Source organism: Gymnoscopelus microlampas, assembly GCF_963454915.1.
Source record: "Gymnoscopelus microlampas genome assembly, chromosome: 1".
NCBI classification, from domain to species: Eukaryota; Metazoa; Chordata; class Actinopteri; order Myctophiformes; family Myctophidae; genus Gymnoscopelus; species Gymnoscopelus microlampas.
The window spans coordinates 10,820,539-10,892,627 of NC_139962.1; the positions used below are offsets into that span (position 1 = coordinate 10,820,539).

At 42.5% G+C, this 72,089-nt stretch overlaps 6 protein-coding genes across 6 annotated transcripts; 4 read left to right on the forward strand and 2 right to left on the reverse strand.

Annotated features, from left to right (window-relative positions):
- Positions 1-1,172: 1,172 nt before the first annotated feature.
- Positions 1,173-1,967, forward strand: LOC311037430 (hatching enzyme 1.2-like; the record flags this gene model as incomplete). Its single annotated transcript, XM_084046590.1, has 1 exon — positions 1,173-1,967. The coding sequence occupies one exon, from the start codon at positions 1,173-1,175 to the stop codon at positions 1,965-1,967; it is 795 nt and encodes a 264-aa protein (XP_083902716.1).
- Positions 1,968-4,467: 2,500 nt separating this feature from the next.
- On the forward strand, positions 4,468-5,262 carry LOC311037347 (hatching enzyme 1.2-like; the record flags this gene model as incomplete). Its single annotated transcript, XM_084046474.1, has 1 exon — positions 4,468-5,262. The coding sequence occupies one exon, from the start codon at positions 4,468-4,470 to the stop codon at positions 5,260-5,262; it is 795 nt and encodes a 264-aa protein (XP_083902600.1).
- A 2,962-nt stretch (positions 5,263-8,224) lies between these two features.
- Positions 8,225-9,019, forward strand: LOC311042727 (hatching enzyme 1.2-like; the record flags this gene model as incomplete). The annotated part of the gene is made up of 1 exon (XM_084053677.1): positions 8,225-9,019. One exon carries the CDS (start codon positions 8,225-8,227, stop codon positions 9,017-9,019), a length of 795 nt encoding a protein of 264 aa, XP_083909803.1.
- Positions 9,020-10,368: 1,349 nt separating this feature from the next.
- Positions 10,369-53,090, reverse strand: eprs1 (glutamyl-prolyl-tRNA synthetase 1). The gene is made up of 35 exons (XM_084067127.1): positions 52,948-53,090; positions 50,140-50,224; positions 49,063-49,162; positions 48,780-48,936; positions 47,991-48,127; positions 46,871-46,971; positions 44,759-44,885; positions 44,076-44,268; positions 42,895-43,066; positions 41,222-41,455; positions 40,770-40,854; positions 40,559-40,618; positions 34,803-34,913; positions 33,979-34,115; positions 33,501-33,708; positions 31,916-32,028; positions 30,743-30,857; positions 30,052-30,237; positions 29,446-29,634; positions 28,061-28,297; positions 26,656-26,934; positions 26,113-26,346; positions 24,463-24,740; positions 22,000-22,051; positions 21,271-21,480; positions 19,998-20,070; positions 19,830-19,909; positions 19,628-19,729; positions 18,263-18,418; positions 17,261-17,458; positions 16,782-16,955; positions 15,630-15,790; positions 13,066-13,144; positions 12,011-12,075; positions 10,369-11,530 (listed from the first exon to the last, which is right to left on the reverse strand). Exons 1-35 carry the CDS (start codon positions 52,988-52,990, stop codon positions 11,380-11,382), a joined length of 5,082 nt encoding a protein of 1,693 aa, XP_083923253.1. The 5' UTR covers positions 52,991-53,090; the 3' UTR covers positions 10,369-11,379.
- Positions 13,417-14,037, reverse strand: LOC311042004 (protein N-terminal glutamine amidohydrolase-like; the record flags this gene model as incomplete). Its single annotated transcript, XM_084052503.1, has 1 exon — positions 13,417-14,037. The coding sequence occupies one exon, from the start codon at positions 14,035-14,037 to the stop codon at positions 13,417-13,419; it is 621 nt and encodes a 206-aa protein (XP_083908629.1).
- Positions 53,091-53,851: 761 nt separating the features above from the next.
- gpn1 (GPN-loop GTPase 1) lies at positions 53,852-66,070 on the forward strand. Its single transcript, XM_084057989.1, has 13 exons — positions 53,852-54,044; positions 54,725-54,818; positions 55,085-55,191; positions 55,792-55,829; positions 56,183-56,261; positions 56,572-56,666; positions 56,948-56,993; positions 60,467-60,613; positions 60,935-61,017; positions 61,169-61,208; positions 61,728-61,821; positions 62,843-62,950; positions 63,792-66,070. The coding sequence occupies exons 1-13, from the start codon at positions 53,865-53,867 to the stop codon at positions 63,896-63,898; spliced, it is 1,218 nt and encodes a 405-aa protein (XP_083914115.1). The 5' UTR covers positions 53,852-53,864; the 3' UTR covers positions 63,899-66,070.
- Positions 66,071-72,089: the final 6,019 nt, after the last annotated feature.

Consider the following 72,089-nt stretch of genomic DNA (forward strand, 5'->3'; position numbering starts at 1 on the left):
TAATGAATGCATGTTCACTTCTTCTCTCTCTCTCTCTCTCTCTCTCTCTCTCTCTCTCTCTCTCTCTCTCTCTCTCTCTCTCTCTCTCTCTCTCTCTCTCTCTCTCTCTCTCTCTCTCTCTCTCTCTCTCTCTCTCTCTCTCTCTCTCTCTCTCTCTCTCTCTCTCTCTCTCTCTCTCTCTCTCTCTCTCTCTCTCTCTCTCTCTCTCTCTCTCTCTCTCTCTCTCTCTCTCTCTCTCTCTCTCTCTCTCTCTCTGCCACTCTGTCACTGTCTGTCTGTCTGTCTGCCAGTCTGCCACTCTGTCACTGTCTGTCTGTCTGCCAGTCTGCCACTCTGTCACTCTGTCACTGTCTGTCTGCCAGTCTGCCAGTCTGTCACTCTGTCACTCTGTCACTCTGTCACAGTCTGTCTGTCTGCCAGTCTGCCACTCTGTCACTGTCTGTCTGTCTGTCTGCCAGTCTGCAACTCTGTCACAGTCTGTCTGTCTGTCTGTCTGTCTGCCAGTCTGCCACTCTGTCACTGTCTGTCTGTCTGCCAGTCTGCCAGTCTGCCACAGTCTGCCAGTCTGCCACTCTGTCACTGTCTGTCTGTCTGCCAGTCTGCCACTCTGCCACTCTGTCACAGTCTGTCTGTTTGTCTGTCTGCCACTCTGTCACAGTCTGCCAGTCTGCCAGTCTGTCACAGTCTGCCAGTCTGCCACTCTGTCACTGTCTGTCTGTCTGTCTGTCTGTCTGCCAGTCTGCCAGTCTGTCACAGTCTGTCTGTCTGCCACAGTCTGTCACAGTCTGCCAGTCTGCCAGTCTGCCACTCTGTCACAGTCTGCCAGTCTGCCACTCTGTCAAAGTCTGCCAGTCTGCCAGTCTGCCACTCTGTCACAGTCTGCCAGTCTGCCATTATTCTCGAAACCGCTCATTGCTGCTTGCAGCTATATTTTTCCCTTTAATTCCCTTTAATACAGACAATTGTTGAAACAGCAGGTTGGTCTGAGGAATCCTCCCTTCACAGTTTGTTTAGGCTTCAGGGGTCTGGACACAACCCTTAATCCTCCAGCAGACACACCTATGCAGGTCAGTATAAAGGCTAAGGACTCTGTAGACTCAGTCACCAAGCACCCTCTCCAAAGCCTCTCCAGCACCATCAGAGACTAAGGAGCCCCCAGACACACCGTGAAGATGAAGCTCCTTTTCAGCCTCCTGCTACTGCTGGGTCTCTCCTGGGCCCATCCCATCCTGGAAGAAGGAAGTGGATCAGAGGTCCAGACAGACGACCACCAGGCGGTGGACATCAGCACCAGGATTCTGTCCTCCAACAACGGCTCCAGAGAGATGCTGCTGGAGGGAGACCTGCTCGTTCCCAGAACCAGAAACGCCATGTACTGTTTTTATTCCAACTGCCTGTGGAAGAAAGACGCCGGTGGCTACGTGACGATCCCCTACACGATGAGCAGCGAATTCAAACCATGGGAGGTATCTCAGATCCAATACGCCATGCAGTCCTTCCACGACATGACCTGCATCCGCTTTGAGCCACGTCAGAAGAACGAGCGCGACTACATCAGCATTGAGAACAAAGATGGCTGCTACTCTTCTCTGGGCAGAGTCGGAGGCAAGCAAGTGCTCTCTCTCATGCGTAATGGCTGCGTGCACCACGGCATCATCCAGCACGAGATCAACCATGCCCTGGGTTTCCAGCACGAGCAGACCAGAAGCGACCGTGACCAGTACGTCCGCATCAACTGGGACAACATCAACCCCAACAATGCCTACAACTTCTACAGGCAGTACACCAACAACCTGGGCACCCCCTATGACTATTCCTCCATCATGCACTATGGTAGAACGGCCTTCTCTATCCAGTACGGCAAAGACAGCATCACCCCCATCCCAGACTCCACCGTGCAGATCGGCCAGAGACAGGGCATGTCCTATCTCGATATCGTGAGGATTAATAGACTGTACAACTGCTGAAAGCTCCTTTAGAATGTAGGTGACACAAAAACCTGACCTAGTTTGACAATATCTCCAGCAGTTTGTGTTGAATTTTCCTGATATATATAACAAAACCAAAAATGTCTGTCAGTATTATGACTGCAAACATTGATGACAGAGTACCATGACAGAATGAGGATGATTACATTGAGACCGACCAACCAACTACTACAGTATGAAACACTGGTCGCATCAACCTTGTAGCCTACTGCATTGATGTGGTATCATGATAAATGCATTAAGTTCCTGTTGTCACATGTAATGAATATGGTTATTAATAAAGTTTGTGTCATAGTCTTAACAAAGTGTATATGTGTCATTTAATCTACTGTGTGTGTTTGTGTGTGTGTGTGTGTGTGTGTGTGTGTGTGTGTGTGTGTGTGTGTGTGTGTGTGTGTGTGTGTGTGTGTGTGTGTGTGTGTGTGTGTGTGTGTGTGTGTGTGTGTGTGTGTGTGTGCGTGCGTGCGTGCGTGCGTGCGTGCGTGCGTGCGTGCGTGCGTGCGTGCGTGCGTGCGTGCGTGCGTGCGTGTGTGTGTGCGTGTGCACGCTTGTGAAAGTCATTGAAATGTTATACTGAATTACAAAGTTACAACGGTCTCATTCCCAAGCAGTTAAGTGACTAAAAGAGTATGTATTTGTGCACAGTTAGTAGTTACAGTATGTGGCTTTAAGCATTAAAGGAACATGTCACATATTTTCAATCGTATCTTCACCTTCAATTTCATCGAGGCCAAGAAGGCCATGGCCTCTCTGTTTGGCCTTCTGCCCTTCAAAAACATACAGTATATGCCCTGAGGCCACAGTGTCAATGATGCCCCGCCCACACTGCCCCAGCTGATTATAGCATTTTCTCCTCTGCCTCTTTCATGTCAATACAAGTTTCAGGTTTTTAAACACCAGTGTCTTATTGGGATTCTGAATTCCCGGGTTTGATTCCTGAGCCCGGCGGGGGATTTGCTGCGTGGCATCTCCTGGCTGACTCTTTTTCCATTTTCTTGGATCTCTTTGCTGTTCTATTGAATAAAGGCAGAAAAGCTCCCAAGAATAAAATAAATAAATATATAATTTATATATATATAAAAATAATAAAGTCTGAACAGGGATGTTGCACTGAAGTGTCAAGTGTGGACACAAGTTATGATCTGACACATCTGATCACAGAAGTTGCAGTTGAAATGTAACCACAGCCTAAGATTTGAAGTGTTTTTTTTATCATCACTGGGTTAGCAGTTTATATCCTTTTTTTTGGGTGGACCACTACAGCGGTGCCAGCCTTAAACGCAGATGTCTCTGAGTCACTGAATTTACACAAGTGGTGAGGCGGTTGTCTTAACAATGAACGCCTCCCTCCAGTCTCTTCAATTCCTCGTTTTCACTGAGAGAACCCCAGAGAACACTCACTGCTACCCTCTCTGAACCCTACAACTAAAGACCTTTAGTCGTAGTACAGGTTTACTTATCACACAAATTCCATGAGAAATTTCTGATTTTCTCATCTTAATTTTCTCAAATGAAGTCACAGGCCTACTCCTGAAGATCTTCTGTTTCCTGTCTCTCTTCACTCAAAGCAAAAGTGTCCTACATAGTAAAATCTTCAGTATTAATGTATCCATTTGTACCACTGAGCATGTATGGTTCCATTTGGTAACATTTGTACACTCTAAGAGTTGTCTGAAGGTCTATGACCGAAAGCTTGCTATAAAGACATTATAAATATGTTTGGCAGCTTTGAGTGTCCAGAGGCTGCCTTTTATTGTTCATTTGTTTTCCTTTTGGCTACAGCATCTCTCACCGAAGTCTGACAGATGAGCAGGGTTTTTCTCACTAACCACATGAACCCTAGCGTTACTATTCTGAATCTAGATACAAAATTATATACAAAATCACGATCTTCAAGCTCACAACACCTCACAATGCGTTACCTTGTAAGCTTGCATCTGCTATTTTCACTGAATATTCGCCCCAGAATAACAACTTTAGGGTTCACTGTGAATGTGGTTAGTATAAGTAATTATATCATAATTACTGCTGACTATTTCTAGATAACATGGGGTACATAGATATGCATTATATTGTCTGTTTTGATTGTGATCATGTGAGACCTCTTCTTATGGTTACGATGTTGAAATCCAAATGTAGTTTCACAATAATTAGTTATAGTTAGTTAGAGCTGATCATCTGAAATGTTCATGTAAACCTGATTGTGTTCATATTTCCCCCCCGCTTAATCAATGCTAGTTTTCCCTTTAATTCCCTTTAATACAGACAATTGTTGAAACAGCAGGTTGGTTTGAGGAATCCTCCCTTCACAGTTTGTTTAGGCTTCAGGGGTCTGGACACAACCCTTAATCCTCCAGCAGACACACCTATGCAGGTCAGTATAAAGGCTAAGGACTCTGTAGACTCAGTCACCAAGCACCCTCTCCAAAGCCTCTCCAGCACCATCAGAGACTAAGGAGCTCCCAGACACACCGTGAAGATGAAGCTCCTTTTCAGCCTCCTGCTACTGCTGGGTCTCTCCTGGGCCCATCCCATCCTGGAAGAAGGAAGTGGATCAGAGGTCCAGACAGACGACCACCAGGCGGTCGACATCAGCACCAGGATTCTGTCCTCCAACAACGGCTCCAGAGAGATGCTGCTGGAGGGAGACCTGCTCGTTCCCAGAACCAGAAACGCCATGTACTGTTTTTATTCCAACTGCCTGTGGAAGAAAGACGCCGGTGGCTTCGTGACGATCCCCTACACGATGAGCAGCGAATTCAAACCATGGGAGGTATCTCAGATCCAATACGCCATGCAGTCCTTCCACGACATGACCTGCATCCGCTTTGAGCCACGTCAGAAGAACGAGCGCGACTACATCAGCATCGAGAACAAAGATGGCTGCTACTCTTCTCTGGGCAGAGTCGGAGGCAAGCAAGTGCTCTCTCTCAGGCGTAATGGCTGCGTGCACCACGGCATCATCCAGCACGAGATCAACCATGCCCTGGGTTTCCAGCACGAGCAGACCAGAAGCGACCGTGACCAGTACGTCCGCATCAACTGGGACAACATCAACCCCAACAATGCCTACAACTTCTACAGGCAGTACACCAACAACCTGGGCACCCCCTATGACTATTCCTCCATCATGCACTATGGTAGAACGGCCTTCTCTATCCAGTACGGCAAAGACAGCATCACCCCCATCCCAGACTCCACCGTGCAGATCGGCCAGAGACAGGGCATGTCCTATCTCGATATCGTGAGGATTAATAGACTGTACAACTGCTGAAAGCTCCTTTAGAATGTAGGTGACACAAAAACCTGACCTAGTTTGACAATATCTCCAGGAGTTTGTGCTGACTTTTCTCTTCTCACATATCCTGATATATATATCAAAACCCAAAATGTCTGTCAGTATCTGTTATAACTGCAAACATTGATGACAGAGTAACATAACAGAATGAGAATGATTACATAGAAACCAAAAAACCAACTACTATATGTGAAACACTGGTCGCATCAACCTAGCCTTCTGCTTTGATGTGGTCATTATGATAAATGCATTAAGTTCCTGTAGTCACATGTAATGAATGTGGTTATTAATAAAGTTTGTGTCATAGTCTTAACAAAGTGTATTTGGGTCATTTAATCTACTGTGTGTGTTTGTGTGTGCGTGTGTGTGTGCGTGTGTGTGCGTGCGTGCTTGTGTGTGTGCGTGAAAGTCATTCAAATGTTCTATTAAATTACAAAGTTACAACGGTCTCATTCCCAGGCAGTTAAGTGACTAAAAGAGTATGTATTTGTGCACAGTTACATGTATGTTAAGCTTTAAAGGAACATGTCACATATTTTCAATCGTATCTTCACCTCATGCAGGGCAGGAATTTCATCGAGGCCAAGAAGGCCATGGCCTCTGTTTGGCCTTCTGCCCTTCAAAAACATATATGCCCTGATGATGCCCCGCCCACACTGCCCCAGCTGATTATAGCATTTTCTCCTCTGCCTCTTTCCTGTCAATACAAGTTTCAGGTTTTTAAACACCAGTGTCTTATTGGGATTCTGAATTCCCGGGTTTGATTCCTGAGCCCGGCGGGAGATTTGCTGCGTGGCATCTCCTGGCTGACTCTTTCTCCATTTTCTTGGATCTCTTTGCTGTTCTATTGAATAAAGACAGAAAAGCCCCCAAGAATAAAAATAATAATATATAACAAAATAAAGTCTGAACAGGGATGTTGCACTGAAGTGTCAAGTGTGGACACAAGTTATGATCTGTCACATCTGATCACAGAAGTTGCAGTTGAAATGTAACCACAGCCTAAGACTTGAAGTGTTTTTTATCATCAGTGGGTTACACTCAGTACCAGTATACAGCAATGTATAGCCTTTTTTTTGGGTGGACCACTACAGCGGTGCCAGCCTTAAACGCAGATGTCTCCGAGTCACTGAATTACACAAGTGGTGAGGCGGTTGGCTTAACAATGAATGCCTCCCTCCAGTCTCTTCAATTCCTCACTTTCACCGAGAGAGAACCCCAGAGAACACTCACTGCTACCCTCTCTGAACCCTACAACTAAAGACCTTTAGTCCTAGTACAGGTTTACTTATCACACAAATTCCACGTGGAATTTCTGATTTTCTCATCTTAATTTTCTCAAATGAAGTCACAGGCTCTACTCCTGAAGATCTTCTGTTTTGTGGTTTGGTGATACTGCTGGTCATATCAAGTGTGTTCTAATAATACAAATCCCAGAGTTCCATTCCCGTTAGCAAACGTTGTGTTTGGACTAAAGCACTGTGTGGCTAACACACACACACACACACACACACACACACACACACACACACACACACACACACACACACACACACACACACACACACACACACACACACACACACACACACACACACACACACACACACACACACACACACACACACACACACACACACACACACACACACACACAATATGGCTATATGTAGATAGAGACACCTCTATATTCAAAGTTGAATGTCCCTAAAACATTTAGGAACAGGAATCTACAATATCCAACTCAACAATATTCATAACCATGAGATACTGCAGTACAAGAAAAAGACAGACTGTGACCTTGATGGTAACCCTTTTAGTTAAAAAATATGTTTTGTATTTCTGGAAAGTGTTTTATATTTACAGATGAACTATTTACATACACGTTCACACATTGTCAATCTGTTTACACAAATACTTATGAGAACAACTCTATCTCCATAAAGTTAACTACAGTGCTACAGGAACATTGTAAACTACTTCTCTAGCTGGGTCCCTCAGTGGATGTCTCTCTTCACTCAAAGCAAAAATGCCCTACATAGTAAAATCTTCAGTATTAATTTATCCATTTGTACCACTGAGCATGTATGGTTCCATTTAGTAACATTTGTACACTCTAAGAGTTGTCTGAAGAAGGTCTATGACCGAAAGCTTGCTATAAAGACATTATAAATATGATGTTTAAGCAGCTTTGAGTGTCCAGAGGCTGCCCTTTATTGTTCATTTGGTTTCCTTTTGGCTCCAGCATCTCACCCAGGTCTGACAGATGAGCAGTGTTTTTCTCACTAACCACATGAACCCTAGCGTTCCTATTCTGAATCTAGAGTGAACATTATATACAAAATTACCGATCTACAAGCTCACAACACCTCACGATGCGTTACCTTGTAACTCGTGAGCTTGCAACTGCTATTTTCACTGAATATTCGCCCCCAGAAAAACAACTTTAGGGTTCACTGAATGTGGTTAGTATAAGTAATTATATCATAATTACTGCTGACTATTTTTAGATAACATGGGGTACATATGCATTATATAGTTGTCTGTTTGGATTGTGATCATGTGAGACCTCTTCTTATGGTTACCATGTTGCAATCCAAATGTAGTTTCACAATAATTAGAGTTAGAGCTGATCATCTGAAATGTTCATGTAAACCTGATTGTGTTCATGTTTCCCCCCCGCTTAATCAATGCTAGTTCTCCCTTTAATTCTCTTTAATACAGACAACTGTTGAAACAACAGGTTGGTCTGAGGAATCCTCCCTTCACAGTTTGTTTAGGCTTCAGGGGTCTGGACACAACCCTTAATCCTCCAGCAGACACACCTATGCAGGTCAGTATAAAGGCTGAGGACTCTGTAGACTCATTCACCAAGCACCCTCTCCAAAGCCTCTCCAGCACCATCAGAGACTAAGGAGCCCCCAGACACACCGTGAAGATGAAGCTCCTTTTCGGCCTCCTGCTACTGCTGGGTCTCTCCTGGGCCCATCCCATCCTGGAAGAAGGAAGTGGATCAGAGGTCCAGACAGACGACCACCAGGCGGTCGACATCAGCACCAGGATTCTGTCCTCCAACAACGGCTCCAGAGAGATGCTGCTGGAGGGAGACCTGCTCGTTCCCAGAACCAGAAACGCCATGTACTGTTTTTATTCCAACTGCCTGTGGAAGAAAGACGCCGGTGGCTTCGTGACGATCCCCTACACGATGAGCAGCGAATTCAAACCATGGGAGGTATCTCAGATCCAATACGCCATGCAGTCCTTCCACGACATGACCTGCATCCGCTTTGAGCCACGTCAGAAGAACGAGCGCGACTACATCAGCATCGAGAACAAAGATGGCTGCTACTCTTCTCTGGGCAGAGTCGGAGGCAAGCAAGTGCTCTCTCTCATGCGTAATGGCTGCGTGCACCACGGCATCATCCAGCACGAGATCAACCATGCCCTGGGTTTCCAGCACGAGCAGACCAGAAGCGACCGTGACCAGTACGTCCGCATCAACTGGGACAACATCAACCCCAACAATGCCTACAACTTCTACAGGCAGTACACCAACAACCTGGGCACCCCCTATGACTATTCCTCCATCATGCACTATGGTAGAACGGCCTTCTCTATCCAGTACGGCAAAGACAGCATCACCCCCATCCCAGACTCCACCGTGCAGATCGGCCAGAGACAGGGCATGTCCTATCTCGATATCGTGAGGATTAATAGACTGTACAACTGCTGAAAGCTCCTGATCTGTGGCTCAGCTTCTGATGCACAGTATTTAGGTTTGAAAATGTTTTCTCTAGCAGCTTGTTGATTTTACTGCTCACATTTTCTGATACATAAAACCAAGTGCTATCATTATGTATTATGACTGCGTGCTAACACTGAGGATAGAGTGACATAATGACTGTGAATGAGGGTCATTACATTGAAGACAACAGTGAACAAGTTCCTGTAGTTGCATGTAAAGATCATCTGGTTATTAATAAAGTTCATGTCAGTCTTTACAAAGTGGAAATGGGTCTTTGATTTGTGTCCTGCTTTTGTTTTCATCTATATATACAATTTGAATCCTGCGCCATGTCGGTTGTCCGTATGCGACGCCAGTGTGACGGTGTGACGTAATCTGACATCACGATGACAACGCCAGTGTGACGTAATCTCACGACAGCATGACATCACAATATACAATTTGAATCCTGCGCCATGTCGGTTGTCCGTATGCGACGCCAGTGTGACGGTGTGACGTAATCTGACATCACGATGACAACGCCAGTGTGACGTAATCTCACGACAGCATGACATCACATCTATATATACAATTTGAATCCTGCGCCATGTCGGTTGTCCGTATGCGACGCCAGTGTGACGGTGTGACGTAATCTGACATCACGATGACAACGCCAGTGTGACGTAATCTCACGACAGCATGACATCACATGACATCACATCCTACCTATAAATTCTAGGATGCCGTCAGATCGCACCAGTTCGACGGCTTCCATAGTGGGTTTTGGTCATTGGAGAGGTGATGCACATCACCTCTTTCTGAAGTGGGTACTTTCAAAGCCTGCCGTGGATTTAGGAGAGCACAAAACTCTCTCTCACACTGTGAGGTGCCTGTAAGGTGGCACTGCAAAGTGAACGACGCGTCACGCTAGACGTTCGGGCCGCGTAGCGGCCCGAACTTCTAGTTAATTACAACTGGGAGACACAAATATAGCACTGTATGCAAAATACTGTATTAGATAATATAGTGGATAAAACAAAATTAAGCAATGCGAATAAAATGCAGATCTGCATTTCATTGTTTATTTGTGCTTTGAGATTGACTACTTAGCCCACTCTCAACCTAAGGCAAGAATGAATTACTACATAATGGTCTTCATTTTTATTTTGGCCTTTGTAAAATTTGAAGTAATCATAGACACAAACTTTCTGTAGAGCTCTGTGCACTACTGGTTACTTTCTATGTGCACTGGATCTTCCCTGTTTTAAAATGTATATCAAAGAGGAATGTACTGTACTCACACACTCTCTAGCTATCTATCCATCCATCCTTCTGAAAGCAGTACTGGAAACACTCCATGGGAATTCCGAAGGCTTTATTATTATACATTGTAGTTATAACTAGGAGAAAACAAGATAAGAATTGCTTTTTTTTATCACATGTATGTTAAGTGACAGTATTCCATCAGTAATGTCGGGTTGGTCCTGGGGAATTTTGTTGTCAACCATTGACAACACACACTACTTGTACAGCAGGGCTGTAAAAGAGGGCTGTCACAGCCTTGACAGTGTAAGCTTAATGCCATGCCTGAGTCAAGCCTGCAGAGGTCCTGAGATAGTCTGAGTGCAGGGGAGACATAACCAAGGGAACACAGAGAGGAGGAAATGGACAGAAAGACAGTCAAAATAAATGTCAAAAGTGCTGTTCTCCAGCAAGACCTATATCACTGTAACATGAGTGTTAATTTAAGTGGAGAAAATAAATTAACCGAAAGTGTACAAATTAACACCGGATTTTACTGAGCACCCACGTTTTCACATTTTCCACATTTCCACAGTTTTCACATTTTCCAAGTACTACTCTTGGACAGCTGGACTCTCAGGGGTTCCAAGATTTGAGATGAAAAACACAATACTACACCCATCTTCTGACATGGTTGAACAGAAAATACCAACCAGTAATTCTAAACTCTGTTCCAGGGGACCCAGAGTACTGCTGGTTTATTTGGTCCAACTACTGGTCTTGTTTGTAACCTTTTTTTGAATAGTGCTATATAAATAATGTTTATCATTTATCATCATTATTAACCAGGGACTAATCTAGACTAGGATAGGTCATCACGTGATGAATTTATATTAAAATAGAAAACCACAGTACTCTGGCCCCTCAGGACCAAAGCTTAGAACAACAGACATAAACCTAGACTTGCTCCTCCGTTGTGCCATCTCAACTGTTGGGAAAATAAAAATAGAGTGTAGAAAATACATGAATTCCACAATAACCTCAACAGCCTAAACCCACAAGATAAGAAATGAAAGGAAGAAAAGAAAGCCCTTTTAAACTACACTGTCCACCACCATCATGTTTGTTTAGTAGCTGCGTCCAAACAGGGTGTAGTACTTAGCGGCCTCCTTGCCGCTCACACACATCTGTCCAGGCTGCAGGGCCTTCAGGGGACTGAAGGGGATACACAGACTCTTGGCTCCCATGGAGGGGGCCCCGGGCTCCAGGTCCTGGTCCCTGGAGAACACAGAAAGAGAGAGAGAGAGCCACAGTTAGTTTTATTCGCCAGGTAAATTTACATTTACTTGTGTAGTTGCTCTCTAGCTGCTCACAATTACAAAGTAGGAAAGAAATAGAAATAAAAAACGAATGAGTGTATAAAAAAATAAGCTATATCCTTTGAAGAATAGGTATCAAGCAAGCGCCAAGGTTATGCTGTTGAGATTGAAGCCAATGCGGAAGTAATGAAAGCGCAGCAGTTCTGATTACTGGCCCAGCAGGTGACACCAATACCCCTCCTGCGACTGCAGGAGTCAATGGAACTTGACTCGAATTTACACTTGGTTTTATTTAGTTAACAGTTTCATAAAGACTTACAGTACATTTTTTTAATCACTAATAATAGTCCATATTATTTCTATGGTATCAAGGGAATGATATGATGTACAGTACAGGAACATATAAAATGTGATATTACAATGATTATGTGGAACTTACTTGGCTGTGGTTTTCTTAATCCAGTCCTCACACTCGATGCCTCCGCAGAACGGAATCTGGACAATCTGTTATACATATTTGTGTTGAGGAGAAATTATATTTGTCATAAACAAGACTAAAGGGCCATTAACACCAAGCACAGACTATAACTATAAAGATATTGTTTTAAAAATCAATCATAAAAAATCAAGTTAAGTTAAGTGAGTGGCAGAGTTCACACCACTACGATAACAAATTCAATGGTGAAAGATATAATAGGTAGTTATAGTGCTTGGTGTGAATAGCCCTTAAAAGGACAACTTCACCCATTTCAACCTATCTTCATATAATAGATCCTCACTAATGCTCCTGATAAAATTGTGTCATTTTTCATCTGTGTCTCATAGGAGGGCTGTGGACACTTCAGAAACCCATCTACCAGTGACATCATCGCTATGAAGGTTTTTTATATTGATTTTTTTTTGTCTTTTGATTTTTATTAACGTGACAACAATGGCTTCCAAAGCATGCCAACTTTCCAGGAATAGAAAGCCTGTAGTTTCTATTAGCTTGGATTCCCCATCGATGATGTCACTGGTAGACGGGTTTCTGAACTGTCCACAGCCCTCCTCTGAGACAAAAAAATCAATTATATGAAGACAGGTTGAAAATAGGTGAAGTTGTCCTTCAAGAGTTGAAAAGCAGTGCTTTTGAACCAACATTGCCACCTTTAAACCTGATTTTGTGATTTTTATATTTAATTGCGCGCCAGAGTTGCACATCAAAAAAATGTATCTAAAATCTCAACCCATTACACTGAGACATGTTGTGGGTCTGCTATTTTTGGTGTGTGACACAGCGTGCAACCAAGTACAAATCAGGCATTAGAGCCCCTTGTGGAGCTAAAAATGTAAAAAAATAAATAATTGTACATCATACACAATGGCATAAAAATAAACCATCCACGGACACTGGCCCCATCCTCATTATTCAGAGATCTAGTCACCCTCTAGTCAGAACTCTAACCCTGAGGCAGAGGGTTGGAGTTCTGATAAAGTGTTGTGTGTTTGACTCACCTTGCCCTGGTCCAGTTCTTTCTGAAACTCCTCCATCGAGTCTGTAGCCACCATGTGTTTATTCAGGTCATCAGAAGCCCTGAAACACACAGTCACACATACAGTACAGCTTAACAACCTAAACCAGGGGTTCTCAACATTTTCTGGATCAGGGCCCACTGAAAAAGTCTCAATAGTGTTCGCGGCACACCCATCAGACCACATGAAGAGACTGTGAGCTTGTCACAGAGCATCATATCAGTGACACCAGCAAGGTGTATATAACTGTCTGAGCACCAGACAGTTATACACCATAATGTAACATGCCCATATGTACCGCCCACCTACAAGGCAACTTTAATATATAGGATATTAAACTAGATTGTGTTTGAGTGTGTATGTTGTGTGTGTATACTCCTGTATGAAGTGCGACAGGGAGAATATTTGACCCCATCCTACGCCTGACTCCATGCTGATGAAGTCATCCAGATTCATCCTACAGTTTGGCGTGTGTATACAGGGGTAGGGAGGGGGAGGGGAGCGCCACGCCCCCTCGTCGTCCTTTATGTGGGAGCGGTCAGACGCAAATGTCGACAGGAAGCTGTCTGCGGGGATGACTCGCAACTTCCTGTGGAAGGTCGCTTTGAGGCCGCAGTCGGAGCGGAAGGCCAGTCTTGCGTACAGCGTCAACGGGCAGGGGAACGGCAGCTCAGAGTCCAGGTCGTAGATCCAGCTCTGCCCTGTACTGGCGTGGAGGAGAATCACGTGGTAGTCCCAAATCGCCGGCTCATCCCCGCGGCCCGACTTCTGTTTCCACAGAGGGATCATTCTGTTGTCATTGGAGATGAAAACGGCAAAAACCTCTCCCAACGTATCGGGCTTCTTCTCCGCCTTGATGAACTCACAAAGCTTCCACACGTTTTCTTCACAGTAACAACTTGTGTAAACGCAGTCCTCCCTGGACGGAGTGATATTCATGTAGTTGTTATTCATCATCAACCTTTGATATGTTTGATCGGTTTTCCAGTTATGTTGTTCCCAGACACATGCATAGACAATACCCTACCATGCATCGTTGCAGGCAGGATAAAGATATGAGCCTGTATGTCACGCTCAGACACGCTCAAACACCTCAAGATGATAAAATAAATAACAAAAGTATGAATTTGTTTAACTGTTAAATCAAGATGTCACGTGTGGCCAGCCTGTGACGTCAGTCGTCTATGTCATAGATGTCTATGACATAAGACTCCAAATCTGTGCAAAGTTTCAGGTCGAACAGAGCCCCATTGACTTTCCTTATGAAATTAGAAATTCAATATTTACAACAAAAGCATGAAAACAATGTGAAGAAAATGGCACTGATTGGAATCATGCCAGTAAAAGTGGAATGTCTCTTTCTCCAACTTATGATGTAGGACAAGGTTAACTCTGGCTTCCACCAGGGGTGGTGCCTTCGTTACGTTCCGGCTGTGACGTGACCGCCAGATGTGATCGCAGTGATTAAATATAATTTATGTAGCCAATGCTTGTGATTCCACTAGACGCGTTTCAGAAGCATCCCACAAGTGGCTCTACGCTCTGCTCCACTAAATACTGGACTGTATATGCGCCCATCCGTTTTTTTACACATCAAATAAATATACAACACACACCTACTGTTACAGTTTTTACATGTAGGCCTATCGGTGTCACTTTCCTACGGCACTTGCACTTTTTCTTTTATTGCGTGGGTGAAATACTCCCTCTGCCTCTCGCTATGGAGCTCTGGTTTGACATCATGATGTCAGGCATGTCCAACAGCACAGCTCCACAGACAACTTGAACTTTATACAGAAGACTATCAGCTTGTTGAGGTTCGGTACTACCCAACATTGCCCGGGTTATTGAGCATTGCTCATCCTCTCTCACTCTCGATGATTGAGCTCTGGTCACAAACCAAAACACCCAACATTGCTCTCTACACATGCATTTGTTTTATCCAAAATGTGGTTGTGTTTGCACGTAGGTTTGTGCAGCGTGTCTTGGTGGTGTTTATCCCATTAAGACCTGGGACGCATCCGTGTCATTTTTAGATTTGAGCTAAAAAAGCATTATTTTACACTTTGGCTATTCAAAAATAGCAGATATACAAGCTCATAGCGCGGCACCGAGTGCCACGCTACGAGCTTGTATATCTGCTATTTTTGAAAATTTGTGAAAATGTGTGCAAATCTTTGAATATATATATATATTCTTTTAAAGCAAACATTAACTCTTGGTTGCTTTAAAAAGCTTTTCTGTACCTTATTATGTTTTTTTAATGCTGAATACTGCTGCGGAAAAATCCAATAAACAAAGTTTAAAAAAAAAAAGAGCAAACATTAACTCAAATCTTTGCTTCTGGGGGTCCCTGGAACAAAACATTCTGAGATGGGGGTCCACGGCCAAATTCATATCATTTTGGGGGTCCTTGACATGAACAAGTTTGAAAACCACCGATATAGAAACATACGTTTTTCAGAAAACCGTTAGGATTTAGAAGACATTTTGCAGAATTGGAACCTCAGGCCTCAATGGGTTATAGTACATGGTTTGTAGCTTACCTCTTATACAGGTTGTTCTGGATCTCCTCCAGTATGTGTGGGAGTCTTTTCTCCACTTCAGCCTCTGCCAAAGTGACGCGGTCTTTATTGTCTCTCCTCACAGCCACACACTGATTCTGCTTCAGGTCTTTAGGACCCACCTCCAGGCGGATTGGCACTCCCTGAGGACAGGGGGATAAATCACGATCACAAACAATCTATGATATTCTTTTTTTTCCTGATCTACAAACAGAAAAGTTGATGAAGGCCTCACTAGTTACACAGGACAGGCAGGGTGATGTGAATGTATCAAATCTATGGACCACATGTTGATACGTGGCGCGGCAATACAGCGTAGTCATTTTCATAATAATAATAATAAGATAATAATGATTTTTCTGAGCAACCTGTATGAATTAGGCACAGAATTCAGCGAGTAAGTAATTATTTAATTCAAAGGTATTAAAGGGGTGGGAGTTTATACGTTTTTTACTTCTTCTCACTCCTTTTCGGATATGTTTTGATTACTTTCTCTATCTTTTGTTTTCCTTTTGTTTCTTTTTTGCTATATTTTAATCTGATATTCATCTCATTGTTGTATGAGACATATATATTATAAATATATATATATATTCGAAATAAACATGACAAACAAACAAACAAACAAATGAGGCATCAACTATGAATAGTTGTTCACAGAGTGTGTTTTTTTATAGTAGAGTATTTCACATTTTGGTTTATTTGTCATGCCCATTATGTGATACATTGTCAAATACTAACCAACAGATTAAAGTACAAGTAATTCAGAACATTGGTAGACAAATATAGCTGATTTAGAGCCACAAATGGATCTCCAATAGTTTAAAAACAATTATATAAATAATATAATCTTCTAAATGTTTGCTGTGGCTGATCACTCATGTGCACAGTATGTGTGTAAAAGCACACATGCACTTACACTTTCTCTATGTTCTTTCGATGAAATATTGTTCAATATATTTCCGTAATCTTTTTGGGTGAGATTTTAATCTGTTGTATTATTCTGATGTAATATTGTGATCTATGTTTGCTTATTATTTATGTAGAAGCCATGAATCAGACCCTCTCCCTACACCCCTTTAGTACTCCTTTTCCTTTGTCCGTTCTCCATTGCTTGTTTTTTTTCCCCCTTACCTTGAGTTCCCAGTGGTTGAACTTCCATCCAGGGGAGTAGTTGTCTCTGAGGTCAGCCTTCACCCTGATGTCAGCCCTCTGCAGCCTGCCGAGGTACTGGGAACACTTGGCCAGAATGGCGTCTTTCTCTGCCTCTGGCAGGCTAGCTGTTATACCACAGGGGATGATGATCACCTGAGAGAGAGACAGACACGCCTTAGTGCATTTCATTCAACTGCACTGTATGTGTGTTGAAAATGTTCTAACTGCAGTGTGTGCATGCGTGTATCGGATCCAATAATACATTTTTTTTGTATTGTTCCTGTCAAATAAACATGAAAGAAAATATATACATATATTTTTTTTAATTCGAATATTAATTTTCATATTCAAATATACATATTTCCCCCATATTCGAGGAATATTCGAAATTTGAATATTAATGTATCAGCCCTAGTGTGTGTGTGTCTGTGTGTGTCTGTGTGTGTGTGTGTACGTACCTGTAGGCAGGCGACGCGGGGCGGCAGCACCAGGCCCATGTTGTCTCCATGGACCATGGTCAGAACACCGATGGTCCTGGTCGTGAGGCCCCATGAGTTCTGATAGGCAAACTGCTTTTCACCTGGTTTCTTAGGGTCCTCAAATACAATCTCAAACATCTTGGCGAAGTTCTGACCCAGGTGGTGAGACGTGGCTCCCTGAGAGAGGAGGAGAGAGATATATATATCTGCATTATTTTCATCACACAGAAGGAAGCACGTCAGTATTAATGGACAGGAGGTGGACATACGGCAGAAGGAATTAGTTAAATCAAATTGTTCATGATGAGGTCTGTGGGTTATCATGAGGAAGAGCAATTCTTTGCATAATTTGCAGCTGCTGAGATTTTCAAATTTGCACATTATTTTACACTTTGGCTATTCAAAAATAGCAGATATACAAGCTCATAGCGCGGCACCGAGTGCCGCGCTATGAGCTTGTAGATCTGCTATTTTTGAAAAATTGTGAAAATGTGTGCAAATCTTTGAATATATATATATTATTTTAAAGCAAACATTAACTCAAATCTTTGCTTCTGGGGGTCCCTGGAACAAAATATTTTGAGATGGGGGTCCGCGGCCAAATTCATATCATTTTGGGGGTCCTTGACACGAAAAAGATTGAGCACCACTGATATAGAAACATACGTTTTTCAGAAAACCGTTTAGGATTTAGAAGACATTTTGCCTCAGGCCTCTAATGGCATTTGGACCTTTCAATGGCAGAGATCTCTAAACCTCAGTACACCAAAACTATCTGGATGGATAGATTGCACTCCATGTAAAAGGAGAAATATGTTGTCTTATATTTTGTTAGCTGCCCCTTTAATGTACTTTACAAGAAACCAACAAAACACACAGCATGTAGTACAATCTCTAAAAGAAAATAAAGACACCAACAAATTGAAAGGCTAACTTCTATGAATGTACAGTATGTATGTGTATTCTTTGGGGATGAAATACCTGAATAGCTCTGCCACTAGCAGAGATGAAGGCTTCTACCGTGGTGGTATAATCCCCTCCAGCAAACTTCTCCTTCTCCGTCTTCCTGCCTTTTACCACCGGGATGGCCATCAGCTCCTCATACACCCTGGCATACAGGTCCAGGATCGTCAACACCTACAAACACAAACATGCATGCACAGTGTCATCAGTTAATGCAGGCATCTACAGTACATGGGCAGCAACCAGTAAGAATGTAGAGGTACTATTCTATTCTAGTTGGTTGATAAAGTATTCAGTGTACGCATGTGTGTACCAGGCACTGTGGCCAATAGACGAAGGAAAGTGTTCTTCTACAAAACATTGTACAAATTAGAATTTAGGCTGGAGGACGCCACTTATGACAAATTATTTACATTCATTGTGCATGGTTGGAGTAAGTGCCATAAACGTAAGTGGCCATACTATCAAGATTGCTATGACATATTTTCTTTAAATCTGACAGTAAATTAGGAGATCAAGTGAACAACACAGAAAATCAAAATCAAGTGAAGACATTTATTAACCACTTAAGTCCTAAGGTGTTGCGCAGGAAAAATTGCCTATCTTTTGAAAAATCATGTTCAAAAGGCTCCAATTCTGTCTGTGATCACTTATTTTGTGTTTCAAAGTGGCGTGTTACAGACTACAGGCATTATCATCCACGTCTTTGTTTCTGTTGCCACGCAATTGCGCGACCATAAAAAGTGATTTAATTGAGATCCCACAATGCTAACTGTCTAAACAAAGCTAAACATGGTTCCTCTGGCCTGTTTTTTTGCAATTTTGCAGACATAGTTTTTAAAAAATGATCTTCACATTCTAAGATAGACAGGGGAGGAATGGTGGGGTACAGAGAGGGAGGGACAGAGTGACAGAGAGAACGGTAGAGGAGGCAGTGGTCAGAGATGCAATTTTTTGTGCTGTGCACTAAGATAGCCTCGCGTGGCCAGACAATATCACACGACACACTGCGTGGATATTAGTCTGGTCCCTATCAACGATAGATTTTTTTTCCAAGGGGCGGTTACAAAAAGATCCAAACGGACTCTATTGGTTAGACCTAAACCAATCACAGCAGTGCTTCCTTGTACGAACGAATCAGAGCAGTGCTTCCTTGTACGTCATTGCTCCAAATAAGGTGATAAGCCCGCCCATACTGGGCCCTGATTGGTCCCGCACAACTGCGGGAGAGAAATAAATTCTCTATGGAGGGGGGCCAGACCTAATCTGCCGAGGGCTAAAGTGCATGCAATTTTGCAAAGGCAGATTCGTCTGGAACCAGGCTAGCACTAAGATAAACGTACAGTATATGAAATGGAAAAGAAGTAGTAATGATTTTCAAACCTCCTCTGCTGCTTCTTCCTTGGTGGCGAAGGCTGTGTGTCCCTCTTGCCACAAGAACTCTCTGGTCCTCAGGAACGGCTGAGGATGTTTAAACTCCCATCTCTGAGCAGGAGAGAGGAGACAAGTGTTTGAATGTGCACTGAATGATTCTTTTCTTTTTAAACAAACCACCAGACATGAATGAGTGTGAACAGACACTGACCACAACGTTACACCACTGGTTCAGTTTGATGGGCAGGTCTCTGTGGGACTGGACCCATTTGGCGTAGGCTGGGTACATCACTGAAACATTTATAATGTTGTTATTTCACACTGAGCAGACTCCATGTATGCGTTTTATGTAGTATACGACTATGTTTGTGAGACTGACCTGTTTCACTGGTAGGTCTGACAGCAATGGGTTCTGCCAGCTCTGTCTTCCCTGAGCGAGTCACCCACGCCACCTGAGGAGGAGGAGGGTTAAGATATTCAGAAATTCAGTATATAAAACTAAATAAAATACTATCAGCTTTAACCCATTGAGGCCTGAGGTTCCGATTCTGCAAAATGTCTTCTAAATCCCAACGGTTTTCTGAAAAACGTATGTTTCTATATCAGTGGTTTTCAAACTTTTTCATGGTCCTTGAGACCTCCAAAATGATATGAATTTGGCCGCGGACCCCCATCTCAAAATATTTTGTTCCAGGGACCCCCAGAAGCAAGGATTTGAGTTAATGTTTGCTTTAAAAGAATATATATATATATTCAAAGATGTGCACACATTTTCACGATTTTTCAAAAATAGCAGATCTACAAGCTCATAGGCACTCGGTGCCGCGCGATGAGCTTGTAGATCTGCTATTTTTGAATAGCCAAAGTGTAAAATAATGCTTTTTTTTAGCTCAAATCAAAAAAGATGCGACACAGATGCGTTCCAGGTCTTAAAAGGGTTAAATACAAAACAGATCCCCCAATCATATTGTCCAAATGCTAGTAAACAAACGAGCCATCAAGACAGGTCACCCAATATATTGCTTATTGTACTGGTTGTTGTTGGGGTATCTGCAAAGTCAATTTGCACACGCCTGGAATTTGCCCTCTAAATGTACCCACCCTAACTGGGTAAATTTAACTATATTGTGCAGTCCCTATTCTGAGGTGAACATGTAGTAAAAATAGCAGATCTATTTTAACACATTGACTGCCTGAATTATTTTCACTGCCTATTGTTATTCATGCCAGAGATTTTTCAATGGAAAAAAAAAAGTACTCAGGAGCCGAGATACAAAATTTGAAAGTTTTAAGTTAACAAGGAAGTGGATGAGAGTATAGATCTTCGAAAATTCATATCTCCTTGGTCTTTGGGTCAAATTAAAAAAAAAAAAAGTAAAAAAAAAAAAAAAACCTTTTTTTTTTTTTTTGAAAAAATATTTTTTTACTAAAAACGAGTTAACTCGTTTTTAGCAGATCTTGGCACTCAAGTGATGAAAAGCTAAAAACGAGTTAATTCGTTTTAGGCATTCAATGTGTTAAGTGTTCAGATCTGCCATTTTCAGATTTTGTGTAGAGGGAAAAATATAATAAAACATCTTAGAAAAAGAGCCCTGGGGGACTAAGTATATAATATCTCAAGATGATGTCGTTTCAACCCCAGCCTTGCTTACCTCTGGGGCAAAGTCTGCGATGTGGGATGCTTCCTTCTCCAGGGCTGCCTGGGACACAAACATGGGGAAGTAGCAGTTCTCCACTCCCAGCTTCTTAATCTCCTTGTCAAAGAACTCTTTGATGGTCTCCCAGATGGCAAAGGACCACGGGCGAAGGACGTAGCAGCCACTGACGTCATAATACTCGATCATCTCTGCCTTGGTTATCACCTGGACAGACAACACAGATAGAGAGGGGGAAAGGATGGAGGCAGGAAATGTTGAGAAACACGAGGGATAAATGCAGGCAAACGCCATGGTTAGAAAGCAGGGGTCTTCAACAGGGGGTCCTCTGAGTTACTACAGGGGGTCCGCCAAATCTTTGTGTGATATGATTTTTTTTTTTACATTAACCACTTCAACACTAGCATCCTTTTTCTGAAGAGAACTTTAGCCAAAAATAGCAGATCTACAAGCTCACAAGTTTATCTAAAACACAATTTTATACAATACAGAGGGGGTCCCTGCTTCATCTCTCTCTCAGTTAGGGGGTCCTTGACCTGAAAACGTTGAAGACCCCTGTTATAAAGTATTTTTCTGTAATATAAACAGCACACACATATATTTTTATATTACTAATTGTGCGTAAGTAATATAAATACAAATGTACAAATTAAGAGAAATTATGAGGAAAAATAGAGCAGGTACCTTGTATTTATATTATTCGAATCATTATTATTTATGACTCACCTGGGAATACCATTCTGCCAGGTTCTCCTCTTTCTTGAATTCCATTCCCAACCTGCAGAGAGTGGGAAAGCTACTTGTGATATCGTTTTCAAAATGTGTTATCTAGTTTTAGTGCCATTCATAGCGTTTCACTCAACACCAACATGCAACCAACTATATGTACACTCTAAACATGCTGTTTGACTTGAACACTACCACACAAAGAGTGCAGTTCTCACAGGCCACTTCTCAATCTTAATAACTAAGCACAGTATACATGCAGTGTCAGGAATACCGAATCCAATAGGTCTTATTCACAATATACATTATTTTTATGCTTCAATATCCCATAAAATATCTGGATATTCCAGGTACCATGCTTTTATGGCATTAAGATGCACCGGTAACTAGAATACTTGATTTGATGCAAATTACAAGTAAACGTAGCTAATAATAATGTTTGCATATGAGCTAGCTAGTACAAACAGTGTTTGTTAGCTTGTCAAATTAGTGGCTCTAGGTGACAACACATGCTTCTCAGGAAGAAAAGAGGGGGATGGACACAGAGTATACTGCAAAATTCTGTGTCAATTTAACTCTGACTGTAAAAATGAACACATAATTGAGCATGGTTACACTGAGAGTTACATTGAGACATTACCACAACAAATATTGCTTCACACACACACAGGCATTATGGCTCGTTTCTAAAGGGACCTCTATATCACAGCTGTTTCCTAATCCAGCCGAGCCATGCCTCAAAATATGTATTTTTTATTATGTGGCCCTGATCTCAAGCTTATCTCCCTGCTATATGGCTCAATACTGCAAGTTGAAAACAGATGTCAGGTCAGTAGCCTGCTTAACGCATCGTAAGGACTCGGTCATTCACACCTTCCCCACACCACGTCTTTTGACTAGCAGGCTTGTATTCAGAATCAACAAAGCCATGAACACAGCTGTGAACAACTCCACCCCCGTCTGTCCGTCTCACTCCTCAAAATCAAAGCAAACATGCAAAGACGCAATAAACTCACAATGAAATTTTGCTGTAACATACTACCTTTCAATAGGCATGTTGCAGTAAGGAGAGCATGGGGCAGTCCCGAAAATGGAACGTTTGTGTGACCACGACGCGCATGAAAAGAACATTCAACGATCATGATTTGAGAGAGAGACAGACAGACAAAAAGAGAAAAAGAGAGAGAAAGAAAGAAAAATAGAGAGGGGGGGGGGGGCGAGAGAGCGAGCTGATGCAACATCATGTCATAACCCCCTAGTTTGATTTATCTCAACGAGGTGCAGGTGTGCTACTTTATGTATTTTGTTTTGGGATGTTCAGCCATAAGTCACTTTCAGGACTATAATATGAAATATCTTCTTCAGTATGCAAATATAAAGATGGTAAAAATGTATATACACTGTGGGTTAATAATGAATAGGATGCAATACAGCCAACGGCATTAACACTCCACTTATCAAACTGCAGCCACCTTATCGAGCAGTGAGCGAGTCACTAAAACTCACCAGTGCTGAGCGTCTGCACATGAAAAATCCATCTTCTTAAGTTTAGCTAATAGCTACTCATTTAAATAGGGAGGAATTTTTGGTTGATAGGTGGTCCGTCTTCATACATGTAGATGAAGCCAGCGAATCCAAGAATGCGTATACTTCTCACTAACTTTTCTTCTAATATCTATACCACACAAAGCACATTCAACCGGGCATGGCACTAACATCACAAAAGTTAGGGGTTCCATTCCGCGTGTAGCTCACTGAGTGTACTTGTGATACTTTTAGAATACAAAACCCTCTACAAAATAGTATACCCTGTATGTGCAAAGTAAACGCAATCGAATATTCAGCTGATTGTCTGTTCATTAGTTTTTTTGGGGGGTGGGACTCTAACGGCCTTAGAACAAAGACAATGACATCACTGCAGAGAGCCAAGATAGCGTTCAGAAAGAGAGTTTTTATTTTCCACTACAGACATCTGAGGTTCCAAACATCCTCAGCAGTGAAAATAGAACACACCTAACCACAACCTCCACACAATCTATCCAACAACCTTTGTTAATCTGAACACCATTTTTTAAAATTGAGATCATAGGGTGAGAAATTATAAATGACCGCCAGCCAAATGCTGTAAATAAAATAAATAAATAATAAATAATAAATAAATGTGTATCTTCCATGATAGATGTAAATTCCTTCATAACACAATTTGACTTGACACTGTGGCGTGTGGACACTTACGACTAATTCATACAGGTGTGTCACTAAATAAAAATAAATGAATTTCAACTGAAAAACATGTTATATTGCGACATGCTTTTATGTTATTTTTGTTACGCAATGTGGTCCTACGACCAAGTATAAATCCACCCTAGGGTTAATTGCTCAGTTTTGGGATTAGCAACCTCCTCTGCATCTTTCTCTTGCTCCATCCCTCTCTCTCCTCTCTGGTTCTGCCAAGTCTCTCACCGTGTCTGCTTTTTGGGCCCCGTGCCTTCTCCTCCGGCTCCTCCTCCAGCACCTCCTGAAGACTCCTTGCCTTGGCCGCCTTTCTCTCCCTTGGCCTTCTTCCCTCCTGCTCCTCCTCCTCCTCCCTGCTTCTCGGACTTATTCTCCCTCTCCTTGCGGTTCTTGTCCTCTCCGCCGGTGGCACCTGCAGCAGCCACAGGCTTGTAGTCCTGTCCCGTCAGGCTCTTGTACTGGTTCTTGAAGGCCAGCAGGGACTTCACAGCCTCGTCCACCTGATCCTGGAATGGGAAAAAAACACAGGATGCCATCCATTAATAGATTACCAAGTGTGTGTGTTATGACTACTAGACCATACCCGGTGAAGTGCGCAGGCAAAAGTAGTTGCAAACGTGGGGTTATTGCACGTCCTGTCACGCGTCCTCCCCGTGTGTCCAGTCCCGTCCCGTCCCGTCCCGTATCCCTCCCCCCCGCGTGTCCCGTTGCGCGCGCCCCCCCTCCCCTCGCCGGAGCACACACACACACACACACACACACACACACACACACACAACGGTACATCCCGGCCAGAGCTGTCCCCCATCGCGAACACACATACGCGGCCGTCGCGCGAACACAAATGTACATTTTGACGCGTGCCTCCCGAACGTGCATGCACACGTGCGTGTCCGCGCATACACGGCTGCGGAGGCGAGTGTTCGCTCAACAGTGTAAAGCAGTGGGGCTATAGATGCGAGCATGGCGACATTCTTTGACATAAAAATGTGAATAAACAGCTGAGATTTAGTGATATCGGAAAACGGGCTTCGCAGTCCGACGCACATCGTAATGGTGAATGGCTGTGCGCAATTTGAGATCAATAGCTCCAGGCACTGAGGAGAACCGGGCAGGAAAATGTTTGGGCTCACAGGTTTGGCTTCACAGGTTTGGTCTCAGAGGTTACTAGAATTATAGGAGGATTTCAGTTTCACCCAGCTGATGGATGCTCAGATAGGGAAGCAGTCGGGGGTTAAGTATCTTGCTCAGGGACGCGTCAACACATGAACCGGGTCTGCAAGGCTGTTCACTGGTCCTGACTGAGAATATAATAGTAATAATAATGAATGCTGTCAAAGTTAACGCATCATTAACACGTTAACGCATGATCGAAATAACAATGTTATTATATTTTTCGCAATTAATCGACTATAACAAATTCACCTTTTTTGACCGCTTGAAGCACCCGTAGGAATCCACGTCCATCTCGACAACCGACCAACCGACCGACTTCAAATTCAGAAAAGGCTCTGCCTGTGGCCCAAATGAGCCAATTGATTGCCATGAAAACCCCAGCCTAAGCTTGATTTGGCAAATTCCCCACACCTGTCGAATTACCCACACCTGCCATTTGATTACTTAGTCAGTCTACTTTCCAAAGTCAGTTTGCACTCTTCAAACATTCTCCACAAACGTTTACCACTCACTGCACAAGGCCTTTCCAGAACCGCCAGATTCCCCCCCCCCCCCCCCCCGATATGCCCATATATGGGCATGACCCTGGTATTGCATAACAGGGTGGGGCATGCATTCTCTATTTGCATCGTTCCCTAGTAGGCCAGAGCCAAACGGGCATCGGTCTAGTTTTATAAACAAACCACCCCCCAGGCCACCTACCTTGGGAGCTTTTTCAGATTTGAGCTTCCTCACTAGCTCCCCCTGTTGAGCCACCTGAGAATACAGCTCCTGGACCTGAGGGGAGGAGCCTGAATTTGTAGGAGCGGGGCTTGACTGGACGAGTGGTGCTGCTGCTGCTGGGGCTTGTAGTCCAGGTTTGTAGTCCTGTCCAGTCAGCTGCTTGCACTCAGCCTTCAGAGCCAGTAACTGCTTCACTGCTGCATCCACCTGATCCTGAAGATTAGTCAGCAAGATGGCAAAAGCTTTTTCAACATCAAAAATTCCATTTCACACATTGTACAACTATTAAACCAATAATACTGTCCGTAAAACTGCAAAGGTATATGAAGAAGATTGTTCAGCAGCGTTCTATAATTGATAGTAGTTATAACAGTGTTCATTACAGTAATACTTCAGTAGTAATATTCATTAATGCTAGTACTGCTGGTAGTATAGTTGTAATAGCACAGTAGAAATAATAGCAATCCTAAATAAAGTCAACGGCATAAATAAATCCACTACTAGTATTATTTCTGGTCTCACCTTGGGGGCTTTGTCAGCCTTCAGTTGTCTGACCACCTCTCCTTGCTGGGCTACCTGTTGATAGATACCAGCGCCTGCAGCAGCAGAGGCTGGGGCAGGAGCTTTGGCTGGGACAGGAGCTTTGGCTGGGGCAGGAGCCGTGGCTGGGGCAGGAGCTTTGGCTGGGGCAGGAGCTTTGGCTGGGGCAGGGGCGGCGCCAGGCTTATATTCCTGGCCAGTGGCCTGCTTGTACTGTGCCTTCAGAGCTAGCAGCTGTTTCACTGCTGCATCAACCTGCTCCTGGAACAGAGAAGGGTGGGTGGGTGAATGAATGAATGAATGAATGAATGAATGAACAAAAGAAAAATACATATACACACACACACAGGCGATATGCGTTTTGCATTCCAATTGAGTCTAGAAATGATTTATCCACATTTACACCAGGCATTGTGTACACGTCTTAACATTGAAATCAAGTCTCTTTCAAGTCCCAAAATGTCTAATAAATTACAAATTTAAATATCCCTTAAATTTATCAGACCTGCTAGTCACATTGCAATTATTGTTTGTAACTAACTAGTCAATAATCTGTTGATTCTTTTGATCCTGTCTATTGTTTAGATTACTAAACTGTGATTTATGTTGTTATATTGGCCCTCATTTATCAATGGAGCGTAAAAAATTGCTTATATTTTTGCCAATATTTCGCCTTACACCAAAGTCCAAGTGACATTTATCAAGCGATCCTATACAGCCAATCCTAGCGTACATTTGGTCGGAGCGTTGATAAATCTGACGTCTGAAAACGAGGGTCATTTAAATAACACGCCCTTAAATATTCTCGAAACGCCCCGATTTTGCGACATGATGAACCAGCATACGACAAAACAAAGCATGGAAACCCAATGAGAAAGAGTTTCGCCGGCTCGACTGTCAAGTCACACACACGCACACGCACACCCCAACTACGTAACGGTACAATATTTGTCAATCAAGTAGGCTAGTAGTTTACATGAATGACGGATTATGATACCACATCGCCATGAATGCCTGTCAGACGGTGGGACAATGCTGCTCCGCATGTCTACAATGGAACAAACGGTGTAGCCAAAGTCAACAACTGCCTCCGACCAGACGTGAGATCTGAACGGGCCGAAGGCTGAACTCAACGTCAGGATATATTGATAAATGCCGAAAGTTGCGATGATCTCACCGTACGCCCATTATTTGGTCTACACCGCGTTGATAAATGAGGGCCATTGAGCCATGCTGCATGACAAATTCCCCATGCAGTATTGAATTGAACTGAACAATTGCGGTTTCAGTAGAAAATTACAATGCCATGTTTACACAGTATTAATATGTACATATTGAGTGCAATTAAGAAGAAAAAAAACTGTAATATTGTGATGTGTCAGCATACCTTTGGGGCTTTCTCCGACTTAAGCTTCCGCACAACCTCTCCCTGTTCAGATACCTGCTCATATAAGCCTGCTGAGGAGGAAGAGGAGGAGGTGGTGGTGGTGGTGGTGGTGGTGGTGGTGGGGGGAGCAGGGCTGGAGGCAGGTGGGGTGACCCCAGGTTTATACTCCTGCCCTGTCAACTGTTTGAACTCTGCTTTGCAAGCGAGGAGCTGCTTCACTGCTGCATCAATTTGCTCCTGAAACAACATGTCCATTATATTGTCAACTGTATTGTGTATTATTTACACAGTCAAATCCTTAGGGTTAATTTAACTCCCAAGTGTACAAATGTAACCAATGGATCAGTATGGGTCCATTAGGTTACATCTCACACTGTGTAACAAATGGTTAAATTTAGGGCTGTGAATCTTCTGCTATCTCACGATTCGATTCCGGGGGTCCGTTTTTTCAGATTTCTTCAAAACAAACGATTCTCGATTGAAAAATGTTTTTTTTCTGATTAAAAAACGATTCTCGATTAAAATTATATTTTTCCCCGATTCAACCCAGAACTTGCAACTTCTCAAACATGTAATTATACAAAAATACTAAAAAAGAAAGAAAGAAAAGAAATCAACATGAGAATCGCGATTCGTATTCAAAACGATGTTTTTCCCACACCCCTAGTTAAATTAACACTGTGTATATGACATAGAATGTTTGTATTGTTTTTTCGTTGTTTATCTGGCTCTATACACCATGTTGTTGAGAGCGCTTCACTGAGAGAAGCGGAAAAGAAAGGCAAGCTATGAGTAATGTGAAATCAAAGGTCTCGTCTCACGAGACTAAAAGATTTATCTCGTCTCGCGAGGCTAAAATATTTATTAAATTGTCTAACTCACAGCACAAATATTCAAGACTAAAGAGCTTAACAGCCGTGTCAGACTGTGCGATCTGCAGATTTTCGACTGCCATATTGTAATCACATGAGACTGGTTTTGAGATTGGTTGAACTAAATGTGAAATGAACCAAATGCGACCTGTGAATAGCGTTGTTGTAACCGTCAGACTGCATGACTGAGGCTCAGAATTTCCAACACTCCTAGAACATCGTTGGGGGCTAGGACACCATGGGTCGGCCCGTAGTCGGCCGTCCTTGACCCAGTTCCACTGAATGACTCAGGCTGGCAAACCATCGCTCATAGTGAGAGGTTTAGCCCATGAACTGTACATTCGGCCTTAAGACATTCAAAATAACACAGTCTGTACTAGGTAAGTGCTTTGCCAATATAAATAATTATAGCCTTGTGAGAACCCAGTGCCTTGGAATAGTTTAAAATCACATTGACTTGACTTGGTTAGGTTGAAGTGAATCAGACTAGTGGTTGAGAAAGCAGTAGTGTACCTTGGGAGCCTTCTCTGCCTTCAGTTTCCTGACGAGTTCACCCTGCTGGGCCACACGGGCGAAAGGACACGAGACGGAGTCAAGGGAGGACGTAGGTGGGGCTGGTTTAGCACTGGGCGGGGCTTGTACAGCGGCGGGTGGAGCCATGCCTGGCTTGTAGTCCATACCAGTTTGCTGCTTGAACTGAGCCTGCAGGTTAAACACATATTATCCAACTTTAGAAGCAAGTTTAAAGATAGCACGAAATTATCATTTATTTTTAGAGTATTTGATTTCCATATTGTGACATATCTATTTCTTAGATCAATGTTTAGGTACAACAGTCTTTTACCGTTCATCAACAGTTTTATTTTTACTGCTGTATCCCAGTCACTGCTCATTTGCTTTTCCATTGGCGTTATTGACCTTAAATCTAGTATACATGTTTTTCTGCCTCTAATTTAAGTATTAAATATTAAATGAAAATCTACAGTTAACTCCTCAGTGTTTATTCATTTGTGACTGAGAGTGTACAAATGTAACCAAATGGATAACATTTTGGTTAAATGTATAAACTCTCAGAGTTAAATCAATACCAAGGATTTGACTATGTAGTGAATAAAATACCTTTAGGCCAAGCAGCAGCTGAACGGCCTTATCAACCTCCTCCTTGGGAGCCTTGGCAACCTTCAGTTGGCGTACTGCCTCACCCTGGGCCACAATGCTGGAGAACACATCACCTGCTGGGGCTGCTGGGGCGACCGCTGAAGACTTGGCAGGGGGGGCCGCTGAAGACTTGGCAGGGGGAGCGGGCTAAAGAGCGTAGTAAAGGACATTTACATGAGGAGCAAGGTGTGTGTACTAATTAGAGCATTGTGTACCTCGATGTTAACTCAGTTAAATCAACTAGTCTTGTTTAGCATCACGTCATTGATTGATTGATTGAATATTTTATAAGACAGAAATGTAAAAACAGCGAGAGTACAGTCAAACACTTTGTCTAAAAGGATAAAGGTCCTTACACACCGGCGAAAATAGCGAATATACGCAAAATTCGGACTCGTTCCGAATAATTAAAAGACGCTTTTTCGCTTTTTCGCTCCATGTACGGAGCCATTGACTTTATAAGGTTTTTTAAAAAAACGCATTATTCGCATGAAAAAATCGCCCCGGTGTGTAACAACCTTAACACCAAAAAAGTCATTGCGGTCTTATTTCCATTGGTAGAAGCTACGAAGAAAATCCTTGCATTACAAGAACTAAAAGCTTCAGATTAGGATTATTATTAGGTGTGATCTCATTCAGTATCTCTTCTTACAGTGTTCGCTGCCTGGGTCTTGCTCTTGTCCTTGGAGCCAGCCGTGGGCATATCTTTAGTGTGTCCATCTGGGATAAAAAGCAGCACACACGGGCTCTCCTTACAGCTGTTAGGGCTACACACACACACACACACACACACACACACACACACACACACACACACACACACACACACACACACACACACACACACACACACACACACACACACACACACATCTTGAGATGTTAGAGGGGATCAGGCACCACCCGGTGGTTGCCTGGCCACACTAGAAATACTTTTAAATGCATGAAATGTGGTTCACATGAATCAGGCAAAAAATGGGACACACAGTCAAGTGTTGACAACTATATATACGAAGATTACAACACAAATGCAGAAAAATATACACATGGGATTATTACAATAAAAACACACAAACACTGGAGCCCTTCACAGACACAATATAGGCAGCTGTGGTGAACATGGAGGGATTTCCAGATTACCACTTTTCAGAACTGTTCCAGGGCCTGCAAACTGCATCATTTGTTTACAGGCATTTCCATGTCCTTCATGACCACAAGAACCCTCTAAGGTCTTACCTAAGGTACAGTATGTGTATGCCTGCCTGCAGTATATGTAAACTGCTTCTTCAAACAGTCAAGTGAATGAAGAGTTTGCATCATTAAAACCATACGTGTCTAATTTTGAGTTCTAGCCATTAGCAGAGATTGCCCCTGCCTTACTGTAATACTCTAATACAAGCCATTCAAATTTGCACATTGTAATAATTAGAATAGTTTCTTTTTTGTATATATATTGTTTGGGTTTTTTTCTGCCTTTATTGGAAAGTACAGGCGATAGTGACAGGAAACAGGGAGAGAGAGAGAGCTGGGGAGTGACACGCAGCATAGGTCGTCGAGCTTGGGAATCTAACCCACAACTCACTGTCAGGCTTAGAGCCTATATGTGGTATGCACCTTAACCGCTAGGCCATTTCAGCTACATTCTGTAACTTTTAGGGCATATGGACCTAACAAACAATATCTTAAAAAGAAAGCAATTTGGGGAAAATGGTCAAGGTTTATGTAAACTGTATGGCTGATTGATGATGTAGCCTGTACACTTGCATGATTTAATATGGAGCTGAACCAAACACGGGTGTGGCTCAACGTTCTCTGGTGGACTAACCTGATTGGCTCGTAGGGCTGGTCACATATGTAAAAGCCACGCCTCTGCAGCTGGATGATATCACCTTTCTTCAGGGTCTTCAGACAGGGATCTCCCAGCATCCTCTCCTCCACCTGGGAAAGGGAGAGATGCAGACCATACAAGAGACATAAGAAATATAAGGAATGAGTAAAGACAAGTAATGAGAAAAGTTCAGATGAAATATCAATGTAACCTGATTCAGGCAGCAAATATCGATTATTTTCATAGTGATTATTCTATCAATTACTTTTTAGATTCATTGGATAATTTAGGTGTTTTTGTTTTGTTTTACACAAATCACAAATCAAAAACAATTGAATTCATTTAAAAAAAATACTTTGTCTATACGTGCCACGCAATAGTAGCCTGGTAAACCCTCCCTCCGGAAATCTCATTTCCATTTGATTTCAGGAAGGAGTCTGGCATGAACGCCCATTCTGCAATATTGGGGAGTTTCTAGCGAAATCACCAACTAACCGCGCCTATCAGCGTCGTCGCTCATCGTTCTGTGATTGACAGCTTACGTTGGCCAATCAGGTGGCGAGTTCGAGTGAGCCCGAAGGAAGCCGAGTGCAGCCTGAGAGCCGCCGACAAAAGACGAACGGCAGCCATTGTTGTTGTCCGAGTGCCGTCACTTCTTAGTTTCGTTCTTAAAACGGTCTCAAACTTCTTTTTTGAGGCACGGAATTTACTATTAACATATCGTTTGGATAGAATTTAGTTGTTTAACTTCATATATGTGGTCAATTAATCATGACAGAGCCTATTTAAAAATATAAATTTAGAGAACCGGCAGGGGCGGGGAGTGACACGCATGTATCCCAATAAGGCAACCTATTTTCGGCATGGCCGTCCCAAAAGTCCCGTTGCGTCACATAGTCTGGAGCTCGTCAAAATGAACTGCTGATTGGCTGAAGGGGAAAAACGATCATTGGTTGAAGGGGTTGTCAGTCAACGGTATTACTCCCGCCCAACTCCAGCCCACAGCCAATATTGCAGAATGAGCAATCATGCCAGACTCCTTCCTGAAATCAAATGGAAATGAGATTTCCGGAGGGAGGGTTTACCAGGCTAACGCAATAGTGTCACACAAAAGCAACGAAAATAGCTGATCTACCAGCTCACAACGCACATTTTGATTATTGATTATTATCTATAATCCGATTATTGTTTTATAATCGATTACATCGATTAGTTCGATTAACTCATTCAGTGCCACATGACGTTTAAAACGTCATTAAAAAACCCGCCATTGTTAAGCCCTAAGCGCCACGTGACGTCTAAGACGTCATAAAAAAAATAATAATAAAATGTTCAGAACCCAAGATATCATGATTTGAAAATTTGCTGCTCCATTCACTTCTTGTTTAAGTTCTTACTGAAAAAGGCTGTATCTCGGCTCCTAAGCACTTTTTTTTTACAATGAATTTTTGGCTCTGGCACTGGGACAACCAGAAATAAGTCAGGCACTGAATGAGTGAACTGTTGCACCCGTGCCTGATTCAATAATGACACACACAGACAAACTCATGACATGCACACAGACATGCTGACTCAAACACACCTTGCTTTCTTTGTTGATGTACTCTTTGAAGTCGTCCTCTTTCCCCAGGACAGGTTTGGAGATGAGGTGTTGGTAGTTGACACAGATGGTAGGGAGCAGTGGGGCTCTGGTTGTGTCCGCCAGCCAGGTTATCTTAGTGGTCTTCTTGAAATCCTTGTTGTCCAGGTTCAGACGAGCCTCCATGGACAGCACCTTACCATTGGAATCCCTGGATGGTGTGGAGGAGATATGTTATGTATATGGATGTATTTTAGGGATCGATCGATATGGCTTTTTCATGTTCGATATCGATTTAGATTATTAGTGATCAAAAAGGCCCGATAGCCGAGATTAAGAGCCGATTAAAAAATGTATTCATTAATTAATTTCTTTTTTTTAAAGAATAATGTCAAAATGTACACAAAACAGCGTTCTTTAAATGCATTTAAGAATATTTATTTTCGCTTCTGCTTAGCTGTTCATTGTCCTTCCAACCTACTTGTTGATTTTGGTGATGATGAGGTTCCCCCAGTTGATGAAGGTCACCATCTCGCCCTCCTTAAAGGTCTCTGCGTCTAGCCCATCCACCAGCACCCGGGGTCCGTACCATACCTCCTTCTTCCCCACCTCCTCATTCTGGACACAAGGACAGAGAGACAAGAGCCACCTACAATGATTTTGGAGCACTAAAATACGTTTCTGGTGTGTTTTGGTAGGACATGATATGTCCCAATTCTCAAGAAAGGGTAGATATTTAATTGTTGGATCCACCATACCATGATGACACTGATTATCTTAAATCAGGTTAAGGTCTTACAGTCAACTAGTGGTTCGGGCTGCTACGTGATCCTCACATCTAGAGAACACCTATGTTGCACCGCCGATCCGACTGATATGGGCATACAGTATATGGAGATCCCTGAGGCAACGGCTGTCGTCTTATTCATGTCCACAGCATGCGCTGTGTAAGTGGGAAAATGTGACGCATATCGCGTAGGAGCACTAATAAGTGTTGCGCACGTATTGCGCAATAATGTAGTTATATAGGAGCACATTGTGCAATAATGTACAAATACACAGTGTACGGTAAATATGAAAATTGCAAGCATGAAATGTGTGTAGTGGATTCCCCATGGCATGCAGTATTATTTGTGTGTGTGGAAGGAATTGCACTGCTGGTGTGGTAGAAAAAGGGGAACGGACACAAACGGATAAACAGGAAGTCCACCCACTAGGCAATTTTAATATAGGATAGAAGATGATGAATACAACTACATTTCTGTGTGTGTGCCACAACTTCCACAGAGTTAGGGAAAAGAATACCTTGGGGTGTTTGGCAGCCTCCTTCATCTCCTCAGGGGCTTCAGGGACGTTAACAGGGACCACATATGAGCTGGCCAACGCTGTGTACCTGGGAGCCACCGGGTCTATCACCTACACACGGTAAGAAATACAGACACACAACAGAGGAAAAAAAAAACATGTTAGCGGGTGAACACCTGAACAGTGCTATACATCATCCTATAAGAATGAGTGACTCGCTCAACAATGACCAGGACTATGGCAGGATGAGAAGCAGGAAATCCCATCAGATGCACCCAAAAGGAAAGAGGCGTTGATTGGTGCTGAATATGATTAAGGATGCAATGAAACAGAGAAAGCACAGCAGAGCATGTATGGCTAGATAATAACCTACTCCCCACCTCATTTCTACTCTTACGGTGCAATCACACAATCACACTGTACGCATTAAAAATAATTGCCTCGCTAGAAATTATTTTTGTCACATCCGCTTACAGGCCGGGTCCTGCATAGATTTGAATGGCTGTCACTCTTTTCTCTTCGGTGAAAATCACTTGCAATTTGTGCACATCGTATCAGTGGTGGTGGTGAGGGAGGGGGGGGCACATTTTTGCACCTATACTCCCTCACCACCGGTTGAGCTGTGCTATTGCAATGAGGCCGTCTGTTTGTCTGTGTTATTTTCTGTAAGTAAGAGTCTACCATAGGGCAATGAAAAAACTCAATTATGCATGCCTCTAGGTTGCCTTCTTAGATTTTGTAGGACAACAGAAACATTGTGTGAACCCTTGTAGTCCTTAATACTGGTTGGTTGTCATTTTTCGCCCGAGTGCCTGAATGCAAACGTACAGGTGTCACAATACCTGAGAGAAGCTAGAGTGAATGGAGTGAAGTGGTGTGGGGCCAGAAGGTAGAGAGACGAGACATGAACAAAGGAACTGGGAGGAACAAATGTACTGGTAAAAGTAGATTTTACCTGACTTTTGTGATGGAATGCAAACACGTTAACTCTATGTACCTGGCTACAGTATATGCATTCATCCATGTATCCAGAGTGTTATTTTAACTAAAAAGGGATCGGTTAAGGTCCTGATTTTAGTAGGTACCCATCTATCCACCAATATAACCATATATCCCTCTATGAATCTATATCCATCAAATCAATTGGATCTATCCATCCATCTTCCCTTGCTTCAGTCAGAAGCCTCCATGCAGATTAAACAAAAACAAAAAACATATAAGCCAAACAGTAGTCAAGTAAAACCAAGGGCCGAGCCTTTGCAGACTAAATCTCAGCCAAGCAAAGCAAAGACGGCTCTTCATCTTCCGAATCCTTTAAACGAATACAAAATCATTTAAAATGAGATGCCTGGAGGGAATGGCAAGACAGGCTGAGAAAACAGTGCAGAAGGAGAGAGAAGCACATACAGGAGGAGGAAGGAGGGATAGATGGAGGGTTCAAAATTATCACCAGCCACAAACTGGAAAAACTTTACTACCAACCATTATTTGGAGATTCTATTCTTTAAGATTTAGTTGGGCGTGAACTGCTTAGAAGTTACCAGTCACTTTGACAGGTAACCATTTGAGAAACTTGAAACTGCCTCAAGGTTATCAGACAAAGTGAAATTGACTGTGTGGTTATGTTTGGTCAAAGTTATGTAATGTTTTGGTCATGATCTCTCATAGTGATTAGGGGCGTTGCCCATGTTAATAACCATTTGGCCCTACACCTCCAATTTCGGATCAAATGGGATTCATCATTCACCACACCTTGGTAAAAGCAGATATGGAATCACTGGTGCATCTGGAGTTAACTTATGAGAGAAATGTAAGAGAATGAGGCTGCATGAGAGTCAATCTTTAGCCAACATTGACTCAATTATTCAGTAAAGTTCTTTAACAAGTTAATGACTATAGAGAAAATGTAAACGTATGCAAAAAATTATCCATAATGTAAAATAGTCTATTTATGCTATATGGCTGAAGCTGTGAAATGACAATGACATGTATTGTATTGTATTAGCAGCAGTATGGTCATTTAAAGTCTCTGGGAAGCATCAGCAACTGTGACTGGTGGCTAAAAAGGATGGCTTTCTGCTCTGGAGAGAGGGATGCTGGGATGGAAGGACAGACAGGGGCAGGGAGGTGATGAAGGAGGAAATAAAGGAGAAGAGGAGAGGAGGAGTACCTTCAAAAAGTTAACTGGCAGCTTGGAAACAGAAGAGTGAGATGCAGCTTAATGTCAAAGACAGGAGAGGAACAGTGTGTGTGTGTGTGTGTGTGTGTGTGTGTGTGTGTGTGTGTGTGAGATAGAAGAGAGAGAATTTAAGAGCATGAGAAAGTGTGGGAGAGAGAGAGAGAGAGAGAAGTGTGTCAAAGACAGGAGAGGAACAGTGTGTGTGTGAGATAGAAGAGAGAGAGAAAAGTTAAGAGCATGAGAAAGAAATCGAATGAGAAAGTGTATAAGCAACAGAGAGAGAAGAGAGACAAGTAGGGTTGTCCGATATTGGCTTTTTTACCGATAACCGATATACCGATATTGTCCAACTCTTGATTACCGATACCGATATCAACCGATACCGATATATGCGGGGATTATTGTGATTAGGGTAAGCTCAAATTTCATATCACACACACCATATACAGTAAGAACTCCTGTAACTTATTTATAAAGCAAAAAACCGATACAGATATTTTCCCGATATCAATTTTTATGCTAATATCGGCCGATAATATCGGACATCCCTAGAGACAAGAGTGCAAGCCAGGGACATAGTGTAAGGCAGGAGACAAGGGAGAGAGGGAAAGAGAGATAGGGAGACAAGGTAGAGACATGTTCACACTGAATGGCTTACATCACTTCCTGTCCTGGTGTCTTCCTCTCTATATAATTATTCTGCTGTACTAATGTTACTTAATTTTAGACCCGTGGAGGTGTACTCTGTATAATGCAGTGTTCATTTAAACTCTTAAAGTGTAAAACATTGTTATACATTCAGAGATTGTTTGCATTTACGTTAAATACTGGAATTTAAATTCACTTAAGTTGTGTTTGGTGATGTACATCATAGATATTGTCTGCCTATTTAACTAGAGTTTTGAAGTACGGTACCAACATATATACCACTGGGCAAGAATGTATACCATCCCAACACAGACAATAAATCTCAGCATTCCATGCAAGTACGTAGCAGGAACGTAGCGTACCGGCTGCCGAGGTAAAGTTTAAGCGCAGTGAACTCAAAACATGGAGGTGAACAGCCTAACTGCAAAAGGTACAGGAACATGAAAGGAGCCTGCATGGAACAGGAACAATACATGACAGACAGTGCCTGGGGAAAGACCGGGAGGTTGAACGTTAGTTAGGGACAATGGCGCAGCCTCCGGTATTCATTCATAAAAGCAACAAAAATGCAATTTCCCTTCATGTTCCCTCCTCTATACAGCACTGAAGTGTGACATTATTTTGTTACCCAAGTAAAAGAATACTAATCCAACCTCCACTTTGGTTAAACAAAGATTGCCTCCTACATCCATTGCTGGTATTTACCATTCCGCATTCAATGATTTTACAATTGTCCAAATTTCCTTACAATAAAAAAGGTTAAGGTGGATTCTGCTGGGGTTTTATGTTGCAATGAAAACTGTTAGCATTATCTAGTTACAGGAATGCTACGCACACCAGTCCTTGTAGTAGTGCCGGCCCACGGCAAAAGGATTCAAGTGTCTAGTCTTCTAGAGACATCAAAGTGGCCGCACACACTTTTTAGCCCAAGTGCCAAAGCTTATTATGGACTCGGAGAACAAAAAAACAATGTTTCGGCAGATGCAACTGCCTTATTCACAGTATTATTGGCAGTTGCATCTGCCTAAACTAGACTAGTCTATCTAGTTTAGCATGCATAACACAAGTCCCGAGATAGCCTGGAGGTTGTTTGCTTTAATGGGAGGATGACAACATCTGCACCAAGGATGTTACTGTATATTGTATTATATTCTTCATGTAGTAAGCTGTGCTAACTCAAGAATATAATGAAATAAAATCATATATGAAAATGCAGACCAGTTTCAACCTGCAAGGGTTTTCCTCTGGGCATGACTAGAAAGAGTAGTCAACCAGAATTAATTCCTTGTATAGACAAATAATAATAATGGCCAGGAAGTTAAATGACACCGGCTTAACCCAAAAATATACCTAGGCCGTAAGCAAAATGAAAAATATGGAGAAAAAAAAGTTAAAACAATAAAATGTAATCAAAAATAATATGTCAGTTTACAAAAAAGGCCTAAAGCTAAAAGGGTTGGGCTCTGTGTGAGTGTGCCTGAAGTTAAGCACAAGGACTTCTTTTCTATAGTGTAATCATTTGACTTTGTGAGCACCTTCTTGCACCTGGAGTTGGCTACTCAGTATCTTTAGGTTTGAATATGTAATAACTGTTCGTTTACAATATTACACCTATTTTATGACATAGCGACGTCTCTAAAACACCATACATGGAAAGACAACAACAAGGGATCCTGATTGGTCTGAAATCCCCAGATTGAGATCAGTCTCGTCCACTATATCTTATTACTGCAACACCACCAGCATTTGGAAAAAGTCAGTCTGAAGATATTGTGGTTGGAGTTAAAACTAGAGTCACTACTAAGTCAGTAAATCATACTGTACTAATCTCAACTATTTAACATGAAGGACAACATTATCTTATCACAGTTTAAAACAACACAAATATAAGTATATTCATCAACAACCATTTCACTTTATGGAAATAATAGAATTTTGGTTGAAATCGGTTATTTTCATTCAGCAACACAGTCACGTGATGAAGTGTAAAGTTAGGCTTTAGGCAAGAAGCACATTGAGCTGACAGCCAGACAAACACAGCAGCTCTCCATGGAGGCCTGCGCAAAGGACACAGCATGACCATCAACTGAATGACTACATGACATGTGGCAGGGAGGAGCAGTTGCTTTATAAGGTTTGGAGTCTTCCAGGAGTTGTTAAAGGTTAGTAGAGAGGGAGAGGTGGTGAGGCGGAGGAGGGGATGGGACATGACAAGAATCAAAAAGATGACAAAACAGTGAAGAGCCAGAAAGCCATGCAAGCAGAGCGATGAGTCCAGTACTCGGTTGAAAAGGCAAGCAGGTCGACTGATACTAGAATACTTGAAGCCTGATGTTATATAGTTAGTAAATAGCCTCGTTCATTTATTCAATGACATCCCCAAACACCGTTTCTCAAATATCCCTTCATAGTAGCCAACTATAAATGTGTCAGTTGTTAATATTCTTCTAAAAAATACTGTACAAAGAAGGGAAAACGACATGTTTAGCTAAATTCTTCCAAAGTTTGGGATACAGTTTATGGACTACTCAATACACAAGGAGTCAAACACTGGAAGCTGAAAGGTTACATGCTGTACAGTCAACTGGGGCCTCAAAAGTAGAAGACAAAACAAGTAATACTTCCAAGTATAATGAATGCACTGGAATTAGTTTTCACACCATTGGTGACAACCCCTAATAAAGAATTCAAACTAAAACCTCTTCCCTCTACTGATCCAGTAACTACCAAATTACTCCTCATGGACCAATACAATTAAGTGTGGTACAGTGACAAAAAGCAGTCTCTCCTCATTAAAGTAATAATAGTCACGTATTTCAAACTATCTTTCGCAGCATCACAACATCTGCCAGCACTTGCTGTGGAAACCTAACTGTTGCTATGAAACAAAAAGGGGGTGGGGGGGTAGAGAGGATAAATCAAAATGTACCTTCTTGTTAAAGGCCCAGATCTTGTCCCACTCCATGTTCACCACTGACCTGGATCCTCCCTGGGCAGAGAGACAAAAGTAAAACAATATTGATGACAATGTCCATCAGTCCATCTATCCGCCCCTAGATGGACTCTGAAGCTATTATTAGGGCATGCCTACTAAACCCAGTCCCTGGATTCTTGTGTGTAAAGGCGACAAGCAGATTTACCTGAGCAGCGATAAACTGTTTGAGGCCCTCGACAGTCATTCCTCTCCTCAGCACTCCTCTGACGGTGGGGAAACGAGGGTCGTCCCTGGAGGAGAGGAGAGAGGAGAACAAGGGAGCAGGAGGAAGACAAGGCATTTAAAAAAGGAAGACAGAGGAATGGGACAGTTCATGAACGCATGTGCTGGGGAAATCTTTAACCAAATCAACAGACAGGAGCAAGATTAAGGTGGCGAGAGGTTCTAAATGCCGGTTTTGATCCATTTTCGGTTCATTTCCAACCCCTAGCGCCTACGTATAAGCTTAAGTCATGCGTCGTGAAGCTGTTTGTTCATTATAGAGGGTGCGTGCGCAGACTGCACGTACACGTACACGTACACACACACACACACACACACACACACACACACACACACACACACACACAGTTTAACAATTAGGCCTGAAGAACTCACCAGCCATCGACATAGCCCTGGTCCACAAACCAGGTGAGCTTCCTCTTGGACAGTACAGTGTTATTGAGGTTGAGTCTGGCATACTCCCAAATGTAGGGCTTCCTGAGTCGCAGTGCATCAATCACCCAGTAGAACTGGTCATCACGGTCATGGTACTCAGTGGTCCTCAGGGCGTGGGTCACCCCCTCTACACTGTCCACAATGGGACAGGCAAAGTCGTACGTTGGGTACACCCTAGAGGAGGAGAAATACCAGTGAGTACATCTGCTTATAAAATAAATCAAGTTAAAACATTTAGAGGATATAATATAAGTTTCAGATGTGTTAACAGCAGAATAAGAGCCAAGTATTCTCGGTGGCCAACAATACAAGAGTGTGGTTGTACCGGGCAGCTTTCAATGTCTAACATTAGAAGACCGGGGTTATACTGGAGAAGCTCCCAGTAGCACAACTGTAGAAGATTGGGTTATACTGGACAGCTCCCAGTGTCGACTGTGAAATTATACACAAATCACTTATGGTGAATGTCATACTGGTTAAAGCCATTGGATTTAACATTTAAAGCAAAGGAATATTTTGTTTGGAAGGAGCTTAAACCAGCCTGCTTCTCCAGAGATTCTTGGCTGGAGGAATACGTGAACTTTCTGAACATGTAACAGGCAGCCTTCCTGTTAAAAGACTTTGATAAGTACCTGGATAAGTTCCCCTAGCAAGTAAGACCTCCTGAGAGTCGGGCTTTGGATGTCACCCTTGCAACTTTGTTCTCAATCAGAAGGTGTACAGTACCCGATTATCAATAGTTAACTCTTTTCCTGCCATGGCCGTTCCCTCGTCGAATTCTGCCAAGGCGCAGCCTGCCAACGACGAGTTTGGACACATTTTGTTTTTGTTTGTTTTCAGTGGTTTTCCACCAGTTGGGGCTGTTATCTACCCTATGAATGATGCTTTCACTGCCTGATGACGACAGACCCGGAAATGACGTCATTTTAAAAAGAAATGCTCTCGTTTACCTCCCGTTTATTTCTTGTAGGGAAATCGCTAAATCTCCGTTTCCTTGCTTTACGGCAAAAACAAGCCTCATTCAAATGGCCACAGCTGTGCTATGGATTACCGCGAGCGGACACATTTTTTTCCCCTATACTACGAGAACCCTGTGTGTGTAATGAGCCGATCTCCGTGAGGACGGAGGTCATGGAGAATATCCCATGATTTTTCAAAAGGTACAGTAAAATCACTCTTTTCCGCTGGCAGCAGTGGCACACTATTACACTATCACTATGGCAGTCAAAGAGTTAAAGATTGGATGAGGCTGTGTTGTTACTAGACTAGGCCTGTCCCCGACCAGGAATGTATACTGTATAGTCGAATCTGATTGTCCAAATGTTGCCTATAGTCGACTGGTAGTCGAATCATAAAAGATGTGGGGGGTGCTTAATGTCTGATTTAACATATACTTGCTCGGTTTCTCGCAATAAATCATGATATACCGTATATATCGAATCATGCAAAAAAAAAAAGAAAGAAAAAGAAAAAGATTGATTCGACTGAGTCGAATCAGACTCCCTCGATCGATTAGTTGAATCATCGACTAACCGAGGTCAGGGCTATACTAGGCTATATCTTGTTTTACGCTGTTAACTGGTTAAAAGAATCATCATTAGACGTGGAAGTACTTGTAAGTGCTGCCTGTGCGGGGATGGGGAGCATTCTTGCAACGGTAGAGGGTGGGGTCTCTCAAGCAGCCATTGTTGGACGCCATGTCGATCTTGGCTCTCATACAGCAAGTCTGACCACGCTCTGTACCAGCCTTCATCTCCTCCCACATCTTAAAGTTCTGCTCCACCGCTAGAGGGAGAGAGGGAAAGAGAGAAAGGAAAGGTGTACGGCAATGCTAATGTGGTGTGTATTATGTAAAAAAAAGAAATTACAATTGATAATTTTCCAGACTTTTTTTCTTGCACTTCCCATACTATACAAGACCTGTAAATGATTAAGCATATGCATAGGGGCCCTGGTCTAGCTCATTAATGAGACACATTCATTCACCATTGCAATAGAGTTGCATTAATTAATTCATGAATTATCTTTTATTTTTGTGTCTTGTCCTGAGGCCTATCCCTTGGCTTACAGCAGGGGTCTTCAACGTTTTCAGGCCAAGGACCCCCTAGCTGAGAGAGAGATGAAGCAGGGACCCCCTAATCTATATTGTATAAAATTGTGTTTCAGATTAAAGTTTTTTTTTTCTTAGTCTGCTCTTTTTTCCCTCTACACCTATAGGCTCTTTGCCAAAAATAGCCGATCTACAAGCTCTCAACGCCTCGCAGCGCGAGGCGTTGAGAGCTTGTAGATCTGCTATTTTCGGCTAATGTTCCCCTCAGAAAAGGATTTCTAGGGTTCAAGTGGTTAATGTAAAAAAAAAATCCTATCACACAAAGATTTGGCGGACCCCCTATAGTAGCTCTGAGGACCCCCTAGGGGTCCCGGACCCCCTGTTGAAGACCCCTGGCTTACAGGATTATACAACACCATAGAAATGTTACATTCACTTGACTCTTATGTGAAAATATTTAAAGTAAATTCTCTAAATGCCATAATTACACACAATAAATATATTTTAAGATGTGATTTCATACTGTTAGAATTGTCACATCTTTTTTGTATTGTAATACTTTCAAGTAGATTGAATTATAGTAATGTCAAACCCCTCCTCCCCTTCGGAGTCCAATTGTGAAAACCGCAGTATTAGGGAAAAAAAGATGCCTACTTCAGTCCCCATCTTCTGAGGATTACAGAAGCATTCCTTAATTACTTTATTTCCAACAAAGGCTTGTTTAAATTAGAATGGTTAACATACAGTTGCTGCGGTTCTTGGACTCGAAGCGCTGCTCTCTCTCCTGCTTCATCTGCTCTGGTGGCGTGTCATCGATGTAGGCTTTGCCCTCACTCAGCAGCTGCTCAGCCAGACGCTGGATGTTGGGGAAGTGGTCACTGGTGTAGGTGAACTGGTCCGGATGGATCTGCAGCATGGACACGTCCTCCAGGATCACCTGAGACCCGGTGTTGAAAAACAGTAGGTAGAGAGACGGACAGCACAGGGAGAGACCGAGAGAGAGAAGACATGAGGACGATTGTAGGGTTGGGGTTCGATGGCAGGATCCATTGTGAAACTGTCAAACGATTCTGTTAGCAATTATTTTCAGTAGAAGTGTGGAGGCTTTGTGTAGTATACAGCAAGGATAGCAGTGCCAACCAAGCCTGCTAACATTTGCTGCATTACTTTGCCATACCAGGTGATAGAAATGTTATATGATGATAGTGATGGGGATAATGTTCCATGTTCCATGTTCCATTAAAAAACAGCCAGTAAAGTCATGGTGATCACATGAACAGTGGTTATTCTTCTCTGCTGGTCCTTCAGAATGATACATTTAGTTTTCCCCAGCGACATAGAGCCAGTTCAGTATGAAATGTGTGTAAAGTCATAACGCAAAATTGAATTGCTAAAACGAAGACAGACCAGTGTCTGGAACACCTCACCTTCTCAAAGTCCTCCTTCTCCTTCTCAGGATTGGTGTCATCGAAGCGCATGATGAGCTTGCCTTTAAATGTCACCTGGTAGTGCTGGTTTAGCAGGGCAGCCTTGGCATGGCCAATGTGCAGGTACCTGGGCAGAACAAAGGAGAGAGAAAGTAAATAGTTGAGAAAATGATTAATGATTCAGAATCACAAATCACTTACAGAGTGGTTTTCCGGTATTGGGACAAACCAACTAAAACACATTTAACAACTAGAACTGTGACAGGTCAGAAAAGTGCCAAACCTTAGTGGTCACAATAATAACATTTGTAGACCGACGAACAGGCGCGCCCTAATTAATTCAAATTCTATACAGATATATACCGGATTCACTAGACTAGAGCAATATTACATTGATGAACATCCATTCAGACAGTAAGACTATAGATAATCACCACTTAATATTGAGACTTATAGCACAATATACACTACAGTATGTTAATAGAATATACAATATAGGAACAACATCAGTAGTCATGCTAAATGTAACTTATAGCAGTTTAGCTTGGATAGGTCTGTCAGGCAAAAACCTTGTGTGTCCAAAAACAGTTACTTTTTACAGGAAATGTAACGGTATAAATAACCTGTGTTCCTGTGATTTTCTGACTTGTGTGACACCTTGTAGATAGGCCATTTTCATAACTTTTACACAACACTGTCATATGACCAAAATAAATAAAAAAATAGGGCATTCATTTATGAAAAGGTTTCTGCCTGACAGTGACAATAAATAATACTGGAGTAATTGGACTACAGTTTGCTAGACTATCATAATAAACAAAACAATTTACAATTTAGGCATTTAGCAGACACTCTTAATCCAGAGCGACTTACAGTAAGCAAGGAAAACACGAGGTAATACATAAAATGGATAGAAATAGTAATCTAGGATCATAGGTAAACCAAGAAATCATCAGTCTAAACAGTATAATATCAAAAAAGATCAATAATATGTACATTGAAACTACTATATACACACTGTATGATGCCAGGTCTACAAATGACCTGGCATCTGTCTACATAACATGCTATCTAAATTACATTTTTGCCTTTGCATAAGACTGCAAGGTCGTCAACGCTAGGGCACGTGCTACGGTAAGTGCTACGGGCTAAGGTGGAGTCTGAAGAGGTGAGTCTTCAGATTACGGCGGAAGATAGGGAGTGAGTCTGCAGTTCTAACTGCAATGGGCAAGTTCGTTCCGCAGTTTGGGAGCCAGAAAGGAGAAGACAATCTAGAGGTCAACAGCATGACATAACCAGGGGTGCACATAACTTTTTCGGTCTGGTACGCAGAAGAGCACCTGGACATGTGACTTGGTGCGCATGGCGCCTGTCCCGTTTTGTCAACGGGGGGGGGGGGGGGGGGGGGGGGGGGGTCAGCCCGGACAGTTTTGTCAACGGGGGGGGGGGGGGGGGGGGGGTTCAGCACGGTGCCCACCGGACAGTTTTGTCAACGGGGGGCGAGAAAAAAAGGACGCTTTGCTTCTAAATTCCGCAGATTTTTGCTGTTTTTTTTTCTCACGCTGTTAGATAAAGCCCCCAAGGTTGGTGCCCTGTGCTGCTGCGCTGATTTTATCCGCCAGATTGGGACGTTCACGGCATATTTTGCACCATTACGGTGCGTTCATCATCGGTGACGAGTGCCTCTAACAGCCGCTGCTGGCTGCGTGCACGCAGCGAGGCAATGCGAGGCGATGCGAGGCGAGGCGAGTCATATCTCTACCCCTGTGCCTAATGGCTGTACATGGGGCCGACGGGTGCTTTAGAGTGATTGTGTGCGTTTGGCTTCAGGAAGTAAATTCCTAGCCTCGATCTCCAGGCTTTTATTTTTTAGTTTTGCTAAAAAATAAAAGCTTGGAAATTCCTGTCCCAGCTGTTGGTGCGCAAAAGCGCCTCGCGTCGCCTGATGTGGTGCGCATTTTTTATTTTGGGTGCGCATGCGCACCTGCGCACCAGTTATGTGCACCCCTGGACATAACAATACATGCCTACAGCCTCGTTATAATACTTTTGCATTCACTTCACACAGATCAAGTATTAATGCAATTATTTTAAAGATAAGCTGTGTTTTACCCGCTGGCCTCTGGGGGAAAGCGGACCACGACTTTGCCCATCTCCGCTCCTGGCAGCTCCACAAATTTGCCCACATCCTGTTTTTTCTCCCTCTCCTCTGACTGTAACAAATAAAACACACAAACAAATTCAAATTACGATGAAACATCAAGATTAAAAAGAAATAAAATATACATTTGGAAAAAAGGTATGCATAAATAAATAAATAATAATGGTAATAATGATGATATCAGAGACAAGGTCAGCCATCCAATTTGTCTATGGTCATCATTTAGATTTTACATGATGATATTGACATAAAGTGTGTCACTAGGCATATTATTTAATTACAAAATGGTGCATATTATTGTTAGTCTCATTTTCATCAACAAAACAAATTAAACAAAATTGCGCATTTGCCAACGTGAATAGACAACAGCAGCTGATGATATCTGTAGCCATTTATCATGGAGTAGTGACCGATTCTCTGTGATTTGACAACATACTGTATGATCCCTAGCATCCCTATTATAGGGTGAAGAGGTTTTGTGTAGAGGGACAAAAGGAGCAGACCAGGTATGGAGCCCTGGGGGACCCAGGTCAACTAAGTATATAGGGTTTAAGTGATTTTGTACATGTTTGTAGCTGTTATACAGCAGTAGTCTCATGTTGACTATTGTCAAAGCAACCCCACGATACAGGCAACATTTCTAGGGCTGTCCCATCAGAAAAGAATATTAATCAGTCGTCTTTTATGTTAGAATGAATTATTTCTTGAAAAATTATAAGCACTTTTGTAAACTATAATTATTGGTGTATTTATTTTTAATTGCTGTGCACTCTAATAATTGCTATTTATTGTTGTGCACTTCTTTTTTTTTTTACAAATTGCTGCTGTAGCATTCTGAATGGATCAGCTCCTAGACGGACATAGGCCTGTCACAATTATTACATAATGGCAATTAGGCTAATTCATAGAACAAAATGTTAAAATGTTGTCACTCTGTAACACGTTATTTTATAAGGTGTTACAGAGTTCCTTACGGTGAAAAAGTATTAATTTGGCGAGGAAATCCATTGCAAAGAACCCTTCCAGATTTTAGGGCTACAATCACCAAAATCACCAAGATGGTGCGCTTACATTGGACTTGCGTGGGGGAGCTTTGCCCTTGCTATACTTGGCACCCACAGCAGTGAATGGCATCTGGGAGCCCAGGAAGTTGAACCATCGATGGACATGGAGGAAGGATCCATCCTGGCCGGGCCACTCCACGTGACCTGTATGAAAGACATTTATTATTGCTGGATTTAAAATCAGGTGATCCCATTGTCAATTAAACATTAAAAGCTCTGGTGAAGGAAAGGTGAAAGATAATCAAATTCAACCTTCTGGTCCAAGGTCAGTGGTAACTTTGTCTAGTTGGCGTGTGACAGTGCCTGTGTGTGATGTGTTATTTAAACGAGCTGATTCACATTCATGTGTAGTAGGAAGATCACACACATGTGCATGAGGTAATATTCCAAATAATAATTTTCAGAATGGTGAACTCTATATCATTTCCCAGCCCTACATGAAGGTACACTATACAACAATGTCAACAAGCAAGATAAATGCAACAATGACATTATATGATAACAGTCAGATAGAGAACAACCAACAACAAGAATAAGTTGAAATACCGTGTAATGATCCATAATAAGACTACAGTTCTGATTTGGTGTAAAAACATCCAACACAAAAAACAAAACAAGTTAAACTGTCATGTTGGTAAAAGTCAAGAAATAAAAAAGTTGTGGCTACACAAGGACCCAGATTCACCTCTCTGCCCTTGGTTTCCTGTCTACTACAAAGATCTCTCTGAAATAAAGTATAAATATATATTTCTAATGGCTACAATGGCTTTAAATTAATAGATCTTGTGTGACCAACCTTTGAGTGCAGCCCAGACACAGAGGTCAGCCAGAGTGACAATATTTCCCACAAGGAACGTTCTGATGGATAGGGTCTTGTCCAGGTCCCCCAGGGCTCCTGTCAGCCCTTTCTGACCGCAGAGACGCCGGGCGCTGAACTCCAGCCAGTGGTCCACCTGGAGGAACAAATCGTTTTCAGACAAATAAAAAACATTTTACAGGTTAATTTACTATGGATTTGACCACATTAATTACCACTATGTGCAAAGCATCACGGGTGTCGCGTTCTTAGCTCACTTTACCTCAGTCTGTTCCATCATGTTGGATCCGTAAAGGCCAAGGGCGGGGGCCACGCGAGCCAGGTAGCGTGCGATGGAGTTAACATCAGTGAACTGCAGAGCACTGCAAGGAGAAGGTGGGGGTGGTTGGTTGGTAGGTTTGAGTGACACACCAGTGCACACCTGATAGGAAACTTGATTTGTACAGCATCATTCAAAACAGCAATTTCATTTTTCTATGAGCTAGACCAGTGGTTTTCAACCAGTGGTCTGGGGACCACCAGTGGTCCTTGAGAGAGTACCAGGGGGTCCCCAGCAAAATGAGTTAACATAGCTTCACAATCATTTTAACCGCTTAAGCTTTGGCTATTCAAAAATAGCAGATATACAAGCTCATAGCACGGCACCGAGTGCCACGATATGAGCTTGTAGATCTATTTTTGAAAAATCGTGAAAATTTGTGCAAATCTTTGAATATATATATTTTTTAAAGCGAACATTTGTAACTCAAATCTTTGCTTCTGGGGGTCCCTAGAACAACATATTTGAGAAAGGGGTTCGCGGCCAAATTCATATAATTTTGGGGGTCTTTGGCATGAAAAAGGTTGAAAACCACTGAGCTAGACAATTGAAATTGAGCTGTTCCTACACCAGTTTTCTATTGTCCCAGGTCTGAATGAGACCATTTCTCATTGGACCAGAGGTTCTCTGAAGTCTCTGCCCCGAACAGGCGCTTCACTGGTTCCATGAAGTTACATTTACTGTAGGTTTTGTTCATTTCTACTAGGTAATGCCCCTGAAAGTGTAGTTTCGTAACAAGATATTTTATTTTACTTTTATTTATCTAGTTTCTTTTATTGGTGAACAGGACAGAGGTGACAAAAAAGGTAAAAAAGAAAAAAACACGGATACTGTACATGGAATGATAGTATGACAGCATGAACATATTAAAGCGAACTAGTGAATGGAATGTAAAATAAGTTCAGCAGAAAAGATTGCGGTCTGGGATTTTAGAGGTTATTAATGTCCATTGCCCACGTTTATTTCTTCAGCTGTTTGCGATGTGTAGTAAAAGAGTCATCACTGCAGCAGCCTACTCACTCTGAGATGCGGAGGCTGGTGTCTTTGCCCTCCTCCACAGAGAGCTTCACACTCCCCTTCACGTGCTCTGCAGCCAACAGCGCCCCTGAAGGAGAGGATGGGAATGTCAGTACTAGTGTTAGCTAACCAACAACCCCTGTCAGTACACGCTACAACATTCCTTTCCAGGGGCAAATATAGAAACATGTCTCAAGTCTGTCTCTCTCTGTGTGTGTGTGTGTGTGTGTGTGTGTGTGTGTGTGTGTGTGTGTGTGTGTGTGTGTGTGTGTGTGTGTGTGTGTGTGTGTGTGTGTGTGTGTGTGTGTGTGTGTGTGTGTGTGTGTGTGTGTGTGTGTGTCGTCAATTGCATTTACAAACATACCGTTATTGAAATTTCTAAATAGTACTAAAGCACTATAAAAATCAGACTCACTGCTCAAAACAATGGCTTAACTTTCACCGACAGTTAGATCAGGCCGACCTAAAGCCGCTCCGCTATTATCATCTCACCAAGCTAACATGTTCATGAGATAGAACAGCATCCACAGGTAGAACAGATAGAATAGCATCCACTAAGGTTCATATTCCTGAGAAAACCTGCCCAACTTGCCTGGTAGAAAAGCTGTCACATGGGAGAACATGCTTTAACAACCTATGAGTGGTTTACACTAGGGGTGTGACAGTTCATAAGATTTGAACATAGAAAAAGACAAAAAGAGGGCTGAATGAAAATTCATGTCATGTTAAATATGTTGCATGTTCATGCAGATAATTATTATAATATATAGATTGGACTCACATGTCAAGACATTTACACGACAATTTTGGCAACGAGAATTAATTGTCCTCATTTTTTTTTTTACTGTGTTTGGGCCGAATGAGTGAAAACTGAAAAGAAATTATAATTAGACCAAAACACGATGTTGTGATGACGCATGTCATATACTTTTTACCCTGATATACATTGTAAACAACAAATCTGTGTTGAAATCATAGAAAAAACAACCACTCAATGGACAAGTGGGTCTACCTTACGATGCAAGGGTCTCCAAAATATACTTGAGAGTCTTTGTTTACAGTCGAAAACTGTATTTATTTAGTGGTCTTTACTGGACCAAACAGTGCCACACTGACGGTCTATGAAACACAGATGTGAGGCCAGAGTTTTTGGGTGAGTGTGTACTGTGTACTAGCACGCCAGCCTCTTGATCGTCTATCTAAACGAGCCAAAACACATGCAACACAACACACAACAAGAAAGCATGAAGGATTGGTACAGTTGGACAACTATAAACTATTGCACAGTATAACTGACCTTTTACAGGTGTACAACTAACTATAAAACTATTGCAGTTCACGTGATATTTAGTGACCCATTATTATACCTGCATTAAGAGCATCACTTTCTAAGCACTATTGGTAAGAGGGAGGGACATAGGGAGATGAGTAGGAGACGGGGGGGGACAATAAGGTGGATAAACACACAACAGAGTCACAGCCATGACAGCAATGGTACAAACATCTAATCTAAACTATATTCATTTGTCTTTTGAATTTTACACTTCAACCCTGCTGTTACTTGAATTATGTCCCTCTGAGATCAATAAAGGTTTGTCTTACTGCACAATAAATGTGATTCTGATACAGACTGTAAAAATGGTGAGACAACATGAAGGAGAGACAACAGGAAAGCTGAAAGGGAGACAGTGTAGGAGAGACAGGACAGCAGGAAAGCTGAGGGGGGAGACAGTGTAGTAAAGACAGACAACAGGAATAGCTGACAGAGTGACAGTACAGACAATAGGAAAGATGAGAGGGAGAAAGAGTACTAGTAGTGACAGACAGTACAGGGCATTGGTTCTCAAAGTGGGGGTCCACGGGCTAATAAGTGTCCATTTGGGGGTCCTTGACATGAAAAGGTTTGAGAACCACTGGTATATTAGGGAAGCTGAGAGAACCTCTTTGCAGGACGCTTGCATCATCTGCTTTAACACAGAAAAAACACACGATGGCGTTGTTTAACCAATCCCAGTGAATTCACGTGTCACTGTCTGTTATCATTGTTGTTTGGTTCAGTAACCTACAAGCTTTACTCTTCAGTGAGCACGATGCAATGCAAAGCTAATACTGCCCATACACACGTGGAAAACATCAATATTATGAATGGTCTTCATCGGTATCAGTAGCCATCTAATCTGCAGACCCATCCATCTAACTTATGTGTTGCTACCATGTTGTTGTTATCCATTCATTATGTTCAAGCTAAATTACAAATGTTTGCTCTATTCACAATGGACACGCCAATGAGCCCCTTTACGAGACACCCAACAGAATGTGTCAAATCTAAACTACAATAGCAAGCAAGTGTGAGTTACAGATATTACTATCTATGCCACGACGACAGGCTTGAAGTCTTCCACACACGTCTGTAGGCGTTATACTGATTTGTGTGACCTATCGAATTCTGAGACCGACAATGTGCTGCGTCCCATCTGAACGTTTGCTCGTTATTGCGTCAGATTAATGTTGAGGATGCCTGCTGAGGAGAAAAGCAATATCCAATATGTGGCAACGTTGTATGACTGGAAAACGTGTCACCATCTCACAAATGCGACCTATAACGTCAAAAGAATGCCGCCAGTGCCCACCACACATGTTTTCAGGCGACCGTAACGCATTACACTTACAGTGACCTCATGAATTGACGATATTCCATAGGTCACCAGCTGCGGTGTAACATGTTAGTTAGCATTAGCCCGGTGACAGTTGGGCAGCCCTCTCTGGGTGGCTGACACAGGGTGTTGTTTTTATGAAAAACATTTCACTCACCCAGGGGCGGGTTGCTGGAGTTAATGGTGAGGTTTAAGGCCATGCTCGACGTCCCAAACACTTTTGTTTTCCACCCGTTTGTAAAGCCTCAACAAAGTGTGTCAGAGAGACTCCAGCAGAGCAGAGACGACAACACGCACCAAATCACACGCTACTCAGCCTGTTTTCTTCAGGTCTGGAAAAGGAAGCAGAAATAGGTTGTATGGCACTCCACTGCCACCTGCCGACCATAAGAATCGATACTGAGAATAATAATAATAAAAAGCAATGATCTCCTATCTCATATTTTTCTTTTCGATTACTACTCGTTTATATGATGTTTTTGCATAGTTTGTATATTTGTCTGTCACTGTTTTTTTTCAATGAATTGAATAGTAACACAGGACCACAATGGAAACAAGCCATAGTAGTCCTTTCCTGCAGACCTTGTATAGAACTGTTTGCTGTGCTTTTTTTGCAAACTGTTAATAAAGTATTCAATCAATCAATCAAATTATGCAAATTGTTATTTATTTTTTTCAATTGCAACATAAACTCTTGCTCAGACCAGGAAGACTTAATTGAGACATTTAATAGCCTACTTCAATGTGTGTGTTTTTTTATGTATTTTGTGTATTGTCTATTATATTATTATTATGATTATTATTATGATTATTATGATTATTATGATTATTATTATTATTTATTGTTATCAACATCCTCATCATACCATCATCATCTATCATTCTCTTGAACCCTATGATGTGAGGCACTTTATTTATACCTCCATGCTCTGACATGATGCAAAGGATCACTTGTAATTTCACTTTGTCAATAAAGAATTGAAGTATGTGGGGGGGGGCGGAGTCTCAACTCTTTGCGGCACTGTCGTGTCCTTTACGGCAGTAGCGGCACCGGGTTCTCAACAAACAAACAGCATGGCGACAGCAGCAGGATTCTGTGGTGCTGAGGATGTTTCCATTGACAATAGCAGCGGTGATGGTGGACAGGATGACATGCCGACACTAGAGCCTCCTTCAGGAGATGCTGCCCAGCAGAAACCCGTGTGTCTGATAGTGTTGGGCATGGCGGGGTCGGGGAAAACTACTTTCGTGCAGGTAATGTGATAGCAAGGAAGGCACGTTCATCATTCGTTCTCAGCTCTGGTGCTGTGCTGTGGACCCACACGAGTCTGGTTTGATTTGCTTGCATGTTGCATCTAATAATGTAACCGGGGCTAATCAATCTATTTGACAGTTTATAGTGATAGTCCAGAGTGTTAGTGAGTTATCTCTAACGCCCTGCCAGTCGCGCTGCTCTGATCATAGACCGAAAATCCCTCTGCGGTGCGAGGTCTCCAACTTTAGTAAACAAACAAAACGATTTCGCTACTCCCCGAAACAAAGGCAGCCTTGTGTTGTTGAAGGTCTATTCTCCAAGGTGGGAAGCCTCTCAGGGCCCTGCCTTCTCTGTACAATACACCTTTTGCCAAGCTTAACAAGAACTATTAACTGACAAAGTTTTGCTGTCATGACATAAACATTTAAAGCTCAATTTATGTATTATTAGAAGGAGCTTAATGTTCCACTAGTACATTGTCAATTTTTAATCTGGTGTACCAGGTCAGTGCCTGCTTAGATCATTGGAAATGAGCATGCTGTATATCAGGGAAATCACTGAAAAGCTGCTTAAAGAAATCATGTTGTGAGTCTGTGACTACCTTTTGTAAGCAGCAGTGAGCCTACATTAGCAACTACAGTAAAGGCAAGCGTATTCATGGCATGCATCCGTTTTGCAGAGGCTCACCGCTCATCTTCACACCAAGAAATCCCCCCCGTATGTCATCAACCTGGACCCTGCTGTACATGAAGTGCCGTTCCCTGCCAACATCGGTAAGGCTTTGCCACTGAATTGAGAGAGCATCCTTTATTTAGAGAGTGATGTGAATCTGAAGTGTTGTTGGTGCCATGTGATTCATCCTTGTAGAATAGCACTGACACTGACCACAAATCCAAGAGAGGCAGAAAGTACAAAATCACAGTATATTCCCATGGACCCTGATGTAGCATTTTATTTGCTTCTGTACCTGCATATGGCTACTGACCAGCTTTCAGTAATCAAGTCTTATCTTACTGTTTCTTTGACCTTCTTATGGCAGATATCCGTGACACTGTCAACTACAAAGAAGTGATGAAGCAGTATGGTCTTGGGCCTAACGGTGCCATAGTGACCTCCCTCAATCTATTTGCAACACGTTTTGATCAGGTAGAATTCCCTTTTGTAATACATTGCTGTATTTTCCAAGGGTATTGTAAGGCTCAAGCCAGGCTAAATACTCTTTGTCTTGTGTTTCCCAAACACACAGTAGCTGTGTGTTTAAACATTTTTTCAAAGATTTTCATAAAAATGTTTTTTTTAAAGTATTATAAATAGAAGATCAACAAGCTCACGTGGCGCGATGCGGTGTATTGTGAGCTTGTAGATCATGTATTTTTGTTTGGGTTTGGGTCCCAGGCTCTTTTGAGTCTCTAGCTGAAAAGGTTTGGGAACCCCTGGTGTAGGCCTGCCCTGTACACATGTAGTCCTACACCAGGGGTTCCCAAACTTAACCCCTGTTAATGAACTGCACACCTAGCAACTGATAGCTAAACATTGGACAGGGAGGCCATGCCTCTATTAGACTAAAGTGAAATTAAAGAAGTTACTACCTGCTGCACTCTAGAAGTCACAAATGACTGCTAGAGTGCAGATCATGTTCACAGGTCGTCTCATGATGAATTGACACGTTACATAATGGGACTATCACACATACTGTACTGCTGGACTGATTAAATAAGTCTTATCTGTCTCTCATTTCACTTTCAGGTGATGAAGTTTATTGAGATGAAACAACACAATCACCAGTAAGTGTTGTTAATTGACAGTGAAATTCCAACTGAGGGCACATGCCCACTCAAATATCTGATATGTTTGATTTTTTACTGTATTGTATTTTCCCTTAATTTTAACCACTGACAAATAATATGAATGCTCATAAAGCCTGAGTGTTCATCCTTGATAATCCTACCCCTGACTCACTATACAACAAATGAAAATGTCCATTTGTTTATGCAAGCCAATTAAGTTAATGTAAAAGTGAGTTATCTGCCATGGATGTGGTGTTAGTATGCTTTGTTTGAGTAGTAATTCTCTTATTTCTGTGTTACGGTGAATCTGCTGTAACATGTACCAGCTGACCTTAAACTCTTGTGTACAGATACGTTTTGATAGACACTCCAGGGCAGATCGAGGTGTTCACCTGGTCAGCATCTGGCACCATCATCACAGAGGCTCTGGTATGTCTCAAGTGTTTTCTTTTTTTTCTTTAAGGAAAAGTTTACTTATGGGTGTGAATGTCTGTATGTCTGTCCACTGTGTATATTACATGGATTCCTCTAGAAAGGAGGGGAGATTGATTTGATAATGTGTAATGCTGAGTCTAAGAACAGAAGCCACATTTATTTCTATTTCTCCTACCACTGACCATGTGTTTGAGTGTGTATACATATGTATGATATGTGTGTCTGTGCGTATATGTATGCATACACCTGTTTATATGCGTCTTTGTGTGTGTGTGTGCGTCTGTGTATGTATGTGTCTCTGCAGGCCTCCTCATTCCCCTGTGTGGTGGTGTATGTGATGGACACGTCTCGCAGCGTCAACCCTGTCACTTTCATGTCCAACATGCTGTATGCCTGCAGGTCAGCATGGCATAGACCGTGATATAGCTCTTCATTTTTATGTCTTAACACATAGCCTTAACAATCCTCAACAAAAAAAATGTTGAATACCATTAGCGATATTATAGAAACTTATATTAGATTTACCAGTTTAAGTTTAAAACGTGAAACTGAAAAAATATTTGTGGGCAGAGAATGCTACCAGTTGACTGGCACCCGTTTAGAAAAAAAGAAACGACAATTTCCAACGAAAAAAAGACGTGTTTTCACTCTCAGCTGCATTTTTCCGGTCTCCCTTTCAGCATTCTCTATAAGACCAAGCTGCCCTTCATTGTTGTCATGAATAAGGTAAGGAAGAAGTATTAATGCATAGACACTTTTGACACATTCCTGAGCCCTCATACATCAAGGTTGCGTATGAACAAAAAAATCATACTTACAGACATTTCTAAGCAAAGTAGGGTATCATATTTATTATTCATTTTGTTCTTATACTTGGGGAATGTGTGTACATTGCACACACAGCATTGACCATGTGTACACACAGCACCTTGTGGTAGAGCAGGAGAACTGTTAATAAAATACCAACTGCTCTGCTCAGTGATCAACCATCTAACTATATAAATGGCGACCAACTTCCGCACCCTCGGTGTCCACACCCCACAGCTCTGTTATCGACTAAACAACGCACCGCCAGACCACATGTCGCCAACTGACTCGCCACGCCGGCCGCGCTGAATTTACGCCTCGCGTAGGGGACATCTCACTGCTCAATACACCTTTTCCACCGCGCAACATAATTAATTCTACTCACCAAATGTCGGACAAAACGGAAGGGGAGGCAGCTTCGTACCGTTTACCGTGCGCACGACCTCATCACCACAACAGCACGCAGCCGCTGCGGGGTTTTGTTCCTTTTTTTCCAAACTTTTTTTTTGGTCACCATTTTCTCCAGGCACCATTTCTGGTGTAACGTCGGGTGTTTCTTTTCACCAGCCAATCACCTTTCACGTTGCCACGTCCGTTGCCACGTCGCGCTGACGTACGCTAAACAAGCGCTGCCGTGCGCACAATGCAAACGAGCCCAAAGGCGCGCCAAAATCAGCCGACCATTGCTTAGACACAAAGTCAGACCTGGCAACGCAGCCTACGCCAATCATGTGTGAGAGATCTACAAGCTATGGGGCAGAGACGCCACCGTATCTTAGCAACAACTACAGCGCTCACTCTCATTGGTCGTGTCACGCTAAGAGCACTCTCCAGACAATGGCATCGCAGACAGCTTGCTGTTACTGCTGTAGCCATCACAGGCAGTTGCAGCACGACGGACAGGGCGCTGTGATAGCTGCCATGTCGCTAACGCTAACCTGGTTGTCATGCCTGCAGCGGCTGTGCAATCACTTTGTCAACAATGCACGTTCGTGTGGTGAATGTCTATATTGCTGCTCAGTTCGTCCATTGTAGATGGTGTATGTTTGTGTGTGTCTTCTGGAGAACTATGTCGCTCCACAGCAACTACAGTAACTAACGTAATGGCAGGACCGCCCCGTGCAACAGATGTTAGGCTGCATTATGGTCATGTAGTAATTTCAGATAATTTCACTCCGATTAGAGCAGTGTTTATCAACCCTTTCACGCCGCCCCCCCCCCCCCCCCCCCCAAATACACGTACTTGATCTGGGACCCCCCCATTCTGTTTGACTCCGTTCCACAAGTAAATATTGTGAAAATAGCCGATCTACAAGCTCCAAACGCCTCACGTTCAGAGGCTTTGTAAGCTTGGAGATCGGCTATTTTCTACATGATTGCCTCTTTCTTACATTCTTTGCCAATGTGGCCCATGTTTTCATAGCATAGTTTATTGACTACTTCTGTTGCAGAAATGGCCATTTCCTTTACTTTCGGTTTTTTATTGTCTCCGCCAGGCCGAAAGGCATGGCGCAACACTATGTTTCACCCCCTGTCCGTCCGTCTGTGATAGCTAATCTCTCACATCGTTGACTTGATCGCAGCAAAATAACAGCCCGATGTGGAGAGTCAGTGAGAGCTGGATAAACGACGTAAAATGTGTCAAAAGGAGTCTGTACGGCTGTCGATAAATGAACACATGACGTTGGTGGGAGAGCAGATATTGTGTCTTTTGGACAAACAGCAGCGTGGTGCTGATGTTTGTTGTGTGAAGCAGCTTAATGTCAGAGTGTTTGTGTTGGAGCGCCTCAGTGCGGCTGCAGAGTTCATGTGCAACCTCTTCCAGAGAGACACAGAGACACTAGAAACTCTGCTGGGGAAAAAAAACACTGCTGGGCATTGACTTTCCTATGGACATTGATCTACACACTGCAGGTATATCTGCTACACACACAACATCAAACTACACACTGCAGGTATGATGCAGCGTTTGCATTACAGCCAGCATGCCAGCGTAGTTCCCATATGGTTTCAAGGTGGGCTAAACCATATGGACCCCATGTCAGCAATGTCAGCGGCATCCACTTCAGTCCCAACTGCGATGCCCATGCAGGCTATAAGTAGCTTCTACCTGGCCCTTAGGTGGGCCCCAACTACCCATGTTTATGTGGGACCAAGGCGAGTCCTAACTGGGTTTGCCCATGCAGGCTTTAACTGGGTTCTACCTGGGCCCTAGCTGTACCCTAACCAACCACAGTGCAGTGCCCATCGCTCCAATTGTTGTGACGTCAGGGCTCTCAATACTGCACATTGGTGGAGGAGGAGGGGCCGCAGGGCGACCGCACACATCGCTGAACCAATGGTAGCCCACGGATGTTTCCTCTGTGGATTTACAATCTGCCCCTCTATGCCACATATCATCCGCACTACAGGGTCTTCACTGACCGAGCCACGGCCCCACTGACCCTCATGACGCTACGCCACTTAAACGTGCGGCAGCATGCGCTGGGTTGCCAGGTTTGCACAGCCTGCGCCAGAAACAAGCAACCACCTTCATGAAAAAAAACAAAACACCGAAATGGTCCGCAATGTTCCACGGGTGTCCCCGCGCGTCCCAACACTCCACAGGGGGTCAGTGGACCATCAGGGGGTCCGCGGACCCCCTGTGGACCCCCTGAAACATAACAAATATTATTTCTTCAAATTTTTTCCTTTTTCAAAACAAATTTTCCACAGTTTCACTCCGGCGATTTGGGTCCCCCAATATACACACGGCTGGGCCCCGTGCGCGGCTGGGGTTGAGGGGGGCGTAGCCCCCCGAAACTCTAGTACTGTATAATACATTGGTTTTACTGTGACACCATAGATGTATACAGTACATGTAGACACTGCATTGTCCGCTGCTGCTCATTGGAGCGATGCGTAAACACAGTTACCATATTGGCAGGGGCAAGCCACGCCTCCTATGTCTGTTGAAGCAGGAGGTCTCTCCACGATTAAAATCATTATTACTTGCTGCATTTTCAAGAGGTTTGGTTTTACAAATGTCAGATATGTAGTTATGATGTAGGATACTTGGTTAAATTAAAAATTTGGGGATTCACAACAAAACACAATTTCCTATGTAGATGCTAACAGTAATGGTTATAAAACAGAAAGATAATTCATTGTATCAGGTACCTATGTAAAACTCAGGCATATTATGGCAAGTTGCCCCTGCCAATATGCTGTCAAACGTACAATCCAGTGGCCACTGGCCAGTGCTGCATCCACGTTCAGTATATGCCTTCCAGGGCCAATAGGAGAAGACATATTAGGAAGCTTTCAGTTTTGTGTGCAGCAGCAGAGGGAGTTGCTGTTTCAGAGCAACAGTGCACCATTGATGTTGTCTTGTGTGTATGGTTATGGTGCAGACAGACATCATAGACCACAGCTTTGCGGTGGAGTGGATGCAGGACTTTGAAGTATTCCAGGACGCTCTGAACCAGGAGACCTCGTACGTCAGCAACCTGACCCGCTCCATGAGCCTGGTGCTCGACGAGTTCTACACCAACCTACGGGTACGAGACCGACTCGATGTACCATTAATGACAACTTAATGTAAAATATCCTGTGCTTAAAACCCTGAAGTGTTCTTCTCTCCTACATTATCTCCCTCTCAGTTTCCTACTGTCTGTGTGACGCATACATTTTATGCTGGCTCTGTTGGTGTGTTGGTTATATGCAGCCTACCAAGCTGAACAGTTCCTGGCGCAAAAGGGCAATAAATAACAACAAAAATAAAAAGATATTGATATCGGCTGTCGCCTAGAATTTCCATATCGATGCATCCCTCATGAAAATTATTAATAAAGGCTTGTGACTAAATAATGTGTCTGTAGGTGGTTGGTGTATCTGCAGTGACAGGCAGTGGGTTGGATGAGCTCTTTGTCCAGGTGGCAGACGCTGCCAAGGAGTATGAGACGTGAGTACTAGTAGTATTATAAATTATGTGTTTCATTCATTGCACAGGTCCACTGCACAGGAGATCACAGTTAAATGAAACATATACGTATTTATAAAGTATTTATAAAATATTTATAAATAGTCACAATACTGACCCATATCTTTCTCAGGGAATATCGGCCAGAGTATGAAAGACTTCATAAAGAGCTGGTGAGTAATGTGACATGTTTTAAATTTTTTGGTAAAATAGAGAGCGAGAGAGAGAGCCCTAGGGGCACTAAACTGTGCACTAAACTGTCACTGTGTCAAGTTTAAAGTCTCTGCACATGTATTTTTATATATATATACCGTACTGAAATGAATGGAAACCAATGGTTTCTTCAAAAATCTAAAATAAAAATACAACGGTATTCTTTAGAAAGTAGTTGACATTAATGTCAAGTATACCACGACTCATACTGTAGTTAATGGGCTGAACCTGCACTATTACTGGAATAGTTCTTTAACCACTTAAGCCCTACTTAATTGACCGGGGTCCCCCAGGGCTCTATATTTGGTGCGCTATTATTTCCCTCTGCACCATATCTCTTCACCAAAAATAGCCGATCTACATGTATCTTGTACATCTGCTATTTTCGCTGAAAGTTTGACCCAGAATAGGGACACTAGAGTTTGAGTGATTAAGTGTGTTGCATTGTGCGAATAAAGTGACTGATGGCTTTGTTTCAGGCTGATGCTCAGGGCAGGAAGCAGCAGCAGCAGATGGACAGGCTGAGGAAGGACATGGGAGCTGTTAACATGACCTCAGCAGCAACAGATACAGGTTAGCAGGAGGGCTGCACCATGGATCATTTACTTTTAATGTCCTATGAACTTGAAAAAGCGCTGTAGTTTGTGTCAATATCAAGGACTTTATCACACTCCCTGCTTGCAAATGCAATGAGCCAATCATACAACCATAGATAAACCTAATATGCGTTGCAAATGACAGTGTGAAATCAGGAGGTTTGGTTGTGATAATGAGTAGTACAGCAGTTGATGCAGAAGCGTGCACACCACCTCAAATACACAGGGTTTGAAGAATCCTCAGCAAAAAAAAATCCAAAGGACAATGATATTAATGCAATATTTAGATATTGATATTAGATATTGCAATATCAACCAAGTTAATCACTCTACAAATCGTTTTTATTTTGTACAGCACATCACCTGTGGTGTTGTTTTAAATTTACATTGATGCCAGATGGGTTGGTTTTGCCATAGAAGACACTAGGAGGAGTAGCATAAAGTTGAGATAATCCAAGATTTACTGATTAGCTGTTGTCAGTATTTTAGCTTTTTATGGCTGGCCCGTTATAGTCGTACCAAAAAACAACATGGGGTTGATTTAGTAATGGCGTGGCTTCCATTTTAAATGGCCTATACAGCATGCACAAGACATTTTGCAATCCATTGGTTTGCAAGATTAACCCTGGACGGACAGAGAGACACACAGACCCTCTTCTAGATTGCTAATTTCTAAATTCCCACACTGTTAAAAAATAAATAAATTGAATTTTATTTCAAATCCCATTGTGCGCCATTGGCACAATGTACTAGGAGGCCAGTGTATGATGTCCAGTACTATGATAGCACCCATTGTCAGAGTAATTGGATGCCAGTCTATGACATCAGTACTGAGTGTGTCTGTCTACATATCGATACCAGCAATGCACGGGTGAAATAGGCACAAAGAACCTGGAGGCTAGTCTATGAAGTGAGTCATCTATGTCATCAGAACTGCGATTAGCCCTGTAATAGAGTACTCAATGCTGACAGTGTGTGATGTCACTTCTTGTCCTCAGAGGAAGTCAACATTGCTGGCCCTAGTGATCTCATCTTCACACGGGGTAACCCCGATGAGGATGATGACGAAGAAGTGGACAGCGACACAGATGACATTGACCACAACGGTTAGTACAACATCCTGATTGTTACAACCTTATAGTCTAGAGGCAAACCAAAGACTACACCAAATAATGCACCAAGTCAAATTACAATTCTAGACTCCTTGACTAACAGAAAAAAAGGAGAAAAAGGTGAAGCAAAATTAAGAGCAGCACACCTCTGCCAGAAGCTTCCCATGTCTGTACTTAAGCACACAGCATAAAGCTACTTTAAGCACTCAGCATTAAAATATGGCACACAGCCTACAGACAGGTATGGCAATGAGCACATAGGGTGAAGAATGGCAATTGGGTTGAAGTGGAGGTTCTCCCAGGCTTTTATGCTGGCTGCTGTCTGATTGGCGATGACGACCAGGTGCGACCTTTGGCACTGCAGGGGAAAAAGAAAGAAGAAGTCCCACACAACCTGCGGCCCCAATTTCGCAATGGCCGTAACACTGATCAATCAAACGGAATGGTTTAATTTCACTTCATGCATTTTGGATCCAAGTCAGGTCGACTTGAGTTGACATGAGTTAGTGCCCAGACCTCGATATACACTTCTGACCTGTGTCGTTTATGATCCTCTTTTTCCTACACTCTTTCTCCACTGTTGACTATCAGACAACCGGGATGTTAAAGGGATGGTTCTGTTTTATATGTGTATGTTTGGGTTTGAGATGTACTGTAGACCCCAAGGTTCTTGTCAAATGGAAAACCATCGCAATTACTGTTACTGAGAAATGTCCACTGTAAGCTTGTTAGCATTCTGTAGCAATGCTAATGGAAACAAAAGAGGTCAACTGGCCAGTCTCTGTCCTCTTGCTCTCATTTTGCCTCTCTTCATCCCTCTCCTCCTCTTCCTCAGTGACCGAGGAGAGCAAAGAGAGCGATGCCTTCGGGAACTTCCTGAAAGAGAGGAAGGAAGTGGTTCAAGTCCGGAACAGGAAATCCATGCCGCCTGAGGGACCCTGAACCCTCGAACCCTCCACGTCTCCCCTCAGACCACCTTCCTGACATTAATGTCTTAAAGAGGATGGAGGATGTACTTGGACAGGCACAGCAAGGCACTATTTTCAACCTTTATCAGTTGAAAATACAACATTTTCATCATTTGACACTGTTGACAGACACTTGTCTTTCGATTATACAGTAAAACAAAAAACCTTAACAGTGCTACCATTTAACCACTTTCAACCTTGCGTCACTATTTTGGGCATATAAAAAAAAAAAAAAAAGTTTGTTAAAAACAAAAGCAGATCTATAAGCTTGTAGATTGGCTATTTTCAAAATGTTCAAAATGTTTTGAAAGTATAAAAATAGGGCTTAAAGAGCAGGTGAATGGTTTTTCACAAGCCTATCGTGACGTGACATATTTCATAGTGTAAGGTGCAGGGCGCGTCTCAGCCAATCAGTGACTGGTGCAGCATCAAACTGCAACGGAGCTGCCAACCTCCGGGCATACCAACTGTTTGGGCATCTTTTAACCCAACTAGGAGCTCAGATTTTTGCATAGGCAAGTTCCATTAAATGCCCGTATATCACATCGGTCCATAAAGTAAAAGAATATTTATACAGGCCGTGCTGAATCAAGTTCCTGTTACTGCATTACCTATTTCTCACGTCAAATGTGGGGGAAAAAATATAGTTTGCAGTGAGGTCAGCCATGTTTAGTTTCATTCAATGGAGTAGCACTGTCCTCTAGTGTCTAGCATAGAGGTATAAAACAACTGGAGACAGTATCAAGCATGGCAGACCATTCATTTAAATGGATCATAGCCCTTGATTTACAGGTGCATGTCATGATGTTATTGGTTAAAATTGGTTAGTACCTGCTTATGTAATCACGCATTATGTTTTTGTTTGACAGGAAGTAATTAAGATTGGACTTATTAACAATGTCACCATCATGGCCACGTATTATGGTAAAAAAGATATTATTCTTTTCTTATACCCTCTATATACTTAGTGAAACTGACTTGAGTTGGCTCTGTACTTGATCTTTTCTTGTTTCCTTCTACACCAAATCTCTCTGCCAGAAATAGCAGATTAGTTGTGACCTTGTAGATCTGCTCTTTCTGGTGAATGTTCCTCCCAGAATAGGGGGCGTTGGGGTTCACGTGGTTAAGTGGTTACCATAATTAGCATGTCCTCCTAACAGATAAAACTAGTTAAAGGTAGTTAAGTGATATATTTTTGTTAAAATAAGTGTTAAATAGCTCTATATTCTGATAGTACTCCTTGCTATAGAGTGCTTGTTCAGTAACAGGAGTATCTCCTGTTCTATAGTAAACATAAACATTTTCAGGTCGGGATACCTATTTTATCCAATCAGGAGAGAGAACTTGCACAGAATACTGATTAAACAAGAGGAACTGGAACACTAAATTTGAAGCTGATAAATGGGTACTCTTTCCTGATTGGCGGAAAATGTTCAACCCACCTGAAAATGTATTTTCTGTTTATTAAAGAGCTAGAAAGACCCTGGTAACTGAACAAACACTATAGCAATGAGTACTATCAGAGGTATTTAACACTTGTTTCAACGAAAAACGTTTTGTTTTAACCAAAATATCACTTGCCCTACCTTAACTGACCAAAACAGCACAGTGCGTCAAGGGATTTGAAGGACATGATGCATATGAATGATGCTTTTAGTTCACACGAGTTCTTTCACTTGAGACAGTTCAGAGGCAAAATATAAATGATGGCATTTTGTGTTTTAATCTGAGAGGATGGGAAAAACATTTCTCCGCATGGCTTCCAGTGAACCTTTAGCGACAGGGTTCCTGAAAATGTTCACAGCTGACATCTGCACAGAATCTTCTTTGAGCGTGAGATCTAAACACCGTATTCTCATATTGTCTCCCTGAGAAATGGCACATGATTCAAGGTTTAGGACAGACTTGCCTTGCACTAGGTTGACTCTATGGTTAACTGTATACATTGTTCATAGTTCTGTTGTTGGATCTCCATGGGAAAACTGTTGGAAAACTGCAGTGAAGTTGGTGAAGAGATTTTCCCCAGTGAAAATGTATATTTTTATAAAAGTTGTTTTGTGTTCCTTTTTAATAACGATATTATGTTTGTGAAAAATACTGAACGTTGGCTTTTATGATCCACAAAATAAAAGTGAGTTTTGTTGTCCTCAATGTCCTGTACTTTATTATTACTTACCTTATGTTTGTCTTAAGCTAAGGTCACCACTGTCAGGGCCCCTGTCTGTCACCAGAGGGCGCCACAGGACCGAGTTGAGTTTTCAAGAGTTATTCTGTATCTGATTGCTCATCTATGTTCTGTTCGTTGTGTTTTGTATTTCATTTCCTTGCTCGCTCTTGGGGTAACTTTCCCTGTGTTCACTTTTTGAGTTCTTGGTGTCTATTTTCTTCATGTTTTCCCAGTTTCATTCTTCTGTGGTTCTACTTCTCTCTGTGAGGCCACGTGTCCACTGTACACAAACACATAGAGTACATTGGTTAACAGACCACACAAAAGGTTAAATCATAACATGATGGATGATAACCATAACATGGCATAGAAAACACTGAGATAATAAGAGACCATACATTTGTAATTAAGATTATACTATGATGTCACTGTTATGATGATGATGCTTCTATTCTGTTAGTTTCTCAAGGAATCATGGGTGAATTCCATCTTTCCACACTCATACAAATGAGAGGTGGGGGGAAGGAAGGAAGGGGGTGTGGCCAGAAGGCAGTGTGGCATGCCTTTTTGAACCAGAAGGTCTATCCCTTGTGAGTTGTATAGTAGAAGGCTGGCAATTGCTACAAAGTGGCTGAAAAACTGACACTATATGAAACTCTGCAGCTCTCCTATGAGTGGTCAGCCAGTCCTTGAAGGAGGTGACTATTTGTGTTGGTGGCGACCACTTCACCGCTGACCAAGGAGATTGCATTTCACTGGGTGGAGCGGAGGCCTGCGTGGAAAATGGTCTGGAATAATACCCCCCGTTGGCTGGCCAAGGCTCGCTCGAAAACCCACAGCGTGGGCGGGGCGGTCGTTGAGGTTGACCACAATCGGTTCCGAGTGACCTTGGCCAGGACTCTCTCCATTGCTTAAAGATAGAGTAGGGGTCTTCAACGTTTTCAGGCCAAGGACCCCCTAGCTGAGAGAGAGAGATGAAGCAGGGACCCCTCTATATTGTATAAAATTGTGTTTCAGATGAAACTTTTTTTTTTTACTTGGTCTGCTCTTTTTTCCCTCTACACCTATTCCTCTTTGCCAAAAATAGCAGATCTACAAGCTCACAACGCCTACGCGAGGCGTTGTGAGCTTGTAGATCGGCTATTTTTGGCTCAAGTTCTCCTAAAAAAAATCATATCACACAAAGATTTGGCAGACCCCCTGTAGTAGCTCTGAGGACCCCCTAGGTGTCCCGGACCCCCTGTTGAAGACCCCTGAGGTAGAGGCATTACAGAGACCAAAAGCTGTACAGCTGTATGGTCTCTTCATGAATAGCTTTTCATGAGGGCATGAGCAGTCAAAGTTGTTCTGCTTCTTATACGGCATGGCAAAGTATCTGTGGGCCGGGCAGGTGAACATGCTCCCGAAGACGATCGGCCCGGAGTCCTTGCACAAAGGTGTGCAGGGCCAACTCCTCCTTCACAGTATAGGCTTATACAAGAATGCAGGATAACTATACATTGAGTCAACTAAAGTGGCATAAGTTCTTAAGTTTTATTTTTCTCTCCTCATCGTCCTGGCAGACAGCTGGTCCCTGCATGCCTTCATCCTGAAATGTAGGCCAGCCAAATCGCTGTTCCAAAGCAGCCATGATGAGAGTGGCACAGCTCATCCATTCCGCTCATAGGCGCTGGAGGAATTCTCAGATTTCCTCCAGCTCGGCCATCCCCCTTCTGTAACCAATGTAATGAATGACCTTTGGGTTGAAGATTCAAAGGAAGTGGCATGACAACAACTTTGTGTAGAAACAGGTTCTAACAAACGCTCCGCTCTAGAGCAACAGTTTAGACATAAAGGCATTAATCACTAGAAACCCATAACCCATTCCCCTACTCAATAACACATGCAACCCAACAATTAATGTCAAGGTGCACTCCAGCTTTCAGAGTTAAGTGCCTCCATGCAAACTCCACAAGACAAAGGGTGTGGAGGAGGCGAGTTCTACTTCTCTCTCCTACCAGCTCCTCTCTGTATCTCTCAGTTTACAGTACAGAGCTGAAGCAAACGCCTCCAATCTGTCCTCGCTCCATCAATGACTCACCGCCGTCGTGCCGTTTCAATACATTTGTTCCCTCTCCGTCTGTTCAAGCCGTGGGCACGACATGTCTGTAGACATGCCGAGGAGGAAAAAAAGAGAGAGGAGGAAATACAGGATCAGGGCAGTTTGTAGCTGTTAGGAAATGTCACGACGCCTACTTCCCACACTCACAGCAAGCGGAGGTGAACATGTAACATGCTGCCAGTGTGAAGAATCACACAATACACATGCAGAGAAATAGCTTAATGAAAAGAGATGAAAGAACAAGTTTAGAGGGATGGATTCTTTCAATGGTGGAAATTGGTGAGAGCACTGTTACTACTAGTATTTATGTGTTTTTTGTGTTATCCTATTAGCACCTTTTGTATACATTTGAACCAATGTGCCTTTTTTGCAAACTGTTAATAAAGTATTCAATCAATCAATCAATCAATGGCATACAGCAAGAAGGTCCTGTCCTGGGGCCCTTTTGTGTATAGTTTGCATGATCTTCCCATGTTCACATGGGTTTCCTCTGGATGCTACAGTTTCCTTACACACTAAAAGACATGCATGTTAACGTACTCTGTGATTCCAGTGATTCTCAAAGTGTGGTCCGGGGACCCCCATGGGGTCCTTTGGGGGGTTCCAGGGGGTCCCCAGCAAACATTGTAGCAGATCTACCTCGCGATCTACCTAGCTTCAAATCTGCTATTTTAAAAAAAGAAATGTGAAATTTGGAATACTTTTGAAACATTTTAACAACACAAATCTTCTATGAGGGTCCCTGGCACAAAATATCTTCAGATGGGGTTCCACGGCCAAATACATATTAATTTAGCGGTCCTTGACATGAAAAGGTTTTGAGAACCACACTGCTCTAGCCAAGGCACTGGCTCTGCTGAGTGGCTCACTGCCTAATAGCTAGTATGGGTTAATAGCCTATAGGATGAGTATGAATTCCAGGTACGTGCAAAATGTATTCGGCAAATTATTATTATTATACTTTTTTTTTTGGCCAAACTGTAGACTTTTTAAAAGCATGCATGGACGCAAGCAAGCACACACACAACACACACACACACACACACACACACACACACACACACACACACACACACACACACACACACACACACACACACACACACACACACACACACACACACACACACACACACACACACACACACACACACACACACACACCCACACACACACACACACACACTCCAACAAGGGAACAACATAATCTCCGCCTTTCAGCCTGGCGGAGAAAAAAAGGTTGTACCATAGCCTAAGCTACAGTATTCAGAAAGGGATCTATGATATCAAATCAAAGAAATGTTTGTCCTGATGAAGGTCTAAGGACTGAAATGTTGAATTAAAAAAGAGCATCCTTTTGCAAGTTCCAGACCTTTTTCTTTGATTTGATATCATAGATCCCTTTCTAAACCATAAGCTACAGTAACATCATAAACCTTCCTTTTCGTTGATACTTGCTTTACATTGCTGATCTATCTATTAGCAACTTGAATGACAAGATTTCCCCTAAAGGATTAGTTTTAATCTCATCTTATCTTTAATTGAGAGCACATGCTAATCAGTTTTCTGAGGGAAGTTTCACTGCACCTATACTTCTACAGTGGACACTGGACAGAGAGGTTATCACACGAGAAAATCATATCAGTTTTCATTTTAGACAAACAAAGAAAAAACACCAAACTAAAATGCCAGGCTTTCCATCCCTGGTTTCTGCTGTGTAGATATCCGTGAGAGATATGGCACAGTGAAAACTCCCCATTGAGCAGCACGTCCAAATACCTGGTGAGCTGAAGATAATTAATTCAAGTGCAGTGAGGTTAACCGTGAGTCTCCAGGCTTTCTCCAGTGCCCCTAATGTATCTGTTCATTTACACGCACACAGACTGTTTCAGTACCAGCTCTGGGTGATCACCCAGCCTCTCTTCTTTCAAATGAAAAACTGTTTAGCTCCTTAGAGGGCTTAAACTTTTTGATAATCATCTTTACTTTTTGAAATATTTAAGCTTAAATGACTTAATCTTCAGCAATGATGTCATAATGGCCTTCTTGGGATAACAGAGTGACAGAATATGACAATCTCTCCTTTACGTTAGTCATAAACTCTAAAGTGACTTCATGTAACTTATCACCCATATCAATCAATCATAGATTATTTTACTGATCATCATCAATACAGGTCATCCTCTGACTACTCTGTTTTCACCTGCATGACTCAGTCCTCTGGCGTGGTCCATTATTTACTGTCCCATTATGATGACATCACTCGCTCGGAGAGCAGAGTGACCTCATCCTCCACACTTGGAAATGATGTCACTGCTTTCAAGTTGGCTGGCCACTGGCCAGCGCATATCTACTCTGCCCATGCCAAATGGCATATGATATATCTCTCAATTTGAAAGGGAATTGATTTGCTGGATGGGACAGCATTGTGAGGTTGATAGCTTATTTGTGTCACACACAAAACACACTATTGTGTATTAAGTATTTTACTTTCCCTGCAATGAACTTTGGTTTCCTTGTGTATGTAGCATATTCAATAACCCTGTCATCCCTTTTTTTTCTTCAAATGTCTTTCTTTCAAAAATAGCCGATCTACAAACTCACGACAGGTTGTGATGCAACGTGTTGTGAACTTGTGAGTTAGTAGATCTTCAATTGTTTTTGCTATTTATCGTACAACAAAGTATATGTTACTTTAAGTGGTTAAAATGACTTTTGTGAATGGCTTTTAAAGGCATAGTATGTAACTTTGCCCTGTGTTTACATAAAAAAAAAATATATATTTGTTTAACCCATCATTTCCCTCTATATCAGCAGTTATCAGCCACTGGAGTAGTGTGGTGGTGTTTACCTACAGAAACGCATTGTCTACCAAAACAAAACAGTGAAAACACCAAAATACAGTGAGAGGGCAATGTGTTTCTGCAGGTAAACCACACTACTCCAGTGGCTGATACGTACTGGTATGTAGGGAAATGATTAGCAAAACATGTATTCATTGTATGTTGTGTAAACACATGGACAAAGTTACATACACTGCCTTTAAGCATTCCCCTCCTGAGTGAGGTAACGTCCACCGTGTCCACGTGATGCCTGCTTGCATAGTTCTATTCTATTCTATTCTAAGACATGCAGCCATATCCTAAACCAGGGGTTATTAAAGTGGGGCCCTGCAGGGCCCTCCATGTAGAATTTTGTGCTAAATTTAATCTAGCAATAAAAATGTTCTCTTATGAGGGGCCCTGGCTGGCATAAACTATTTTTCAAAAAAGGGTCAGTGGCCTAATACCTGGCCTATATCCTAATAAATCAATTTGGGTGTTTTGTAACGCAAACATTTTTGAGCACCACTGCCACAGTACTGTAGCCAAGCTACAGTGCTGTGGTGTTTGTTTTAATATAAGTGTCTCTTTGTAGTAGCAGTACCGCAGTGTGTATACACTACAGCATCATGACCAAACCTAATGAATTATGGATTCCCTGTTAGGTACTGTAGGTGTGTGTGTGTGTGTTGGGCGTGAGCTTCTGTGTAAGAGACTGCAGGCATATACTGTGTGTGTGTGTGTGTGTGTGTGTGTGTGTGTGTGTGTGTGTGTGTGTGTGTGTGTGTGTGTGTGTGTGTGTGTGTGTGTGTGTGTGTGTGTGTGTGTGTGTGTGTGTGTGTGTGTGTGTGTGTGTGTGTGTGCGTGCGAATGTGCGTGCTTGTGTGAGCGATTGACAGCATATGAATGAGCTCCTGTCACTGCTCGTCTAGAAATCCCTACCCACTTACAAATGACTGCAACACACACACACACACACACACACACACACAGGAATTGGTGTGGTGTGTCTGTATACATTTAAGGCATCACTATTCCAATCCATATACATTACATAAGCATTGAAAAGAAATAG

Bases quoted from the DNA above. Each gene is read 5' to 3' on its own strand.
- eprs1 (XM_084067127.1), bottom strand. From the start codon at position 52,990: ATGGCCTTAAACCTCACCATTAACTCCAGCAACCCGCCCCTGG. The intron at 40,855-41,221 runs GTGAGTTCTTCA...CCTCTCCTCCAG, and splicing joins CAGGGCTATGTCGATGGCTG to GGACGACCCTCGTTTCCCCA. The intron at 19,730-19,829 runs GTCAGTGTCTGT...TCTCCTGCTCAG, and splicing joins ACCAGTGGTGTAACGTTGTG to AGATGGGAGTTTAAACATCC.
- gpn1 (XM_084057989.1), top strand. From the start codon at position 53,865: ATGGCGACAGCAGCAGGATTCTGTGGTGCTGAGGATGTTTCCATTGAC. The intron at 61,018-61,168 runs GTGAGTACTAGT...TATCTTTCTCAG, and splicing joins GCTGCCAAGGAGTATGAGAC to GGAATATCGGCCAGAGTATG. The intron at 61,822-62,842 runs GTTAGCAGGAGG...TCTTGTCCTCAG, and splicing joins CTCAGCAGCAACAGATACAG to AGGAAGTCAACATTGCTGGC.